Source organism: Quercus lobata, chromosome 1 (assembly GCF_001633185.2).
Source record: "Quercus lobata isolate SW786 chromosome 1, ValleyOak3.0 Primary Assembly, whole genome shotgun sequence".
Taxonomy (NCBI): Eukaryota; Viridiplantae; Streptophyta; class Magnoliopsida; order Fagales; family Fagaceae; genus Quercus; species Quercus lobata.
In genome coordinates, this window is record NC_044904.1 from 18,032,112 (window position 1) to 18,102,609 (window position 70,498).

General features: G+C 35.2%; 7 protein-coding genes across 9 annotated transcripts in view; 6 read left to right on the top strand and 1 right to left on the bottom strand.

The window, feature by feature from the left end:
* Positions 1–5,255, top strand: part of LOC115981737 (DDT domain-containing protein PTM) — a 13,207-nt gene extending 7,952 nt beyond the window's left edge. The window contains exons 8-11 of the mRNA XM_031104071.1: positions 978–1,592; positions 1,814–2,025; positions 3,486–3,865; positions 4,831–5,255. Coding sequence (XP_030959931.1) covers positions 978–1,592; positions 1,814–2,025; positions 3,486–3,500 — 842 coding nt within the window. The 3' untranslated portion in view covers positions 3,501–3,865; positions 4,831–5,255. The remainder of the gene's footprint in view (positions 1–977; positions 1,593–1,813; positions 2,026–3,485; positions 3,866–4,830) is intronic.
* Positions 5,256–7,093: 1,838 nt separating this feature from the next.
* LOC115981743 (magnesium-chelatase subunit ChlD, chloroplastic) lies at positions 7,094–18,391 on the top strand. Of its 2 annotated transcripts, none has more exons than XM_031104084.1 (15): positions 7,094–7,516; positions 8,814–8,992; positions 9,521–9,605; positions 9,682–9,998; positions 10,084–10,207; positions 10,791–10,883; positions 11,956–12,051; positions 13,931–14,068; positions 14,233–14,433; positions 14,673–14,828; positions 15,066–15,173; positions 16,827–16,961; positions 17,379–17,540; positions 17,934–18,054; positions 18,131–18,391. In XM_031104084.1, the coding sequence occupies exons 1-15, from the start codon at positions 7,196–7,198 to the stop codon at positions 18,214–18,216; spliced, it is 2,322 nt and encodes a 773-aa protein (XP_030959944.1). In that variant the 5' UTR covers positions 7,094–7,195; the 3' UTR covers positions 18,217–18,391. The 2 variants fall into 2 exon arrangements, with proteins under 2 accessions (XP_030959944.1, XP_030959953.1); XM_031104093.1 differs by lacking the exon at positions 7,094–7,516 and adding an exon at positions 7,854–7,883.
* Positions 18,392–20,303: 1,912 nt separating this feature from the next.
* On the top strand, positions 20,304–34,460 carry LOC115981754. 2 transcript variants are annotated; one of them, XR_004089448.1, is made up of 10 exons: positions 20,304–20,511; positions 20,807–20,854; positions 21,040–21,109; positions 21,841–21,931; positions 30,134–30,195; positions 32,454–32,728; positions 32,812–32,845; positions 32,921–33,052; positions 33,229–33,359; positions 33,896–33,982. XR_004089448.1 is itself a non-coding variant. In XM_031104104.1 (9 exons), the coding sequence occupies exons 2-9, from the start codon at positions 20,807–20,809 to the stop codon at positions 34,084–34,086; spliced, it is 903 nt and encodes a 300-aa protein (XP_030959964.1). In that variant the 5' UTR covers positions 20,317–20,511; the 3' UTR covers positions 34,087–34,460. The 2 variants fall into 2 exon arrangements, 1 of the variants encoding a protein (XP_030959964.1); XM_031104104.1 differs by lacking the exon at positions 33,229–33,359 and having other exon boundaries at positions 20,317–20,511; positions 33,896–34,460.
* A 521-nt stretch (positions 34,461–34,981) lies between these two features.
* On the top strand, positions 34,982–44,308 carry LOC115981768 (protein TIC110, chloroplastic). The gene is made up of 15 exons (XM_031104119.1): positions 34,982–35,677; positions 36,543–36,602; positions 36,784–36,907; positions 37,015–37,083; positions 37,185–37,283; positions 37,708–37,774; positions 38,272–38,336; positions 38,421–38,515; positions 38,904–39,031; positions 39,142–39,242; positions 40,581–40,797; positions 40,997–41,151; positions 42,100–42,225; positions 42,327–43,313; positions 43,461–44,308. Exons 1-15 carry the CDS (start codon positions 35,169–35,171, stop codon positions 43,701–43,703), a joined length of 3,045 nt encoding a protein of 1,014 aa, XP_030959979.1. The 5' UTR covers positions 34,982–35,168; the 3' UTR covers positions 43,704–44,308.
* A 1,878-nt stretch (positions 44,309–46,186) lies between these two features.
* LOC115981776 (ubiquitin-conjugating enzyme E2 20-like) lies at positions 46,187–48,323 on the top strand. Its single transcript, XM_031104131.1, has 6 exons — positions 46,187–46,696; positions 47,105–47,132; positions 47,385–47,612; positions 47,762–47,825; positions 47,920–47,979; positions 48,085–48,323. The coding sequence occupies exons 1-6, from the start codon at positions 46,566–46,568 to the stop codon at positions 48,132–48,134; spliced, it is 561 nt and encodes a 186-aa protein (XP_030959991.1). The 5' UTR covers positions 46,187–46,565; the 3' UTR covers positions 48,135–48,323.
* A 1,553-nt stretch (positions 48,324–49,876) lies between these two features.
* On the top strand, positions 49,877–50,574 carry LOC115950155 (ctenidin-1-like). Its single transcript, XM_031067406.1, has 2 exons — positions 49,877–50,145; positions 50,178–50,574. The coding sequence occupies exons 1-2, from the start codon at positions 49,877–49,879 to the stop codon at positions 50,572–50,574; spliced, it is 666 nt and encodes a 221-aa protein (XP_030923266.1).
* A 2,949-nt stretch (positions 50,575–53,523) lies between these two features.
* Positions 53,524–60,511, bottom strand: LOC115981786 (AP2/ERF domain-containing protein PFD0985w). The gene is given in 8 exon segments (XM_031104140.1): positions 53,524–53,784; positions 54,339–54,479; positions 56,341–56,461; positions 56,560–56,699; positions 58,370–58,891; positions 60,052–60,117; positions 60,119–60,172; positions 60,272–60,511. Coding segments are annotated over 8 exon segments (1,218 nt in total). The 5' UTR covers positions 60,362–60,511; the 3' UTR covers positions 53,524–53,700.
* Positions 60,512–70,498: the final 9,987 nt, after the last annotated feature.

Genomic DNA, 70,498 nt, shown 5'->3' on the forward strand with positions numbered 1-70,498 from the left:
AAACTCTGAGTTTGTACCATAAAAGATTGTTAATTTAGTTTCCCTTTAATTATTTACTTTAGACACTTAGGTGGCATAGATAGTTGATAAGTACTGTCTGTTGAGATGATTTTATTTGTTTGTTGTAAAAGATGCATACCACTGCTAAAATGTGACTATATGAGGTAAGTCAAGGAGAGACCTGAAGTGGGAGTGGAAAAGTGAAAGGACAACCATATATTAAGCTGTGAAATTTACTCAATATGATCAAATTGTATGTATAATGATTACTAAAATTGTGGGGCAATGTTTTATCATTAGCTGCTGACCCATAGAAGCTTGAGAAGAGGTTTTTGATACTAGTACACTCAGCCTGTTTTCAAAATAATAATTGGAAATGGCTAACCATTCTGATAACATATTTCTTCGGGTTTGATTTCCTACCCTACATGTTTTTTCCAAAATCCAATTCTTTAATTGTTGACATGGTTTTGAATGAAAATTTCATTGTTACTCCATGGTTTGTGTATGCCATAATGAAATCATCTCGTTATGTTTCCAGATTATTTAATTACACATTAGAAAGAAAGAGTGTATACCTTCCAGATTAGTCATTTTGTAAATAGCCCAATATTTTCCTCCATCTTGCTTAGGCTCCTAAATAATGTCACTAGTGGAATCTATTTGTAATCCTAAGCTTTACTGATTTGGTCAACAGTTTTGCTCCTGTTAGTGGTATTAATGTTCTTTTTAAAGCTTCTTTATGCAGCTTAGCTGCCTCTGCTGCTCTCATTTTAGCAAATATAATTTCGTGTTGCAAACTTTCCCTCATTAACATTGTTGTGTGGTTCATTACAGATAAATTGATAATTTACATAAATAAATTGTGTTTGTCTTCTGTTACCTTTTAATGTGATAGCTTCAAGGTTGATGTATGTCATGGAGTTACTTTTTACATTTTGAGTTTAGTGAGTGACCTGATTATTTTCATATTTCAGGATTTTTTCATAAAAGGCATGTCAGGAAATCTGCTGGGGCCATCACTGCTGAATGTACATACACATGCCACCGATGCCAGAATGGGATGTCTACCAAGGTTGTTGCAAAAAGAGGGAAAACTGGCACCAAAGGAGGGAAATTACAGACACAAAAGCGGAAAAAAGCCTCCAAAGTTAGCAGACCAGTGCGACTAAAAAGTAGAAAAAAAGTAACAAAGGTTGTACAAGTACGATCTAAAAATAGTAAAAAAGTTCCAGCTTCTGTACCTCTGCGTCGTTCACCAAGGAAAGCTAAAGGCTTGTCATTACAAAATAAAAAACTTGAACAACGCAAGAAAGGGAAAAAGATTAAATCCAAAAAGACGACATTTCAGAAACCGAAAAGAACAGCTTCTTGGCGGAAGAAAAGAACTCATATTTACCATAGTTACTGGCTTAATGGTCTCCGGTTGTCTAGAAAGCCGAATGATGAACGAGTGACTCATTTTAGGGAGAAAAATATTCATTCCTCTTCTGAGAATTTGTCTGTAACTCTTGGTCAGCCCAAATGCCTTATTTGTTGTGAAGCAAGATGTTCATCTACACTAAATTATATTGCTTGTGAAATTTGTAAAGGTACTTTACTTTTCACAGTTCTTTATTTCTTCTTGTTTTGGTTAACTCTTTCATTTTTCAATTGTGTATTTAGTTATTTGATGCTGATGAGGGACAGAATGCATGCTGAAAGATCTTATCCTTTTGCTATTAATCTTTAATAACATAAGATTTTGTTGCTCTGTTGAATTCCTTTGTACATAAATTTATCATAACATATTTTTCTTCATGATATTGTGCAGAGTGGTTTCATGAAGATGCTCTTGGACTCACTCCAGAGAACATTGATAGACTTATCGGATTTAGGTGCCACATATGTTGCAAAAGAACCCCTCCTGTCTGCCCCCATGTGCTAGATGTGAAGAGTGATGTGTCCCAGTTGGTTGAGGCCCAAAGTAATGATGTGGTCGAATGTAATGATGAAGTTTCTAATACTGTCCCACCATTGAGCGAGGTATATTTAAAACAACTTGGCTCTAATACCTGTACAAAGTTTTCATATATTTTTTGTTTTTCAGGAGGACCAACTATTGGATCATTAGATTTTCATTTTTATGGAGGATCAACTATTTTTTTCCATTTGGGCCCTTTACAAACTGTTGCCTAAAAATCCCAAGGCAGCCACTTATCCACCTGACAGCCAGATCCTGGATCAACTATAACTTTCTAATTCATATGCATCCTTGGTAAAGACAGCATTGGATATTCCCCAATTGCAGCGCAGAACTTTTTTACTATAAGCTTCTTTAGTCCCTTGCAAAACACAATCCTAGCTTTGAAATCCAATTTGATCAACTTCAAAATAAGTTCTTAAGGTCTGATGAGGCCATTGTGAACTCATAACATTTCTTTGCAACCATAAATGTTATGTAGCAGCAGAAAGAGAGAGCGTACAAAGTTTTAACTTTGAAGCTCCCACCTTTGAGATCTCTGGCACACCACTAAATTACCTCACTTCAGCAGTAAACAGGTTGCTCTATGAAACACCAATCCAAAATCTGTAGCCAAATTATTCGAGGAAAAGAGCAATTGAAAAAAACAAATGATACCTACTATCAATGAAATTTCTGAGGAACACGCATAAACCAATACCCTTATAACCCCAATCCACAATTCTGTCATACGTGGGTAATACCAAACTCCAGCAGGGAACAAAAGTTTTCATAAATCTAATAGCCTCCCAAGCAGAAGCACTAGTAAACTATGCTGATTTAGAAAGAAGCCTTGAAACTTAATCACTAGCCTCCATTTTCAACTGAAACAATTTGCTTTCAATGATTACAAGATCTTCTGTCCTTGCTTTGTTACATTTCCAACAGGCTCCTTGTTTGATAGTAGCCACTTTAGCATGAAAAGAACTAATGTTTTTCTTGCGTGTATCATAAATCACCTTATACCCATACTTGGGATAAAAGGTCCATCTGAATGCCAGAGGAACACAGAACTACCTTCCCCAATTGAATGCTTGATAAAAGAGATGGTTTCATCCCCTAACTTCAGAAGTTTTCTCCAAGCAAATACTAGGAGGTTTTATATTTTATAGGGCTTGGGAAGTAGAAATTCACTTCTTTAACATGCTGTTTAGATGTTTTCTTTATTGTATGTATTGTACTAGTTGAGTCTTATGGTATTCAGCGGTTCATAGACTCTGCTTGATGCTGACAAAATAAGCCATCTCATCTTTAACAGTGAGTTTTGATTTAAAGAAAAAGGAGAGAGAGAAGGGGGGGTGGTGGTGGTGGTGGTGGTAATTTTTTAATAATTGTCTAAAAATTCTCTTCTAGAACCAGAAGCAATTAGATTGATTTTTTATTTATTTTATGGGATATTAATAAATACTTATATTGTTTTATGCAATTAACGTGATTTGATAAAATAAAAAAAAAGGTTTCTGATTTGATAATCTGTTTGCAGATTGCTTGCAATTGAATTCTCTTGGTATTCAGTGGGGAATACCTCTACATATTTGGACTCAGTTTCATTTTTTCTTTTGTAAAGAGGGATGCTTGTTATTTTATTGAGATATCCTTTGGATAAAAACAGTGAAGGAATGGATAATTATGAGCGGGTTTCAAAAGATTCAACTGCAGATAGCTAGAGAGAGTTTCAGACGATTCAACTGCAGATAGCTAGAGATCTTCAGCTAAGAAGAACTCTTTGTTCTAGGAAAAGAAACATTGAATGTGCTAGTGGGCAAAGCAGTGTAACCAAGCAGAAGGTTGCGGGGCAGCAAAGCAGTGCATTGAAAACCATTACAAGTGGGGAAATGAATCTGCTTTAGAAAGGAAGGAGAGGTATATAGTTCACGCCTTGAAAAAGTTATTATTCTGCTCAAGAAATAGAAACATTATAATATTTACAAGCAAGTTTGTTTTAGGTATGTCATTTGATGCTAAAGAGTTTATTTTCCAATCCATTGATACACCAGAAAGGTTATAAAATAATAATATAATAACAACAAAAATAATAATAATAACAATAAAGGCTGTTTATGTTTATTGTACAGAATCCAGTATGCAGTGTTTTACTATAAAATTCATAAGAAAAAACATCTTTAGAAATGTGCACCTACGCCTTCATGAGAATGGGTTCTTGGTTGAGGTTATGGGCTAAAGTCCCATGGAGTGTGAGTTGCTTACCCATCAAAATATATGTGGTTAGGGGGTTTTTGTTTTGTGACATCTTAAGGTTCTGTGCACCTTCACCCTCATTAGAGTCGGCTGTTGGGTTCAAGTCCTTTGGGGTGTGTGAGTTTCATACTCATAAAATATATTTGTTTTTAGGTGGTTTTTGTTTTGTGGCATATGGCCTCTAAATTTTGTGATTTTCTATGGTTACTTATACAGACTATTTAGTCAAGTGACATCACATTTAGCCCAGATTATCATCTCCAAAAATTCCTGTGCCCTTGGAAATATATGTAAAAGGTATTTTTGGTAAATTAAGTGACATCACATTTAGCCCAGATTATCATCTCCAAAAATCACCTGTGCTCTTGAAAATAAAATGTATCTTTTGTACCTAATCCCAAGATTACATTCTATTTTCTTGATATTTCTCCTCTACCTTTTTTTATTATTTTATTTTAAAAATTTTTTATTTCAGGATTTTCATTTTGGGGTTATATCTTAGAAAGTATTGGTGTCTGTTGTTTTCCAGGTCGTTTAAAATGTGGAAGTACCATCTTTGATACTACAAATCTATTGGGTTTTGCTTTTTATAGAGACATATATAAGATATTCAAATTTTATCTTTGCAGGTTTTCAGTGATCTTCAGAAAAGAGCTATCAATGATATTAAGTCAAAGAAGGCCTAAAAGGCCGGGTGCCACCACCAGATGCTGGGTATCCTGTTCGGCCCTAAGTTATTCCTGATGGGTATTGTCCAAAATTGTTACATTCAAATCCTAGAACATTTTTAACATTCTTTATCTTGTTGGGAGGGGTTTTGGTAAATACTGACTTGGAAGAGTGACTTGGTTTAGTTTTAGTTCAAATTTGAGGCTAACAATTGATTGGGAAAAAAAATTAAAGGTAAAGATAGAATTAGTTCATTTAAGGATGTTAGATATTTCTGATCAATTACTGGATATTCTTGTTCTTACCCAGCAACATCAATCATCATAGTGCTTCAGTTTAGAAGCTTTAGATTATTCTCAGAAAATGAATACCTGTCTTCCAAGCTTGTTAGAAAAATCTTCATTTTTGGACTAGCACGTGAGGATGGTAGTTGAAATTCTAGTAATGCCTTTTCTTTTTTTAATGGTTGTAATATTGTTGTACAGGTCTAACACAGAGAGAGAGAGAGAGAGAGCTCAATTTTCTCTTATTAATTCCTTGTTGATAAAATGTCATTCAAAGCTACTCGTGTCAACCTGGGTTACATTGAGGTCTGATGTGTAGGTATGATGTTGAAAATGGAGGTGGGCTTGTTGGATTATGGTTATCAAGAATTTCATCATCACGAAGGAACAGAGAAGTAAAAGGAACTAAAAGAATATATTTAATGACTATTATGTAATAGTCTCATATGAATATGGTGGTAAATTATTGATTTTTTAACCATTTGTTTTCAAATCATGGGTTTTACATGGAATTATTACCAATGATCAGTCAGTAATGAGCATAGGAACTTAGAATAAAATCAAGAAGAGAAATGGATCTTGCATATACTCCCAGCGGGATTCACTCATTGTAAATCCTGGGGTGTGAGTATCCCCCCAAAAATCACAAGTGTTTGTCTCCTTTGGGAATAATTTTGCATGGAGTTGATGGGGTCGAAGTTGAATAGATTTATCAAGAGTTTATTTGCTGAACATGCCCTTAAAAATGAAAGAGTGTATTGCTATAATGTACTAATTATTAATTCAAACAATATTAATTTTTTCAAATGTAGAGGTTCAATGAAAATAAATAAATAAATAAATAATCAAAAAAATGATGTATACCAATAACAGAAATAACAGCAAATTTATAGTCACTTGATTATTATTTGCAAGTTTATTATCTTTAAAACATGTCATTCCAAATGACCTCACATGGAGGACATCCAAAACCATAAAAATCTTTTATATTTTCATCTTCTGAGTTTGTAGTTAACTCTGAAGATATTAAAACTTAGATCTTGATTTAGGTGGAGTTTGGATAGCGTTTTGTTAGTTATGTTGCGTGTTTGCGTTGTTTTTTTGTGGGTACTATGCATTGTTCATAGGACCTGCAAATATATATATATTTTTTTCAGTAAATATAACTTTAAAACTGGATTCTACGGCATTATTCACATATTTAAAAATTATTTTGTTACAGTGTTTTCAGTTTTCAACAATAAGCGATATTCAAATAATTTGGTTGGATTTTGTTACTTTATCAATATTTAAATATCAAATATTAATCACCACTATTTTTATATCCATTTAATATATTAATGGCACGGTAAAATTTAAACCATTCATCGAATTAAAAATTATTAGGATTTTAATAACACATTAAACATTTAGGATTCTCCAAGTCATACTTGACCCAACAAAAACGCCTTATCCAAAGTCATTCGAAACAAAAACCGCTCAATTCGAGTAGTGCGGCAATCAATGTTAGGTAATATCAATCTAAGTGGTGGTTCTACTCTCTAAAAAAAAAAAATGAACTCCAACTGACACGCCATTCCTTGCTATCGTCGTCCTTCTCGGGAATGTCATTGCTCTTCATTGTTCAAATCTTCTCCATATGAAATGAAGATCTCACTATAATTGGCAAGATCTCTGCTATGTGCCACCATCAATGGGGAGGATGACAATTTCAACCGATCCATATGTCAAAATGTAAGGGCTTTCTAGTCAAATGACCAGTGTCAAAATGTAAGACCCAATATTGAGGTGGCAAGCAAAGCAATCTGACCAAACCCGACCCGCAAACATGAACTTTAGTGGCTTAGTACCGAAAATGAGTCCACGCGCAGTTAACAGCGCGTGCATACAGAGTACCAGTGGCCAGGCCATCCAAAGAAATCAGAACAACGTATAACAGACTGAATTCAGAAACAGTAACGGATAAGAAAGGAGCTCAGCTCTCTATCTCTCTCTCTCTCTCTCTCACTCTCTGTTTCTCACTGTATTTGCCAAATTTCCAATGGCATTAAGGGTCTCAAACTCAGCTCCTACTACATATATTTCTCAGCTTCAATCTTCTTCTTCTTCTTCTTCTTCTACAGTAGTTGTCTCATTCAGTTTCAAATCACGCCCTCTTCTTCTCTCTCCTTTCTCCTTTGCTTCTTCTTCTTTTTCTTTGAGCTCAATTAGACGGCTTCGGAGTCCTGGGTCTCGCGTTGTGCTTGCAGAAGCACCTGTTGATTCTGGCAATGGTGCTGTACTCACTGCTGATAAGCCCGATTCCAATACTCCTGCTCCTTCTGGAAGGGTCTACTTTCCTCTTGCTGCTGTTGTTGGCCAAGTACTAACCTTTTTCTTCTCTCTATGTGTTTGTGCCTTTTGAAAATGGTGTTTTGGGTTTGTTAATTTTGTGTTTGTGAATGAATTGGTTAATGGGTTTTTTTTTTTTTTTTTTTTTTTTTTTTTTGTGTAAAGGTTCCATTTTTTGGTCTTTTGTGGTTGAACTGTAAGTGGGTTTTATTTAGTTTCTCTTTTGGAAATGGGGTTTGTTAGTTTGTTATGTTTCATTGGATTAGTTAATGGGTTTGACATTTTGTTCTTTTTACGGTACTGAAGGTACACTCTCTCTGACTACACCACATGAGAAAACAAAGTGCCACATGGTAATTTGCAAATTATGAAATGCCAAGAGCATGAAGCCATCCAAGGTTCAATGCCCCCTCCCCCAACTATCGAATTATTAAAAAAACAAAAAAAAAAAAAAGTCATAAACTGGTAATTTTATTACCAAATTCAATTGTAACCATGTATGCTAAATATCATGCGTGTATATGATATATGTGTATATTATCAAGAGGCATTTATTTCTATTACTCATTGCTAACATTGAAAATCTGAAGCCGACCTCAGTTATAATGTTATGATTTGTATCATTTCGTTTTCCTGCGCTTATTTGCTGTCTATGTGGTTTGGTAACTAATCATATGCTGCCTATGTCGTTTGGTAACTACTAACTAGTACTGTGATTTTAGCGGGCAAACACAAGCTTTTTACTTTCAGATAAATTTAATTTAGCCTTTGGCTTTTGAGCTTCATCCTTTTGGATCTATTAGGATGAGAATACCTCATGTGCTTTATTAGCATGTGCGGTAATGTTGGTTGATGAAGTTACAATTTTAAGTGAAAAAACATAATTTTGAGGCATTTAGGACTAGGGCTTTGTTGTTGTTGTTGTTGTTGTTGCATGAGGCCTTCAATGTAATCTAACTGTAAATTACATAGGCGCTAAGATGGTAATATGTGTAAAAGAGAAAAAAATGACAATATAACATTAGTAGAGAGATGTTAAAGGATAGGATTCATGCTTCAATTGAAGACGTGGCCTTTATCTGGAGAGGATGGGCTAACACTGATTATTTTGTGCATTGTAAAATACTTCTGTACAGGTTTGGGAATTTATGTCAGCATGTCTTTAAAAATTTTCAAGTCATTTCTGTTTGGGAAGTACTTGGCTAGGTACTTCTGTACAGGTTTTCTTAATCAGTTAACCTGTGATCCAAAAAAAAAAAAAAACTATTGTTGGTTACTTACATAGTTACATTGTTTTTTGACTTTTGTGAAATTAATTATTTTTACAGGATGCTATAAAAACTGCTCTTTTGCTTGGAGCAACTGACCGTGAGATTGGAGGCATTGCTATATCTGGAAAGCGAGGAACAGCTAAGACAGTAATGGCACGTGGGTTACATGCAATTTTGCCACCAATTGATGTAGTTGTTGGTTCAATAGCAAATGCAGATCCAGCCTGCCTGGAAGAGTAAGGTTACACATTTGTTAGCCTTCCCCATTTAGCTACAAAGTTTTGTAGTGACCCAATTATCAAGAAAATGGAAGAGTGTTTTTATAAAATATGTGCACTTCTGTGGTCATATTTCAGTTGAGAAGCAAGTAGAGTTGTAAAAAGAGTCATGGCATTAAGATAAGATGTTGAAATACTATTATTCTTCAGGTTAAACTTATTTAAATATGATAACATTTGGAAGTTTGTTTTAGGAAATATTCCCTCATGGTTTTTTTTTTTTTTTTTTTTTTTTTTTTAATTTAATTTTTTTTTTTATAGAATTCTTAGATAGCTTGAACTTCAAAAAGTAAATTTCAGGACCAGGTTAGGACATGTATTATGTACCTTTTTTCGTTTATTTTCTGAATAAAATTATTTGACTTATTTAAAAAAATAACATTTTGACCTAATAATGTTTCTTGTGTTTATTTTCTTCTATATGATGTGATGATGGTAATGAACATTTATTCCTTTCAAAATAGTGACTGTTGAAATTTTTTGAAGGTGGGAAGATGGCCTAAGTGAACGTGTAGAATATGATTCTGCTGGTAATGTTAAGACTCAAATAGTCAGATCTCCTTTTGTTCAGGTACTTTTCATGAGAGAAGGCATGCATATTTAGATTATATTCATTGCCTAATCGCCTTAGATGATTCGTGACACAGATTCCACTTGGAGTCACAGAAGACAGACTCATTGGATCTGTTGATGTTGAGGAATCTGTGAAAACAGGATCAACTATTTTCCAGCCAGGCCTTCTTGCTGAAGCTCATAGAGGTGTTCTATATGTTGATGAAATAAATCTGTTGGATGAGGGTATTAGTAATTTGCTACTTAATGTATTAACTGAAGGAGTTAATATCGTGGAAAGGGAGGGAATCAGCTTTAGGCACCCATGCAAGCCACTCCTTATTGCTACTTACAATCCAGAAGAGGGTGCTGTACGTGAGCACTTGCTAGATCGTATTGCAATTAATTTGAGGTACAAACCTTGTAATTAGCTTATTCAATAAGTTAGCTATCCTTGATTCTCTTCCGTTTCTACTAATGATACACTTCTTCTGCAGTGCAGATCTTCCAATGAGTTTTGAAGATCGTGTTGCAGCTGTTGGAATTGCAACACAATTTCAGGAGCGTAGTAATGAAGTGTTCAAAATGGTTGAGGAAGAAACAGACTTGGCAAAAACTCAGGCAAGTATGCAATAAAATAAATCAGAGAACAGGGAGGGGTTCTGCCCATCACCATCATAAGAACACGGTGTTTTGTTGTGGGAAGGAAAAGCAAAAATAGTACAGATTCCAGAACAATTATCTTATATTTTATCATCACTTATTTATGTTGGAAGGATGATAAAATTCTTGTTCGGTATTACTTGGACATTAAAAAAGGATAGTTAAATGGCTTTGATGTCTCTCTAAGACAAATTCCTCTTTTTTGATTGGACTTGGACATCAGCAGTTCAAGGAGAAGGTTTTTCTCACATATAATAAAGAAGTTTTTTAACTTTATTTTCTGATAACCATGGTGCTTAGTTTACTTGAACAATTTGATGACTCTGATATAATTATATAAATGTTCATAACATATTTACCCATAGTTTTTGCAGGAATATAATTTAATTTCAAAGCTTTCTATTATCCTGATGTTTATTAGATGTTTTATTTTTTAGATGTTTTATTTTTTGTTGTTATGGAATATATAATGTTGACAGTTTATAGGCTAGTTCTTTTATTAAACAACAAATTGATTTATGTACTTATTTACACATTGCAGATTATTTTGGCAAGAGAGTATTTGAAGGATGTTACTATCAGCAGAGAACAATTGAAGTACATTGTAATGGAAGCCCTTCGAGGTGGTTGTCAGGTTCTGACTGTAAAACCCTTTCTTAATTTTTGTAAATTTTTCATGGTTTTCATTCACTTCCTTTGACAAAATAAAATTAAGTCAAGCCCAAATGTCAATCTTGCATCCTGCTCAATTTGAGCTGTTAATAGACTAGAAGACTTGCATTCAGGATCATCCATATTGAGGAGGAAGCTGGTTTTACTAAGCTCTATGACCGATACCCAATTAAATTAAATAATGCCTGAATCCAAGCTGATTTTCTTCTTTTTTGTAGCACCATTTGGGCTCATAGTGCTGCCATTAGTCTTTTGGTGACAATGGTAGCACTAGTTTTGTCTTTGCATAAATAGCAGAGTAGATCCATACTGCACATTATCCCAAAATCTCACTACTAAGTACTAACAATCAATCAACTCTTCTAAAAAGATCCAACTCTAACAATATTCTATTGTAGTTTGGCTTTCCATAGTGCAATATAGAGGAAATTGTGAGCATTTTTTCCTATACTTAGGGGTATTCCATGGTGTGCAGTGTTCAGGATTAGATGTTGAATGGAGGGACTGACAACAGGGGATTTCATGTACCAATGGATGTTGTGGGAGACATGGATCATCTGCCTTTTGACTTAAAAGTTTTGTAAAACATTGGCATTGGTTTTAGTTAAAGGTGTCAGAGTGATTAAAAGTAAATGCACACACACATATGTATATATATGTAGAAAAAAGGTTTTTTTTTTTTTTTTTTTTAATAAAAAATTTCCAATTGAGCTAGAGCTCATTGGCAAACATTTATAAAAATATGTCTCAACATTCAAGGGTGCTGATTATAATGGTTACTACAAAACATAATACCATTGTTTAGAAAGCACATTTTTACCTCTTCTTAATCATGATACCATTGTGTGTATGTGTATGTGTGTGTGTGTGCATGCACATGTTGAGTCATAAGGGGTACAAAATGTGGTGTCTACACGTGTGTAGATGTATACGTATATATGGATGTGCATGAATATAAGCTTTTGCATACTGAACTGATTCTGTAATCTGGACCACAGTTACATATCTATTAAATGAGTGTTTTTTCATTACAGGGACACAGAGCTGAGCTATATGCTGCCCGTGTTGCAAAGTGCTTAGCTGCGCTAGAGGGACGAGAAAAAGTCAATGTTGACGACCTGAAAAAAGCTGTTAAGTATTCTTCTGAAAACATAACAAACATGATTTTCTATCTTAAGTTATGTGCATGCACCAGTGGCTTTGGATTTTTTTGGATTTTTTCTCTGGAACATATGTGCTATAGTAATTTCTCAACCTTGATGAGTGGTGGCCTTAAAACTCTTTTCCTTTCTGTTTGTTTGTTTTCTTTGGGAAATGATATAACGTGATAGTTCCTGCCTTCCTGTTTTTCTTTTCATCTATATATCATGTATGGTAGCACCGGACATTTGTTATTGAAATCTCTATTAATCTTTGCCCAGTTGTGTTTTATTAAATCACAAAGTTATTTTATTCTCAAAAAAAAAAAAAAAAAAAAATCATGAAGTTTTTAGCACATATCTTGTACTTTTTATTTATCAAAGAAAACAAAGCACGCCTTTTTTAATGCACTTATGCTCAGTCTCTACCAAAACTCCTTTGCTAAGATCTTGAGCTATTATTACTACAAGCGACAATACAAGTGTCAATTATTTTGGCCTGCAACATTAAGCATCCACTTTGTCTCAACTTACACATCAAAATGTAGGTCAGCAGTTGTGTCAGCCAAGATATAAATTGCTACGACTTAATTTTTGGTGGTACATGAATAGATGGGATGGAAAACCATATTAAGTATGTAGAGCTGGTTTATGCAATAGGGAGATATGATGATAATATCAGACATCAGGAAGGTCCTAAAAGTTTTGGAGAAAGAAAAAAAAAAAGATTCTGAATGGTCTTAATTCTGAATTTTACAGTGGCTTCATATTGGGAATAGAGGATTAAGTATAGGCTTTGCCTATGGAAAGATTAAAAAGTTATGAAATAAATTTGGATTTCTCCATCAATTCAAGGCAGGGAAAACGTTAGAGCAAATTCTGAGATGTGTTGACTAATGATTTTGGTCCATTTAAAGAATTACAGAAGTAAATTTTTTTAGCAATTTCAACCTTTTTTATTTGGTACAGAATTTTTAGTGCTACAACCAAATTCTGGTCACCATACATTTTCTATCACTAAGCTTGCCGAAAACAAATTCTGGAGCCATTACGAAGCTGAGTCCTTTGCAAATTGCAGTTAACGTCAGGTGTAACTTGGACACATACCTTTAGCTGGAAGACTTTAAAACTATCTCTAATAAAGACAACAATCTCTTTTATGAGTTATCCAGATACTGGGGCTACATTGGTAGTCTTACTACGACCTAATCACTGGCTTTTCATTCAAAATTATAACCAGCTTCAGTGGTGAATTTTGGAATTAAAATAAATAAATAAAGTATAATTTCTAAGATTGTGTACTTCACAAAAAACATGGGAAAAAAGGGCTAGTGTGAGTTCTGGAGAGCCGTGAAAGATAGATAATAGCTTTAGTGTTGTTGCTAATCTGCTAGTTAGTTTGCTGAAATGGGCAAAAAAATAACAAATATTTAGAACAAATGGAAATCATATGTTGCATATCGATATCATCATTTGAATGTAAAACGCTCAAACCTGAGCTTTAAATTCTTGTGAGACCCATATTACAATCTGGGCACGTCAATGTCAACCTTTGTTTCCCTTGCAATTCTTTATGCATAGTATTTTACTCTAGACTGCTGTTAATGGTAGATGAATTTGTCTCTGTTCTTTGTAGAATAGCTGTCTTCCTCTGGTCATTTTGTTGCATCTACTGAATGAAGAAAAAGAAACATGATAGGGCATAAGGAATAATAAAGTTGGAATCCTATTTTGAGACTGGCAAACAAGGGCCTAAAGCATTTCCCTTAAATCAGTTGCATTAAAGTAAACTGCATAACAGTTTCGATTTTTCATATCTGCATCATAGTAACATGCACGAACTTTCTTTTCTAATAATTATCTAACACAGGTAGAATTGGTCATTCTTCCTCGTTCAATCATCAATGAGAATCCACCAGAACAGCAAAATCAGCAGCCTCCACCCCCACCACCCCCTCCACAAAATCAAGAATCTGAGCAGGAGCAGAATGAGGAGGATGAACAAGAGGTTTATTAAATAAAAAATTAGGGTTTGCCTTTCTTTTGGCTGATTATTGCTAAGTTAACTTTACCATACTCCTAAATTCAATCTCTTTCCCCTTGTCTTGTATTCCAAAATTGTTTGAAAGTGAAGTATAGGTTTGTTTTTAACATGAAGCTCTTTATAAGCAGGATGAAAATGAAGAAGAAAATGAACAGGAGCAGGAGCAAATACCTGAAGAGTTTATCTTTGATGCAGAAGGGGGTTTAGTGGATGAGAAACTTCTCTTCTTTGCACAACAAGCACAGAGACGCCGGGGGAAGGCTGGGAGAGCAAAGAATGTCATATTTTCCGAGGATAGAGGCCGATATATAAAGCCAATGCTCCCAAAGGTAGGCGCTCCCTCCCACACACTTTTTTTTTTTTTTTTTTTGCTGACAGGGACATAACATCTACTCTTTGCTTTTTATGCCATTTTCAACCTATTCTCGATTTGTGTGTTTGAAATTTCAAAAATAAGCATTCAATTTTCAGTCCTTTGTAGAGTCTCAAAAATCTTAAATTGTGTTTTTCAATGAAATTTTCCTCTACTCGTCCATCTTTTCTTAACAAGCTTCTTATTCTTTCACAGGGCCCTGTAAAGAGATTAGCCGTTGATGCAACCCTTAGAGCAGCTGCACCATATCAGAAGTTGCGTAGGGAGAAGAACACTCAAAGCAATAGGAAAGTTTTTGTGGAGAAAACTGATATGAGGGCAAAGAGAATGGCACGAAAAGCAGGAGCATTGGTAGTAAAACTGTAGTCTTGTGTCATTTGTTTGTCCTTCAATTTTTGAAAGAATTGAAACTGTTTTGTATCACTTTTGGTATTAGTATATCATACTGAAAGAGTCCGGTTCAATTTCAGAATATTGGACCTTCTTTACAGATAGTCTCAACTATTAATGATGATTGATTTAAAATTTTCTACTGTGAACACTCATAATCTTTTTTTGTGTTGAATTTTTAAAAAAAATTTATGGCAGGTTATATTTTTGGTTGATGCAAGTGGAAGCATGGCTCTGAATAGAATGCAGAATGCAAAAGGTGCAGCACTTAAGCTACTTGCAGAAAGTTATACAAGCAGGGATCAGGTGACTTGAAATGGGAAACAAAATTTATGAACTTTGATGGTTGCATAAATTAAAGGCTTCTCATTTGTTTTTGTTTTTTTTTTTTTTCAAAGTAAAATTTTCTGTACACTTAAACCTAGATTTTTTTATGACTCTAATTTCTTGATAAGATTTTCCTTATTTGGTAAAGGGATGAACAGAGTTTAAACTATGAAATAATTGACATGTAAATACTGCATAGGAGTCCCTTTTTCTTTTTTCCAAAAAATTTAAACACAGACGTAAAGTTATGAAGAAAAGGAAACTTTAAAGTTGTGATTGCTTTGCACTAATAATAAATTACTTTAAAGAATTTGTAAATCAGTGATCAGCTACTAGCGAGTATAGAAATAATTATTTACTTAATTCTAAAAGTCTTTGCTTATTATAAAGTATTCTCAAGAGAAGGTTCTCAGTATATATCATTCAAGAGTGGGATCCCCAAGTATAGAACAGTGCTTATGGGATGTGGCATCAATTAGTTGGTGTTGGTCTCTGTTGGTTATGGTGATAACTGGCATCACCAATGTTTGTTGTCTCCAAAGGACTTGATTGGTATTGGTTTAGGGAGTCACCAAAATATGGGCACACTTATCCCAAGTATATAATGTCAGACTAAAGGATTTATCAATAGGTAATGTTGCTCCAATACCCATCCAAAGGGCTACTGAGGTACCAATTCAAAAGATGGTTGTTGCTAAGAAGCATAGAGACTTTGGAGTAGGTATGGAAATGTAGACCATTGTGTGAAAATTGAAAACTAGGTGGGCACATTCTTCACTTGGTAGAAATTCAAGAACAACACAAAACAGTCACAGGTAGTGAGTGGCACCATCATAGATTATTGTATGCCTTCAACTGTGGGAGCTAGAGTGGATGCGGAGAGCAATGAGTTGAGGTAATGGCTCATGGGGTGGTTGATTGATTTGGTGTTCAGGGTTGTGTTGCTTGAGAGAGAGAATGAATGTCCTCTTGTGACAACTTCCTGTGGGTACAGGCCAAAAAGCTAGGTTCATAAATCTTGTGTTATTGCTCAAGGCACTAGGATGTCAAGTTGGGCGTGCCTTCACACACAACAAAATATGATGCGAGGCTTCTACTGTTCTACAACAGCATTGAACTAAAGAGAAATTGGTTAGGATGGTGATTTCAATTCATTGACATAGTTCATGCCGAAAATAAAATTGAAAGGAAACAAGAGTGAAGCAAAATAACTTTCTAGTCAAATAGTGGGCTCTTGCATATATACATCATAGTGTATATGCAAGTCATGGAAAGCAGTATAGTGAATGATAGAATATTTAAATGGGACAAGATGGGGAAGTAATTTTGAATGGTCAAAGCCAGGGATACAACATACATCCCATTTTACATACCATTTTATTATAAACATATTATAACGACAGCTGTATATACCATGACTACCGTAAATCCCTTTTCTAGAGTAATCATTACAGAATGGAAATTTAAATATATTGTTGAAGCCAATGTCCTGCCTGCAACTATTTCATCTAAAATTTATTTATGTACTTAAGCATTCAGCTAATTAGTAAACCATAAAAAGATACATGATAAGATTCTTTGAATTTCCATGATATTAACCTTTATGATGTATCAACTTATGATTTTAAATAGGTGTCTATCATCCCTTTCCGTGGAGATTCTGCTGAAGTTCTCCTGCCTCCTTCTAGATCAATTGCAATGGCAAGGAAACGTCTCGAGAGACTTCCATGTGGGGGAGGTTCTCCCCTGGCTCATGGCCTTTCCATGGTATGTGAATTTGGTATCTTTTTTACTAAAGGCATCTTGAAAAACTTTTCAATCTTGTTCCTCTTTTTACCCCATAATGGTAAATTCTAGTTAGGCATCTCTGTAGTGGAAATCAGGAAACTTGTTTCTTGAATATTGTGAATGACTTCCACCTTTGTCTTCAACCATTTTTGTCCTTGTAATTCCAAAGTGACCGACATGTCCCTGTTCTCTATCACACAACTCTATTTACATATTTCCTCTCTCTGTCTCTAATTAATGGCAAAAGAACCTCCAATTCTAAGTTCTCACTTAATTTTATCATTGGCTTCTTGACTTTTTGCACAGAATAATTTCCAATTCCCTAATCTCTCCCAGTAATTAGAGCTATGGTTCCTAAATGTTAACTGACCTTTCGTTTGCCTTAATTTTGCTTAGGCCGTCAGGGTTGGGCTGAATGCAGAGAAGAGTGGTGATGTTGGCCGCATAATGATTGTTGCAATAACTGATGGTAGAGCCAATATATCACTGAAAAGATCCACTGACCCTGAAGCTGCTGCAGCTACTGATGCCCCAAGACCTTCATCACAAGAGTTGAAGGTAAATTTTTTGATTCTTTAATTGGACACATGGCATTAGTAATGACAGTGTTGGACCTGATAGATGGCTTACTTGGAAGGTTGTTTTGGTCAAACTTCATATCATTGTCTGATAATGGTCCATCTATTCTGAGATTGCATAAAACTTGTGCAGAGAATATTTGATTATCCAAAAGAATAGGCTAATATCAAATGTCCCCTGCTTCCGCAATAACCTTATCATTCTAACTATCAAGTAAATCTTGCATGTGAAACCCATTAACTTTCCAATGCTTCATTTGCAAATCTCGTGTAGAATAGGTAAGGTGCTTACAAATTTTGCATATTTGAATCTAAGAATTTTGTGATGAATTTGGCCTAAGTGGTAACGATTATCTCTACGTGCTCAATAAAGGGTGAGATTTTGGAAGTGGCTGGGAAAATATACAAAGCAGGGATGTCTCTTCTTGTCATTGACACAGAAAATAAGTTTGTTTCAACTGGTTTTGCCAAGGAAATTGCAAGAGTCGCTCAAGGTTGGTTTACTTGAAAACTCATTGTTCTTCATTCTGTGAAGATAACATAAACTCATTCAAAATCCTGGTTCTGCAGGAAAATATTATTACTTGCCAAATGCTTCAGATGCCGTTATCTCAGCTACAACCAAGGAAGCATTATCAGCCTTAAAAAGCTCATGAACCATTAAAAAGTGTGTTACTTTGGCCTCTGAAATCTGACAAAATTTAACTGATTTATTTTACTACCAAACATTTATTTTTCTTCTTTGTCCTTATAATGGTGTAATCTATCCCACATGTATCAGTGTATGTCATTACAAAGCGAAATAAAATTTTTCTTCTTGTTCCTTTTTTATGTTAAATTCCAAATGTTATTCGTCCAAGCACTGACCCCAAAAGGAAGAGGTCCTGTCAGAGCAATCTATTAAAGCTTTGCCATTCTGAGTGATAGTGGCAGCTTTGCTAAAAGTGGTGCGGTGCCATTTCTAGTGAAGAATTTAGAAGTGGGGTAAGATCCTGATTTCTATTCTTTTGAAGCAAAAATCTTTACCATTTACATATAGAATCAAATAGGAGCATCATTCAAAAGCTTACTTACCAGGCTCACATTCTTACTGATTGATTAGAATTCTAATCAAAATGTTAATATCAGATTGCCCCATAGATTAGACATGCTTATGTCTTTTGATGCTTTCATTTGATATACACTTTCATAGGGGAAAAAAGCCCACAAAATGCCCGGCCATTGACATAGTTAACGGTAATTGCAAATATGACATGGTATGGTTTTGAATGTAATTTGAAGAGAAAAATGGCACTTTAAGTGAAAGTGATAAACAAATACTTCTTTCTATTGGCTACATGCACGCAGTCACAGTGCTAGTTCAAGTTATCAGTGACAATGAATCCCACAAGTTGTGGCTTGAGTTGTTACATGACTCCGACCTTGGCAGATCTACTAGTACTGTGAGCAAATGCTATAAACCTAAGTGAACTGTAGTCTGTGGAAGACATTCACTCTCTCTCTCTCAAGAAGCAACAATTTTGAGATTTTGCTAGAACACCTCCAACAGCTTAGCTAAAGCCAAAATTCTCTCTATTTAAGAGAGTAAACTCTTAAAATGCAAGTCCAACAATCTATCTAAAATAGAGAATTTAAAAAAAAAAGAAAAAAAAAGAAAAAAGAAAAAGTATTTAAATAGGATAGTTAAGTAGGCAAAATTAAAAAAAATTAACTTTTACTCTCCAATTTAAGTGAAAAAATGCCTACATTGTTAAAAATACTAAGTGAATTATTGTTTTCTGCACCGCAATTACGTTTAAAAATGAAGCGCATGGGAGATGATTGAAACGCGAGGGCTATATTCAAACAATTGCAAGCGAGAAAAATAAGAATTTAAGAGGGTGTTTGGATTGGGTGGAATTGAGTTATATAACTCAGTTTCATTACCCATAATTCAAAACATGTGGGATTCACCAAAAAAAAAAAAAAAAAAAAAGAGGTTGTTTGGAAAGTTTTCTGAGTGTTGCTCCATCACTCAAAACTAAAAAAATTGAATTTGAGCAATGAAAACCGGGAACAAATTTTTTGAGTTTCCAAAACTTCAAACTTGAATTTCAATGTCATTGTGGTTATTTTGGTAAATTTGTGGGACCCATGTGCACTTGTCGAGTTGGACCCACTACCTTTGATATTACCACTGGCCTTAACTTTTCTTTTTCTCATTTCATTTCTTCACATTTCAGAGTTTCAGAGATTCTCATTTCATTTCCTTTTCTCATCTCATTTCATTTCTTAACTGAAGTTCTTGGTCAGCCGAGTGTAGAAGCAATGTTGAGGAAAAATTATTGTATACTTTCGGAGTATCATAAATGTATATTTCCTCATTTCACATAAATAGTATGTCTCACTAATTTAGTGGAACTCACTATTCATATGAGAAGAGGGAGTACACATTTATAATACTTCGAAAATACTTAATAATTTTCCAATGTTAAGCTAGAAGAAGCTTTGAAACCGTATACATTAAAACACCGTTGGGTCATAGGTCATAACTTATAAGAGTTACAACTACTAAACTATCTCTTCTCCTCTCTTCATGTGGTCTATTTATATTTAAAAATAATAATAAAAAGAAGAAAGGGAGAGAGAGGGAGAGAGAGAGGTATGCTCAATTCCAACGTGGCACAACAGGCTAGCTAAATTAATGAGTCCGGGTAAAAAAGAAATCCGAATTCAGGAAAATATGGATCCGGGTCCGGATCCAACTGTCTTGTTGTTTAGTTTTAGCCAACCTGACCGGTTCGAATTCGAACTTGAAAAAGCGCTCTCTTCTCTTTGCTCACCGAAACTGGAACTGAAACCTCACTCTCTCTCTTTCTCTCTCTCTCTCTCTCCGCTTTTGAAACCTCATTTTCCCGCGCTTTCTCGACTCACAGTCACACAAACACACAGGCACTTTTTCTACGGCGAAGGTTTGTTCACTCACTCAACTCAGCTTCGAATTTCTAGGGTTTTCTTTCTTCCCATTTCGAGAATTCGCCACAATTTTCCCGGCACCCAAACATGTCTTACGGTTTTAAATTGCAAATGTGTACGAGATTTTTCGTTGTCCGAAAAATTTGCTGTTTGCTTCCTACACATTCAGAAATTCTTCTTTTGCTCTGAACTAAGAGATTACTTTTTTATTTATTTTTTTATACGGAGTATTATTTTTACCTAAATTCTTTAATTCTTATTTTGCTTTATTAATCAAATTAGTTTTTGCAGATGGAAGCTCTGTACGCGAAGCTCTACGATAAGTACACTAAACTCAAGGTTAATGTGACAATGTGTATTTTTTTTTATTTATTATTATATTTTAATGATGCTATGTTTGGTCACTGAGAAAATTTTGCGATTACGGCAAACTAGTTCTTGAGAAATTGACAAACTTGTTTAGTTTGGAGTCGATATTGTTCCTTTTCTTTTTCTTCATATATATGCTTCTTGTTTTTTGGCAGAAGAGAAAATGGTCTGAGTTGGATAAGCTAAATAAAGATCAAGAAGTGAAATTTGTGACTTATGTGAATGGTATGTATTTTTTTGGGTTTATACTTTCAGTGTTTTATCTCTCTCTCTTTTTTTTTTTTGGTTCCAATCTTAAAGAACTGTTTTTTCTTTATGATTTTTTTTTCTTGTTTCAAATTAACTCACCTTAGTTGTATACTTTGTAACGAAAATTTGAAAAACATGCTGACCCAAGTTGGGTCCAATACCTATGCTTGCAAAGCTAAAGATCAATGTTTGTAAGGTTTTTCCGGAACATTGTATGTGGTCTCTCGGTCATCTGTGCCAATTGGTTTGTGAAATGGTAAAATAAAATTTTATGAGCTGTCTTTAGATGCCAATTACTTTGCTATTCTACTCTTATCTGGGCTAAAACTTGAAGTTCCAACTACCTTTGAATTGCCCTCCTTAATCGACATGGTTGTTCGAAGCTGTGTCTCTACTCTCTAGTAGTGTGCTTCTTTAGCTCGATTAATTTGATGAGTCTTTGGACAAAACTAGGCATGGCCTCTTTGTTCTCTTCTCACTTAGAGGTTTTCATTTAATAGAATAGTTTGCTGCTGACTAGATGTAAAAGAACCCTATAAAGTGTGGTTTTTCTTTTGCCTATGCATTGAGAGCCCTTTTAATCTTAATTGAAGTTAGTAATATGTGTCATCAATTGGACTGCACTCTACTGCTATTAACGTAATTATAGTTATCACTCAAGCTTTAAGCTTATTCTGCTTCATCATTTATTTTCTCACTTGTTGCAGCTGCAGAGGAGCTGATACAACACCTGAAAAACGAAAATGACCAGTTGCGTGCTCAGGTTGATGACTTGAGAAGTGAAGTGTCTTCAATTAGGTATGCATTCCTACTTTCCACTAACCTTTTGCTTTACTTCATGTATTTCCCCCCTGCATATAAAGCACCATTTATTCAACTTTTGGTGGAGCCAAAATGATGCAGGAAAAAGCTTAAATGGGTTTTAATACCAATTTTGATGTAGGATTTTTAGGTATTTGGCGCTAAACTAGATTCTTGATGAGACCTTGAATGTGTTGATGGCTGTTTAGTATTAAAATAATGAATTGAACATGAAATAAAGAAAGCTAAAACACTAGGCAATCACACCCGCAAAGCTTAAATAAGCTGCTAGAATTTTATTGAAATCAATCTCTCTATCAATCTTCTTGACTACAATGAATCCTTTATATAGGCTATTGCTAAATCCTTTCTTAGAAGAACTAGGACCCCTAAATAACCTAATCCTAGAAAGACTAGGATTACTAATAATAAAGAATAGCAATTAAGAACTTCTAGACCAAATAGAAAATGGCTCTTAAACAAAAATAAGACTCATGGGTTTTTTTAGTACAGCCAAGGACCGCCCCTTTCAGAAACTCTAGAAAATACTGAATTGCCCTATTCCAGTAAACTTAATTAAAACTGAACTAGCAACTTTCTAAGTTAAAGAAGTGTGGCGTCATTTAATCAAGTTTTATTAGGGAAATGGCTGTGGAGATATGGGCATGAAGTTACCCACCTTTGGTGGAGAGTTATCTCCACAAAATATGGTGAGGGTCAAGTGGGGTGGAGTACGAAAGTTTGTAGGAGGACTCATGGATGTGGCCTTTGGAGAAGCATTCATGAAGGGTGGGAGAGTTTTTCTAAGCATCTGTCTTTTGTAGTAGGTGAAGGCACTCGTATCCGCTTATGGCATGATAGGTGGATTGGTGATAATACCCTAAAAGATCTCTATCCTAAGCTCTATGTGTGTTCAGCTGCCAAGGATGCTTGCATCTTTGAGGTTTTGTGGATTCCGGAAGGGGGTATTGTTAGAGTGTGGGATTTAAGGTTTTATAGAGCTTTTAAAGATTGGGAGCTAGCTGCATCTTATTCTCTACTTTAGCCTATCCAAACTCGTATTCCTCGGGGTGATAGGAGAGATACTCTTTGTTGGGGCTCAAAGGTGATGGTAAGTTTGACACCTGGTCTTACTACCAAGCGATTCGGGTACTCCGAATTCTTTGTTTCCTTGGAAGGGTGTTTGGAAACCAAAGATTCCTAAGCGAGTGGCTTTCTTTTTGTGGATAGTTGCTCATGCTCGGATTCTCACTTTGGATAATCTCATGCATAGGGGTCGCCCTTTGGCAATCGGTGTTGTATGTGTTGTTGTGATGGAGAGTCAATGGATCACCTTCTTCTTCATTGTCTTGTTACACATACCTTATGGACTTTTATGCTTCAAGCTTTTGGTATTCATTGGGTTATGCCAGGATCGGTGGCGGGATTATTATCTTGTTGGCATTAGTGGCTTGGGAAGCATAATTCAAACATTTGGAATTTGATTCCAGGGTGCTTAACATGGATTGTTTGGTTGGAACGAAATCGTCACTCACTTGAGGACAATGAGAAGACGTTGGATAAGTTAAAGGTTTAGTCTTTTTGAGTGGTCTCATTGTTGAGGTTTTACTAATTCTTCTCTCTTTGAGTTTATGTTTTCCCTTAGATTAACTTCCAGATTGTTTTGCTGTTTGTTTCATCTATTTCTTGTTGTTCATCATCATGAACAACTTGTGCTATTCATCTTTTACTCATTAATAATAGTTCTCTGATTACCTATCAAAAAAAAAAAAAAAAAAACTAAACTAAACTTTTTTTTTTGATAGATAATAAGAGTTTTATTGATGAAAAAGAACAATGTGTTTACGATTGTAAACACACTGCCCTTGAAACAAATACAGTCAAATCATAAGGAAAGACTAATAGAGTTACGGAAATCAGACAAGGCACTACAATGCGTAAGCCCCCAAATACGAGACCACTCAAACAAAGTCCTAACAAGCAAGGTCTTCAACTTATCTATAGAACTCTCAACGTCCTCAAAAGTTCGGGTATTGCGTTCCTTCCATACTAACCACATAAGGCAAGCTGGTACCAAATTCCAAACCTTTGAAGAGTAAGTTCCCAACCAATTCCTCCAAGCAAAAAGAAGAGAAACAATAGTGTCCGGCATCACCCACTGAACCCCAAACATACTAAGGACCTCACTCCACAAAGCAGATGCAAACTTACAATGGATCAAAAGGTGATCCACAGTCTCCTCATCACACCTACATAAACAACACCAGTTGACAAGGGGCAAGGTCTTCTTAACCAGATTATCAATAGTAAGAATCCCACCCCTAGCAGCAGTCCATAAAAAGAAAGAGACCCTTTTAGGTACCTTTACACACCAAATGCTCTGCCAAGGAAAAGAAACAGAAGGGGCTTTCAATAAAGCAATATAAAAGGATCGCACATCAAAAACACCATTACGATTCAATTGCCAGATCAAAATGTCCTCCCCCTCCCCACTAGGAATCTTGGCAGAAACATGCCCATAGAAAGAATAAAACCTCCTCAACTCCCCTTCATTAAAATTACGACGGAAACAGAAGTTCCAACTCCTACCTCCCCCGTCTGGTGCAAAGATTAACATGTCAGAAATCAGAGCTTCCTTAACCACAGCACATGCAAACAATTCCGGGTATAATTCCTTCAAAGGAGTAGGACCGCTCCAAGGGTCGTGCCAAAACCGAATACGATTGCCCTCTCCTGCTTCATACACCACATGACTAAAAAAATTGCCTGCACCTTTCCTGATATTCTTCCATAACCCACAACCATGAGTCCCTCTCACAAGTCTAGTGCACCAACCTCCATTATCCTCTCCATATTTGGTGGCTATTACCTGACGCCATAAATGAGTAACTTCCTTCCCAAATCGCCAAAGCCATTTCCCAAGTAGAGCTTGATTGAAAAGCCCAATCTTCCGAATCCCCAAACCCCCTATCTCCACCGGCCAAACAACCTTATCCCAAGCAACAAGCGGATATCTGAAAACATCATCAGAACTCCCCCACAGGGAATTCCTCTGAATCCTCTCCAATCTATTTGCTATGTGTTGCGGAATTGTAAACAGCGATAGATAATAAGTTGGGAGACTCGACAAAGTACTCTTCAATAAAGTAAGCCTACCTCCTTTTGACAAATACAACCTCTTCCAACCAGCAAGCTTTTTCTCCACCCTCTCTAAAATAGGATTCCAGATCGAAGCATCCTTAAAATGAGCCCCAAGAGGCATTCCCAAATAAGACATAGGCAGATGCCCAACCTTACAACATAGAATGCGAGCCAAAGCACCCAAATTTCCAACCTCACCAACTGGCACAACTTCACTCTTGCCAACATTTACTTTTAAGCCTGTAATAGCTTCAAAAAAGATCAACACCATCCTTATATATAATAATTGTTCCCTTGACGCGTCACAGAAAATAATAGTATCATCAGCAAACAATAGATGAGAGATATGCAAACCTCCTCTTGCATTGGGGCTTGCCTGAAACCCCCTAAGAAAGTCACCCTCTTCTGTCCTCCTCAATAACCTGCTCAACACTTCCATCACCAACAAGAACAAAAGAGGAGATAAAGGATCTCCTTGACGAAGACCACGAGAGCTACCAAAAAAGCCAGCCGGGGACCCATTAATAAGCACTGAGAAACGAACTGAAGTGATACAAGCCTTCATCCACCTCCCCCATTTCTCCCCAAAACCCATCCTCTCCATTATGTAAAACAAAGCATTCCAATTTACATGATCATAAGCCTTCTCTATATCCAACTTAATGATCACACCCGGAACACCACTCTTCAATCTACTATCCAAACATTCATTTGCTATAAGAACAGAATCCAGAATCTGTCTTCCCCCTACAAATGCATTCTGGGAGTTGGAAATAAGTTTGTCCAAAACTCTTCGAAGCCTAGACGCCAAAACTTTAGACAGAAGTTTGTACAAACTTCCCACAAGGCTAATGGGCCGAAAATCTTTAATATTGACAGCTTTAAACTTCTTAGGTATCAAACAAAGAAAAGTAGCATTCAAAGATTTTTCAAAGTTGCATTGGCTATGAAAGTCTGCAAAAAAAGCCATAACATCCTCTTCTATCACACCCCAACACTTTTGGAAGAAAGCTATGGTAAAGCCATCAGGACCAGGAGCCTTATCACCCTCGGCCTCCTGAAGAGCAGCAATGATCTCCTCCCTATCAAACTCCCTTTCAAGAGAAAGCCTATCAAACTCATTCAAGCTAGCAAAATCTAACCCATCAACAGTGGGTCTCCAATCCTCAGGTTCCTGATAAAGACTCTTATAAAACCCCACCACCTGATCCTGAATATCTGAGTCATCTTCATACATAATGCCATCAACCTCCACACCCCTCATGGTATTGGCTCGTCTATGTGAATTAGCAAGCCTGTGAAAAAACCTAGTGTTATTGTCCCCCTCCTTTAAGAACAAAGCCCTTGATTTTTGCCTCCAAGAAATCTCCTCCAAAGAAGCTAAAGATTCGATTTCCGCCTTAATCTCACTTTTTCTTGCTTTATCTGCCATAGTCAGCACTTGCATTCCTTCTCTCAAATCCAGATTCAACAGCTCAAACAACAAACATTTTTTTCTAAAATGCACATCCCCAAAAATATTTTTATTCCAATGCTTCAAGTCTTTTTTAAGAGCCTTGAATTTACAGGCGAGAACGTAACTAGGGGATCCCACAAAATGATAACTGTTCCACCAGCCCCTAACTCGATCCACAAAACCCTCCACTTTTAGCCACATATTCTCAAATTTAAAGGGGCTTTTCCCCCTCACCAAGCCTCCTGCCTCCACCAGAATAGGACAATGATCGGAAACCACCCGAGGAAGAGGCCTTTGAATTACATCCAAGAAGTGTTCCTCCCAATCAGCTGAAACCAAAACTCTATCTATGCGAGACATAGCAGGGTTCGCTGAATCTCTAAACCACGTATACTCACCCCCAACCAAAGGAAGATCAACCAAAAAATTCCTCTCAATAAAGTCCGAAAAATTGAACATGGCTGGACTAAACGAATTACACCCAAGACGCTCTGCCGGGTATCTAATAATATTGAAATCACCTAAAACACACCACGCTGAACTCCACCTCACTCTCACACTATCAAGTTCTGCCCAAAAAGCATCCCTCAAACCGGCATCATTTGGGCCATAAACTCCCGTGCAAATCCAAACAAAACCATCTGCCACCCCTTTCAACAAGACCGAAACAGAAAAGCTACCCACCACACAATCAATTTTTTCATACACCCTTGTGTCCCATACCACAAGAATACCTCCCGCTGTGTGAATGGCATCTAAAGCCACCCAGTCCACAAAAGAGCTGCCCCAAAGACTTTTCACAGCAGCAGAATTAGTACAGTCCAGTTTGGTTTCCTGAAAACACACAACCTCACACTTCCATTCTTTTAGTAAGTTCTTCACAGTATCCCTCTTATGAGGATTGTTAAATCCTCTCACATTCCAAGATAGAAGTCTCAGATTCATGGACAACCAACAGAGCCCAACCCACTGAATTTCACAATCTCCCTGTTTCGTTTACCAGCTAGACCATCATAATTAACTGTTGAGATTAAATTCCGTAATTCCCTCATACCTTTTGTAGAGGAAGAAGCAGTACGACGAAGACTGCCTGCCTCAGCTTGTTTCTCCCATACTTTCTCAAGTCGTTGAAAAAATTCAACACACTGCCTCTCACAGGAATCTATAGGGAAGCCCACCCACTTACCGAAGCCCTTGACCTTCTTACTTACCCAAGCCGAAGGTTCCAAATCATCCTCCATAGAGATATCAACTGGGACAACTTCCTCAGTCATTAACGCTAAACCCCCATTAGGATCCCATTGAGCCAACGGTACATATTCCATCAACCGTAGCTCCTCCTCATCCCTATCCGACTCCGTAGGATTGACCCAATTCAACACCAGCGTCTCTTCATCAAAAGAACCCGAAACTATCTCAAAAATAGGAGAAAACCTGTTATGTTCTAGTAAAGGCTGATGGCAAGACACCTCAGTCCTCTTTTCTGGTTTCGTCAAACACTCCGACACAGCCTCAGTTAATCTGGGGTGATCACCGGAGCTCAAAACAGGCGAAACCTCCACAGCCCCACTTATCGGTCCCCCCGTCACTGGATCGCCGGCAACTGATACACCAGAAGTAGCCCCCACCTCGGCACCACTACCTGAACATCCCGTTGGAGCAACCACCTTCTGCACTTCCCTATTAGGTTCGCCGGGAATTAATGAAGCCCCTCCCATCTCGCCGGAAACACCCCTTTGAACAAAACCCAACTGCACCACCGTGTCGGAACCTCCATCGGAGGTTGAAAACTCCTCTCCCACCTCGGCGCCACTACCTGAACAGCCCGTTGGAGCAACCAGCTTCTGCACTGCCCTATCGGGTTCGCTGGGAATTAATGAAGCCCCTCCCATCTCGCCGGAAACACCCCTCTGAACAAAACCCAACTGCACCACCGTGTCGGAACCTCCATCGGAGGTTGAAAACTCCTCTCCCATCTCGCCGGAACCTAAGTTTGACTTCTCGATGCTGACTGGTAAGCCCGATACCTCTCCACTCTCACAGTGTCGTGACAATCCTTGTGGTTTCTGCTGGGTTAAGTCACCAAAATGGGCCTCTTGGGCCTGTTTAAAAGAGCCACCATCTGCTTGCTTAATAGGCCCAAGTTCAGTAGATGTTTTATCATTTAAACCAGACTTGGGCTGAACAAAATTGGCCCACTTCACCTCACGTTGACCCCTTCCATCAAGATCCATTGATATGTGTAGAGAAAAATGGGCTCTAGTCCACTTCAAAGTAGACACACGTGTTGGCCTTCCAGAAACAAGGTGAGTTGAGATATTTGTTTTTGGGATAAAATCAAATCCCCCAAATCCCTCCTTCTGGTTTAACGTACCAGCTAGTTTAGGAAACTGCTTCTCCAAATCTAAATCACTTCCTAATTTCACGTGATCATTAAAGTCCTTCCAAACTTGGTTTCTTGGATTACCGGTAGGTTTTGCACCCCTACCACCGCCGGCAACCACCTCCTTCCCCGGCCTAGAAACAAGTTTACCAAGGAAAAATTCACATAACTTCATTTCAAGAAAAGCCCAGCCACCCTTCTGAAAACCTTCTGGAACACGCAAGCAGCCACGTCGAGCCCCATTGTGATACTCAGAGATTTCCACAAAACAGCCACCCTTATTCAACCTACTAGAGCACTCCAAAATTTTATAATTCTCATGAAACCGTTTGAAATAATGTTGCTTGCTAAAATCCCAACTGCGTAACTCAGCCAAGCATGCAATGATCCAGTCCAATCCTGATCTACCTACCCGGATAGAACCATGGTACCTTCCCCGTCTTTCTGTAATGGAGTAAGAATCCATACGTCCTCCATCAAAAGCCAAGAAGAAGGCCTTTGTGTCAATGCGAAAAAAAGCAGAATTTCCCCTTTCCCCATGTGAAGGTGAAGGCTTGGATTGTGAAGAAGGTGGCGGCTTAGGAGGATTAGGGTTCAGAGGGGGTAAGGATGGTTGGGTCGGTGTGTGGTGTGGTAAGTATTGACCAAACTGACTAGGCCAAAAACAAGGCTGTGGGAAAGGGATTTGAGAAGGAGGGAAGAAAAAGGGAAGGTTAGGGAAGTTAACAAAAGGTGGATTGGCTTGTGTATGTATTAGGGGTGGAGGTGGAGGAAGTTGTTGTTGACTAGAGGAGTGGTGGGGCGGAGGGGGGAGGGTGGGAGCAATCATGGTATCAGACCATAAATATTGAATCTTTTGGTATTTAATATTGTTTTTCAAATTCTTTCTTGTTTGCATTATTAAATAACTGTAAATTTGGAACCATGATAGTTCTTTCATTAACGCATGATGAATATTTATATACAAGCTACTTAATATATACACACACACACAAGCTGTACATGATTTTTGGGCAATGGGCTGCTATAAAGAAGACATATTACAGCATTTAAACTATTAGCAGTTGCACAAGTTAAAACCCCTTATGACATTCTAATTTATTCATAATACATACATTTGATTTTGCACTCACAATCATGGTCTTCTCATATTCAATTTCAAATATATCTTGCATGCCTAATAATAACAGTCTGAGACATATGTCACTTATGTTTTCAGGTCCGCCAAAGATGATCAATTTACTGAATTCCAAAATCGTTTAATGGAAGAGAGCCAGAAGAGTAAGGCATATGGATTTGGTTATTTGGTGCTACTTGTAACTCTTACACTAGCTTACCAGTTTGGTGTGTTAGCATCTACATCATGGATTTAGTATTTTTCAGCTTAGACAAACCTAGATGAGTATAATAGGAATTTCTCCTTTGCTTCTGTGGAAAACTAGCATAGATAGATATTAAGTTTTGTCTGGGTATTTATCCATTAAGGTTATAATTGACTGGTTTTGAGAACATGCATTAAGGTTATACTTGCTTACTAGTTTGATGTGTTAGCAACTTAGCATCTGCATTATGGAGTTTCTTAGTATTGTTTCAGCTTAGACAAATCTAGATGAGTTTAATAGGAATTTCTCCCTTGTTTCATTTTTGTTGTTTGGGTACTAATGCATTAAGGTTATAATTGACTGGTTTTGAGAACATGGTAAGCCCTGCAATTATAGTGAATATATTATCTAGGGCAGACAGGAAACATGATGTCAATTTCACTTTATGTGGTACAACCCAAATACTCGTGCCAAGTTTGGTGCAAGAGGAAAAAGATTAACAATGGTAAATTGGAGACGAGTTTTCAGAGGATCATCTATTGCACATGATATTGTGGGCAGCCTAGATGATCAACATTGTTGGATAAGTACTAGGAAACAATTAATTTGTTGATTCGAATGATTCATAAGTAAAAATATGGAATAACTTTTTTTTTAAAAGAATGCAAAGATGGTTTTTATTGTGTGCCATGTGGAACATTTGCATTCAAATTCATGTTGAGATGCAACTTGATTCTAGATATTTGGTTTACCATCGGCTTTAAATGAACCAGCTAGGCTGGTTCTTGTATTCTAAACCTAGAACTAGATTGAAAGCTAAAAGGAGCTAAACTAGGCCACCTGGATAAATGCAGGTGTGTGAGGTCTGTTTCAGATTGATCGATGGAAAACATTTAGGATGTGTTTGGATACCGCTTATTTTAGCTGAAAATTGAAAACTTATTGCTGAAAACAATAAAAAAATAATTTTTGGATTACTGTTCACTCTACCAAACACTGTACATTTGCCTTAATGCACTGTTCATGTCCCATGAACAGTGCAAGAGATGCTGGTCAAAAAAAGAAAAAAAAGAAGAATAAAACACAAACGCAGCCATGAAACGTGTGTCCAAATGCGTACTTACTACTTAATTTATTGTGATATGGCTAATGAAGGAAAGGTAGGTAATTATAGTAAATGAAAGATAAATAACTCAATGTGGACACTAGTTTAGTAGTGCTCATGATGAGTGCCCAGATTTCCAGAAAAGTCAGGCCTACACCCATTTTCTATGCCTTCACTTGGACCCCTTAACTTTCTCATTTGAATTTATAGTATAGTTTTCATTGTTACTTTAATAACTAAATTTTTGTGTGGTTGTTGTAATTGCGAACATGGTTTTGATAATTAAACCAATTAACTCATTGGGTTGGGCTGGCTTGTGTTTCTAGTTGAACCGAACCAAGTTGTAGTTCAAACTTTTTTTAAGTGCAAAGAGATCATATTGTTTAATAAAAATTGGTGCAACTTAGTTTTGAAAGCTGTAGTTATATCATCTATATCGATTGGAGTTTCATCATGCTTCTCTTGTTAGAAAAGTTATGACAAATATGTTTGTATGTATGGTGTTTTTTTCATCCCTACTTAGTTTAGAGCTTCTATCGGCACTTCACCAAAATTAAGCAGGTTAATGTGTTTGATATTGTTGACATAAGTACTGCTTTGATGTGACTACATTTAAAGGACTTAAAAAGATGAAAAAAAGACTGTGTTAGCCTTTGAAATCTTGGTGTTTTCTCATGCTATGTGAATCTTCTATTGATTTTTGTAAGGAAAAAGTTATCCTCCAAAACAAGGTGGAGGAATATTTAAACATGTACTTTAATCACATGACTTGTTAAAATATTTAAACATGTCACATCACTATTAAATAAGTCATGTGATTAAAAAGTATTCATGGATGCTCATTTGAGTTGCCACATATTGGTTTGGAGGGACTTTCAAAAAACAAGTTTGCTGTTGTCAACTGTAATAGTTGGTAATAATGGTAATTCTAGCGTTTAAGCATGGGTGTATCTATTGTATGCTTCCTGTGTACTTGGGCCACATTTCTCTTTAGCTCAATAAAACTTATTAATTATAATTTTAAAAAAAAAGGCGTCTTTACATGACCAATCAATTCCTATTTTTTGTTTGATCAATTTCTGATCATCATTGAGAGGATGAATATATTGCAGATAAAGCTCTTTCTGAAGAAGTAGAGAAGCTCACTGTACTACAACTAGAGGGAAATTTTGGCAGTTCAAGGGTTGGCAGAAATGACAACGGACGTCTGAATACACCTAAAGTTACAAGATCAGTGTCCAACAGCCCATACAGAATAATGACCAGAAGACGTAGCAGGCTTTTTAGTTCTGAGAGTCAAGATGATGCCATGCAAGTGCAACAAGAATCAGAGAAAAATTTATTAACAGAAACTGTGCCCAGTGGTGCTCTCTTAAATGTTCAGCAGGTATAAAAGTTAATCCTACGTGTGTTGAGCAGGAACTATTAGTTTTATGCTTTTCTTCTGACCAATTTTTTGTAATCATCCAGCCGGAATGCTGTAGAAGAACTGCTAACACATCAGGTTGGTGTTGGAAATTAAATATCTGATATTTTTACTTGGCATATTTTTGGTTTATTGTGTTATAGTGTTTCTTAGGTGGTGGAATGAATGAAAGGGGCTCAGTTAACTGCTTGTTTCAAGCTTTTGTTGAGTACTTGGTGGGTATGAAACTATCTGCTGTTACTCAAACTGAGGGAATGTCTATTTCAGCCCTGCACCAATCAAGTGGTAAGCCATCAATCTGGAATAATAGTTTCAATTCCTTGACATGTACACATATTTCTTTTTATTTCTTGATTCTTTGATGTTAATATGATGCAACCAGCTAACATCTTTTAACTGAATGTTTGGCCATTCATTTTGTAATACCCATATTCTGATTCAAGAAGTTCCCTGTTAAATAGATGTTGTGGTGGGAGGATTATTTTGTTTCATAAGGATGTGTAAGAAGTCCTCTATCTTGATTTGATGAATTATTGTTGTCTGGGACCCAAAAGAGCGGTGACGGACAAAGAGCCAAAATTTCTGGATATAGGTAAAACATGCTCCAGATATTCTATGAAATTGTAGCATAAACGCTTTTATCTGAAGCATTCCAAGACATGATAATGCGTTTGACAGAGTGGACTTCTTAAATACAATTGACTTTGCTTATACTAAAAAAATACTTTTTTAAATATAAATTTTTAACTTTGTAAAACATATCAGTCACTTTTGCTATTGATCTTTGGACAAAATGATGTCTTTGGACACCATATCAGCCATTCCTCAAATGTATAATACTAAAAAAAAAAAAAAACTGCTAGTGTTTGACACAAATTTTGACTAGTGATTTAATCAAAGGATGTTTGCATTACATATATATGGGTTCAAAATAGAATGGTTGTATTGAAAGTATCTTATTGTACCTGTGTCCAATTAGACCTTAGAAAAAGCTTGTTTGATTGTCTAATTAAGCCTCTGGTATATTGCTTAATTGGAATTCTTGGCAGAACTAAGTTTTGGCTTCAAGCATCTTATGGATCAAATACTGCATGTTGATCACTACTTTTCTAATCTTGATCATAACAGGGTACTCATTCAGTCTTACATGGGTAGACAAAGCTGCTGGAGAGGAAGCAGAACTGTTGTACCGTGTCTCATCATTGGGGACATTTGAGAGAGTAGCACCAGAATGGATGAGAGAGGTCATTCTCTTCAGCACAAGCATGTGCCCTATCTTCTTTGAAAGGGTATCCCGTGTTATCAGACTGCACCATTAATGGTCCTCTTCTTAGTTTAGATTGTTGTTTTTGACAATCTGAAATACTGCAAGTATTTGTAAATCAACACCTGTGGCAATGGACTTGCGATGGGCTAGTCTAATTATCTTCTTGCTGTAGATTAGGTAGTGGTATGGTAGATTTTCTCGTAGATTAGGGAACTTCAAGAAAACTTTGTGATCTTCTATGTAAATTCAATGACTCATAGATATATTGATTGACAGTATGAATTTCTAGAGATAAACAAATCTCAGAATGTATTTGATATACAACTTGCTTATATAAAAGCAGTGGTTATCTTTAAAACTTAGAGGTGGTTTATGATGTTTTAATGATGATTTGTATTGAAATTAAAATATTGAGGATTTGTGCAAGTTCTTTTATTTTTTTGGTTAGAATATATAACAGTTCTTCTGTATATTGTGGCAAGTGGGCTCTGATGTATGTTCCAAGCTACAACAATGAGTTTAGACTCACCACTGCAGTGGTATTTGAGCCAGTCTATATATATGTTGATTATCACTGTGCAAGTTTTTTATGGTATCTGAGCAAGCGGTAGATCTGAAGTGCATATAGTATGCTGAACAATTTAGTTATCTCAACTCCTTCTCGAGGATCAATATATCTAATAGCTTTCTCTTTTTGTATCTGCCTCAATGCATGTCTCCACAAAATTTCCTGTAATCTATTTGAGGTGAAATACAAACAGGTAATCAATAAACTTATATGATGTTTGTCATGAAACATAAGAGAAACCTTCACGCCAACATGGGGCATGCATAGGCCCATTTACAGCCCATGTATAAAGAAGCCCAATCCCACTACACTTTGCAATAAGCCGATTAGCACTACTTCTAATAGTATATTATATATACCGTGAGTCAGAACGCATAGAATCCCAATCTCTCCATTCCCTCTAGTCTCTGTTCTATCTCTACCTACTCTTCGTCTTTTCCTATCTACATTTTCACTCTCTCTCTATTTCTCAGTCCCTCTCTTCCTCTTCCATCGTTAAACCCTATAAAAAGCCCCTTCTTTCCAACGACGTCGTTCCACACACAGAGACAGAGGGAGGAACCACAATGAATCCCTCTACTCTCACAACCGCTTCACCTTCTTCTTCTTCTTCCACTTTCCTCAACCCTCTCCGAACTTCTAACAACCTCAACAGACGACGCCGTTTCCGTGTCTCAGTCCCTCGCAACTCTTCCTCTGACCAATCCGCGCCTTCCACGTCATCGCCTCCTCCTTCGACGGGCAATACAGTCTTCGTCGGAGGCAAAAGAGAGCTCACCGGGATTCAGCCTTTGGTGGCCAGCCTCTCGCCGCCTGTCAGGTTGGCTTCCTCCGCCTTGTTAATCGGCGCAGCCATTGCCGCCGGCTACGGCTTGGGTTCTCGCTTCGGTAAGGCTCAGGGTAATGTCGCCACTGTCGGCGGAGCTGCCGCCCTCGGCGCGGCTGCTGCAGCTGCCGCGTATGCCGTGAGTGCGGCTGTGCCGGACGTTGCTGCCGCGGATTTGCATAATTACGTGGCGGGATGTGACGATCCTAAGGTTGTGAACAAGGACGATATTGAAAGGATTGCCAAGAAGTAAGTTCAATTTCTTGTTTACACTCATTCATTCCATTGTGATTTGATTGATAGCTAGTGTGTGTATGTATATGTATAGCAATTAAAAAAATAATAATAATAATAATAAAGTTATAGAATTTGAAGAAAATATGTGGCCTAAGTAAATTAGAATTTTGGAGACGAGTTTTTTTTGCTGTGAATTGCTTTATTCTAATAAAACGATGAGTTCTAATTGGTTTTGACTAACATGTACTAAAAATCAAATTAATATAATGATGAGGATGTGAAAATGGAAATGGAAAATTATTGAATTTCAAAAGCTTACTTTGCAACATTAGAAAGAGTCAACCAGAAAGTCAAAGCCTTCTATATTTTATTTTTATATATACATATTAATTTATTGGTTGAAGAGCTTTAATATATAATCTGTGGTGAAAATCTGATTTGAGTTTCATGGGGCTTGGCGTGTCATGTGTGGCATTTGAAGGTTATGTTGGACATCATTTTTTTTTTTTTTTTTTAATGTTTTTATTAGAAGGAACTACCATTTCCATATTGTATATGAGTATATGACTCTTTTTGCATCTGGGTATTGCACAAGAATGCATTCTGAGCTACAATTTATCTGCCTTCTTGGGTTGAAAATGGAGTCTTTTTTTTCAAGTGTACCAGACCTCTCCCAGACCCCACAAAAGTGGGACCTTTTTGCACTGCGTACGACCAAGTGTAGCTGCAAATTTGTTGTTATGGTCCGCTACTCTTCCTGAAAGAGGGAGGTTGTACCATTTGGGGGTTGTGAGAGTGACTTATGATCAAGTCTCAATTTTGTTTTAATTATAAGAGCCTACATTTTATTTTTCTGACTTCCTACTTTAATTTTCAGGTATGGAGTAAGCAAACAAGATGAGGCATTTAATGCGGAGCTCTGTGATATTTATTGCCAGTAAGTCAAATGATTAGTTGTGCACATATGGGGAGTAATGAAATCTTTTACGAATTTTATGTGGGGATCATTTGTATTTGAGATGTGCTATGATATGATTTTGGTATAAGATTTGAAACTGTGTAATTCAACTATTATGTTTGACTTTCTTGGTAATATTCTCTATCAATTTGTCATTCAGGTTCGTGTCTTCTGTCCTTCCTCCAGGAAGTGAAGAACTCAAAGGTGATGAGGCTGACACAATAATTAACTTTAAAAAGGCTCTGGGCATTGATGATCCAGATGCAGCTGCCATGCATATGGAGGTATTTCTTTTGTGCGTTCTCTGTATTTATGCTCTCAAAAAGTTTGAGAATGCTTAAGTTGTGAAATAAATTTCAAATCATAATGAAATAATGTTTGTGGCTTACAGATTGGTAGGCGACTCTTTAGGCAAAGGCTTGAAACTGGAGATCGTGATGGTGATGTAGAGCAGCGTCGGGTAGGTCATATGTGCTATTATTGTTAATTATTACCTATTAATCTCAAGGACTTAAGTCGAAGATATGGAGCTTGACCATTATTAGCATGTCTCCAGTGCAGGCATTTCAGAAGCTCATTTATGTTTCAACTCTTGTGTTTGGAGAAGCATCATCTTTCCTTTTACCTTGGAAGCGTGTCTTCAAGGTCACTGATTCTCAGGTAATTAGTCATTGATCTTTAGCTCTAGTTTGATAGCTAGTAACTTGTGATCTTGGTTTCTATTGGGTTTTTTTTTGGCTAAGGAATACAAGCACCCAATGGGTTTTTGGTTCAAGGCAGCCTCAATTCTCCATCCCATTATTATAGGAGGAAATTCCATTTGAGCTATATTTTGTTGGCAATCTTGGTCTCTTTTGTTGACATATACTTCAATCATGGTGCTGTGCATTCTGCAATGTGAATTTTTTCTTCCAACACAGTTTATCAAATGTTGACACTGATCAAATTTCTTGTGTTTCTCATAGTCTCTTGCTATATTTTTTCTTTTGCATGATTCAGTCTGTTGAATTTTACACTGATCAATGTAAATTAATGCATTTTATCATTAATTTACTAAGTGGGCAACAATAATCTTTTCTGTCAGGTTGAGATTGCTATCCGTGATAATGCCCAGCGGTTGTATGCTTCTAAGCTAAAATCAGTTGGCCAAGGTAAATACATCATGCACTAAGGTCTTTGTCAGTGACTAGTGAAAAATTTTGTATCATATTAATGAAACTTTGTGCTAAGCAAGATTGCAAACACTGAGCAGTTTATAAAGTAGTGTGCTTAACTTTTATCCCTAATAGGGCATATGGTTTGTTGGATATCAACAGCATGTTGTGATTAAATTTGCATTGTATGCTTAATTTATAATTTTAGCAGGGGATGATAGAGATCTAATCATATTCGATATAGGTCCACTTTCTTGGACATAAATAATACTCTTTGTTGATTACTTTCTTTTCTAATGCTAGAATATTTTTAATGTAGTTATTTGGTTTAATACATGCATAGAGTTGAATATTTTGGTGAATGATCTCAGTATTAGTTTCTCTACTTGCAATCCAGTAATGGTCATTTCTTTTTTGGCTGAATAATCATCCAGTAATTGTCCTACTTTTTGTAAAATCTGAATGGTAAATAAAGTCTTATATGTTGCTTTTAGATATTGACGTGGAGCAGCTTGTTAGCCTTAGAGAAGCACAGCGTTTATATCGACTTTCTGATGAGGTACCTTCCTTCTCAACTCTTTTGATTTAATATACGTAACTGGTTCGAAATTGTTCTATGTGTGATATATTCTATTCATTGCAGCTTGCCATGGACTTGTTTAAGGAACAAGCAAGAAGGCTGGTGGAAAAAAACGTTTCATCAGCGCTCAAAATACTCAAGTCCAGGACAAGATCAGTGTATGGTCACTGCTACTTGAAATAAATGCAGTTATAGATGTTTTCATGTGTCACAAACTCAGACACTATCATATATAAGTACATTATGTTTGGCAGGATACTCTTCTATGTAATCTAGTTGTAGAAAATTATCCTTCAATCATGTGTACCACTCCTTTATACACCTGAATGCCGGGTCTTATTCCCCTATTTTTGTTTTTGATAAATAATCTCTTTTTTTTTTCCCCCTCTTTCAATGCTTTTGCTTCTGTACATGCCTTTTGTTCTAAATATCTTTGTCATGGAAAATTCTTTGTACTGTATATTTGAGTCTTGTTGGAAGTTTTGATTCATTATTAGTTTGTGATGTGTATCACTTGCATAATCTAACAAAAAATAGGGTTTTCAGCAAGGTTGTCAAAGAAGCTGTGGAAGAGCTCGACAAGATACTAGCTTTCAATAGTTTGCTTATCTCATTGAAGAACCATCCAGATGCAGATCGCTTTGCCCTTGGGCTTGGCCCGGTTTCTTTACTAGGTAGGTATCCTAACTGAACCTTTTGTTTTGATGTTTACCAAAGCCACTCAAAGCTGAGTTTTGGACATTCCAAATCCTTGAGCTGGTATTAATTTGTATCTTTGGCTTAGGTGGCGACTTTGATGCTGACAGAATAATAGATGACTTGAAGTTGCTTTATAGAGCTTATGTTTCAGATTCTTTGTCTAGCGGTCGCATAGAAGAGAATAAGGTGAACAAATGAGAAAATTTTGCTAAAAATGAACATCTTCTGTTTTTGAGCTGAGTGTGCACTTTAACCTTCTTCATAATATTATAATTTATAATTGCACCTAAACCTGTCCATGGCAAATCTTCCATAATTATATGGTATTGAAAATTTGATAGATGCTAATTGTTGTATAAGAAAAGTCATAGGTGGTGCTTCCAATTGATCTTTCTATTGTTGCTTTTATTGGTGTTGATCCCTTATCATTTGGTAATGGAGAGTCATCTCCAATCCTCTAGGTTAATAACTAAGATTGTGATGCAGGACAATACCAAAACGGATGCAACACCAAAGTTGAACAGTAACCCCAACAAAAAAAAAAAAAAAAAAAAAAAACCTTACGAATCAGCACCTAGGCTTTCTTGGAATAGACATCAAGCAAGAAAGCCTAGGAATTAGCACCTAACATTAGCTAGAATCAAAACCAAATCATTGGGAAATTTCAATGGAATTTTTATAGATTAAAAAAATTGTAAACTGTCTTCATAGGAGCATATAGCAAACTTATATCAACTACACAATGTATTTCCATTTCTGATTGTCTTCTTTCTGTTTGTATATCTTCTTGAGCTACTTGTATTTGTTTTAAGCACAAAAGGTTTCACCATTGTGAACACGATGTACTTTTTTATGCAATAAAACTTTGATTACCTAAAAAAAAAAACTGACTTAACCCTATTTCTAATTGACTTAGGAAAGCTCAATTATTGAACTGTAAAAATAACCTGGACTCTTGATAATGATTTTTTTTTTGGGGATAATTCAATAGTTGGAGGAGGGGGTATTTGAATCCTGAATATCTCCGTTGTAAACACTAGGAGGTGTCAGTTGAGTTAAAAGGCTCTTGGATTGACTCTTGTAAATGAAATATAATACTATAATCTTAGTTAACTAATAGGAGCTAAAATAATTTGTAGTTGACCTGTAAAATTAAATGAACTCTATTAAAATAAAATTGTATGACAATTGATATTTTTCTTTATCTCATCTTAACATTGTCTTTATCATTATTTTTAAGTCTGAAAAACTTGATAAATAGTAAAATGCTTTTAAAACACCAAGCAATGGATGACTGAATCTCATTGCTTGGTGTTGGCAAGATAATTTTCCTCCATAAGGTAAATAATTAAATATTTTTCATCACTTGTATCAATCATGCTTGTTGTGTTTTTGTGGTTTTCTAGTGCCTGGTTGCTCTTGTTCGGCTTTGTTCTTATGTTGAAAACTTTTTTTTTTTTTTTTTCCTTTTTAAATTCTACACAATCCTCCTGTTATTAATACATATGTATGTTTTGGATATAGCTTGCTGCATTAAATCAATTGAGGAATATATTTGGTTTGGGCAAACGAGAAGCAGAAACCATTACACTAGATGTTACCTCAAAGGTATACCGTAAGCGGCTTGCACAGGCTGTCACTGGTGGTGATTTAGAAATGGCAGATAGCAAAGCAGCCTTCCTTCAAAATCTCTGTGATGACTTGCACTTTGATCCACAAAAGGCCAGTGAGATTCATGAAGGTAATATATATTGTAATCCTGGTCTTGTTTACATTTTTGCGTTTCAAAATATATATTTTGTGTAAAGTGTCATTTAAGTTCTGCAATATGTAGTCATGCAAACTTGATTATGTTGCTAAAATTTCTTGCTGCTTGTTAATGGCATATGTATAATAATTTATTTTGGTATCAGTATCTGACATGTCCTTTTTTTCCTAAGAAATATACCGACAAAAACTTCAGCAATGTGTAAATGATGGAGAACTGGATGAGGATGAAGTGTCTGCCTTGCTAAGGTTACGTGTCATGCTTTGTGTACCTCAGCAGACTGTTGAAGCTGCCCACTCAGATATCTGTGGCAGTTTGTTTGAAAAGGTAACTGTTCTCTCTCTCTTTTTGGTTACCTTTATCTTCTTTTGTATGTAATATCTGGTTGTCAGAGCATAAGTAGATCTTTCCATGGCATTATCATTTTATTTTATTAATTTATGTTCATGATATGTCAAATGCAATCCTTAGTTTTTCTCTATTCTTGGTGCACTTACATCCCAACTCTTGTACTTCCACTTGAGATTTAGAATTATAAAGGTTGATGGGGAACTGGAAAGGTTCTATGTTTTTATGATGGGGACCCTTGTGAGCAATTCAACATTTCTCACCGAAAAAGTTCCCTTACCAAGAACTTGATAGTATGGTACACTGTTAAGGGGTAGGCTGTTTGGAGATAGGTGTGGGTAGAGCTTCATCTTTCCCTTTGCTGGATCAAATTTGTTAGTGTTGTACACGCACATATCTGATATTAGTATGGTTAGTAGAAAGGAAAAGTGAACTCTTGTGGAGGACTTCAATTGATATGTGGTTCTCAGGGGTGATCAATGTGATGCGCCATGTTTCTGTGGTTGTAAGTTGTAACTGTTTCTTGAATAGCTATAACCAAAGATGAATGTTTGGGAAATTTATCAAGGGACATTCCACATCAAAGATATACTTAACATTTGTGTCAGACATAAGGGATGGAACTTGGTTATATTATCTAGAAATGAAGTTCTTAGATGTTAAGTTTGCCATTGGACTAGTTTTTAGTAATATTGAAAAAAGTTTTACTACAGTTGTGGAAGATTGTTTTTTGGTTTCGATTTTTGTAACTAATTTTCTTTGAAGATCTGTTTATGGCAATATAGTAAAATTTATAGATGCTTTGATATGGGAAAAGATTATGTAATTCTGTTGTTTGTATGTATCACAAAATGATGGTTGGGATAGTTGATAGTAATATCGTTAACCAATTTGTTGACTTATGCTATTGTATGTATTATTTTCCAGGCTGTGAAGAATGCAATTGCTTCTGGTGTTGATGGTTATGATGCTGATGTCAAGGAATCTGTGCGAAAGGCAGCACATGGCTTAAGGCTGACTAGGGACATTGCCATGTCTATTGCTAGCAAGGCAGTGAGTATACACTTTAAATGCTTTAAATTGGTGGTTTAAAGATAAAGTTTTGAGTCCAAATTTAACATGTTCCCCCTTTTCTTCAAATCACTGCTATTAAGGTCCGACAGATTTTCATCAACTACATAAAACAAGCACGGGCTGCTGGGAATCGTACTGAGACTGCAAAAGTACTTAAGAAGATGATAGCTTTCAACACTTTAGTGGTGACTGAATTGGTGGCAGATATAAAAGGGGAGTCATCTGATACCTCATCAGAAGAACCTGTAAAGGAGGAAGCCAAACAAGTTGAAGAAAAACAATTTGAAGAGGATGAGGAATGGGAATCTATTCAGTCGCTTAGGAAAATACGACCTGGCAAGGAACTTGCTGCAAAGTTGGGGAAGCCTGGCCAGACAGAAATAACTCTCAAAGATGACCTTCCAGAGAGAGAGAGGACTGACCTTTACAAGGCATACTTGCTCTATTGCCTTACTGGTGAAGTGACCAAGATTCCCTTTGGTGCTGAGATAACTACAAAAAAGGATGATTCTGAGTTTGTTCTGCTAAATCAGCTTGGTGGGATCCTGGGTTTGGGTGCTAATGAGATAGTGGAAGTACATAGGAGCCTAGCTGAGCAGGCTTTTAGGCAACAAGCAGAGGTGATTTTAGCTGACGGACAGTTGACAAAAGGCAGAGTAGAGCAGCTTGATGAGTTGCAGAAGCAAGTTGGCTTGCCTCCACAATATGCACAGAAGATAATAAAGAGCATAACCACTACGAAAATGGCAGCTGCCATTGAAACAGCTGTAGGTCAAGGAAGGCTTACGATAAAGCAGATAAGAGAACTTAAAGGAGCAGGTGTTGAATTAGATAGCATGATATCTGAGAGCTTGCGAGAGAACCTCTTCAAAAAAACTGTGGATGAAATTTTTTCATCAGGCACTGGAGAGTTTGATGAGGAGGAAGTCTATGAAAAAATCCCATCAGATCTCAGCGTCAATGCTGATAAGGCCAAACGTGTTGTTATTCAGCTTGCACAAAGTAGATTATCAAACTCTTTGATTCAGGCCGTGTCCCTGCTAAGGCAGAGAAATCAAAAAGGAGTGGTAAGGATTTTTCATGAACTTTTTATTCCCATTCATTATTTATTTAATTTGTTTGGTAAGATTATCCTTCAATGGTAGTCACATGTACTATAATAGTCTGGTAATGTGTGGGTGGTCAGATTTGAAGCCTTCTTTATGCCGTTGCAGGTTTCTTCTCTTAATGACTTATTGGCTTGTGACAAAGCTGTACCTGCCACGCCTGTGTCATGGGAGGTGCCAGAGGAGCTAGCCGATCTTTATACCATATACCTCAAGAGTGAGCCAGCACCAGAGAAACTGTCTCGGCTGCAGTTTCTGTTGGGGATAGATGATTCAATGGCAGCTGCTCTCCAGGAGATGGGGGATAGAAATGGTCCTGTTGGTGTAGAAGAAGAGAATTTTGTATTTTGAGTGTGGTGAAGGCACATTCAAGGGGCAATTGGCTCGTTTTATCAGCCTGTTTACTTGGACAAAGGGAGAGAAAATCGTATGTGGTGGTGAAGAAAAGAGTTTGACGAAATCAGGGTAGCTAGTTTTCAATGACATCACATGAAATTCAAGAGCCATAGAAGTAGTAATAGAACTGTTCTGTTTAGTCTATTTTTGACATACTTTTCTCCAACAAAATATTGAATATGTTTGAGGTTATTTGTTTTGCTAGAAAACAAAGCTTTACTGAACCAAAAGTCAATAATACAACCATCTAACCCGCAGAGCTTGAACAAGGCCAGAGGGGAAGAAGCATGGGAATAGAACACCACACAAATTAGCAGAATATATTTGAGATTATTAACATGTTTTAGAAATCATTTAGGTGATTTAATCGTTTGGTCTGTGTGTAAACATTGGCTTTATGGCATGTAGGTCCTGCCTATGTTCTTAAAAGACGTTAATGTTCGGAAGATTTTCTAAATAGTAACCACATGATATGCAATGTGGATACTATTGTGTAGGTTGTGCCATTTGGTACTGGTTCTTTAATCTTTTGCTAAGCATACCCAAAGGCATTGGTTCAAGCTTCAAGCTTCAAACCTTAATGTATGGTGGTATTGGACTCTGCATGGTCACAACTCACAAGAGTTCCTTCGGCTCCTACTTAGATCACGCCAGAATTTACCCATGCGTTAACCTTCTGGTAAACTGAATGGATGCTGGTGAGAGCAATCAAATATGGCGCTAGTATAAGAGGTTCTATGGGGTCAAGTTAGGTCACCCCAGAATTTACCTAGTGCATATTGCTTGTTTTTATTTTTTATTTTTATTTTTTATTTTTTTGAAGGACATTGCCCGTTATTCAACAAAGTCCAATGGATTCAAAATGTTATTTTACTCTCATTTTTTTGTTTTATTTTTAGGAAATACCCTGTTAGTTCCTAAATAGGAGTATCTATTAAGCACTTTTAGTCCCTAAATTTTTATGTGGTTAAGTTCTTAAAGTTTCAAAAATGGGCCTTATTGATCCTTATGTACACTTTTGTTATTTACTTATTTATTTTTGTCTCTGTATTACAGAATATTAAGGTACTATTTTTTAAAATTAAAAATTACACATATACACCATCAAAAAAATAAAAATAAATACACATATACCTTCCTAGACCTGAACCCTTTTATATTTTATTCTTTTTCTCAATCTCTTCTTGTTAAATTTCTATGGTTTTATCAATGAATAAAATTATCCAACTAAAAGTATGTCCCACCAAAATTACAAAAAATATATATTATTTGGAAATCACCTATCCACCCCTTTGTAACTCTTAATGCTGACAGGAGCACATTAGGCAATCCAGGCCTTGCACGACGGGAGGAGCGGGGTGTTTAGAAAGAACATATTGAGGGTGGATTACATGATTTTCCATTCACATCGGAATCACAACCAACAATGCTGCAGAGCCATAGGTGTTAGGCAGGGACTACAGCTAGCATGGAAATTTAAATTTCTAAATCTAGATGTTGTCTCTAAACTTCTTGTTTATTGGCTACCATCATTTGATGTTAAAACATCATATCTGGCCTCTTTTCATTTGTAATTGTAGGATTCTCCTAACCTGAGAGTGGACCGTTCATACACGTTACGTCTACTGTGAAGCAAACGACATAGTTGGCTTACAAAAAAGGGATGGGAGCAGAGGAGTCAACTAAAAATATATTTTCAATGTCCATATTTTGTATCTTGAAAATATGCATATGAGACATTTTGCAAATATCTTATGAGACAGACTCATGAGATATCCCTCTCACAATATATGAGATTCATGTGTGTAAGATTCACATATATTGTAAGAGAAATATCTTATAAGATCGTCTCATAAGATACCTTCTCTTTATGGAGAGAGATGATATATTCTTATTGTTTAATTAATAAATAACTTCCCTCATTCTAAAAATAATAATAATTAAATTGGCATATATTGCCATCTTTTTTTTTTTTTTTTTTAATAGGAATTCCCTAATTTAAAACTAAACAATAAAGATAGGGATTCACATCAGGTGCAATACCCTACACTTACCTCACAATTTTTTTTAACTTTTTTAACCTTTTAACTTTAACCTTTTTACTCTTTTTAAATATATTTTATTTAATGGCTGAAATTGAAAGTTGTTTTTTCAATCTTTCAATCTCAGCTATCGATTAGGTATTGCACCTGATGTGAATCCATAAGGATAGTTGTGAAATTAATGAAAAGTGGACAACAACAAAAATTAAAATTACTATTCCAATGCTAGGATAATAACAAGAGAGAGCCGGGAATATATCATTACCCAAAACGGCGCATATAAATATAATTGCATGAAGACACGCGTCACCGTCACATGTAAAAAGGAACTAGCCGTTGTAGACCTAAAAAATGAAAGGCAATTCAAAATCTACTTACCCTAGCGGACTTTTGCAACGTTCGAATTTCGTTTTGAATCCCTCACGCACCAAACCCCATCCGAAACCGACGTCGTTTTTTCCTCATCCACAGCCTTTTAAACGCCAAAATCTTCAAGCTCCCATCTCTTACAATCAACTCTCTCTCTCTCTCTGTGAAAATTCTTTCTGAGATATCTCTCTCTATCTGCAAAAGGAGAAGAAGGGGAAACTTTGATTTCTTTCTCTTCTTCTTCTTTCTTTACAAAGCCCACTTTTTTGTTCACAAAATATCAGTTTTTTTACAAATATTCTTGTTGGGGTTTCTTGAAAGTTGAAACTCTGTCTCTGTCTCTCTCTGTGTGTTGAAACCCAGAAAGGAATAGCAAAAAAGAAGGGTCGTTTATTTTTTAAAAACTATGGCGACCATTACTGGGTACACTGAAACTGCTCAAGGCTACCAAGACAATACAAATGTGGCTGTGGCCGCAGTGCCGAAGCACCCAAACCCTCCTGCTAAGACCGTTGATACTCAGTCTGTTCTCAAAAGGTAGATTTGGGTTTGTGAAGAATTTGGGTTGTTCTTTATTTTTTGTGACTTTAATTATATGTTGATGATTGTTGAATGTATGTAGACAAGCTGTTTGTTGAAAGGTTTTAAAGAGGATAAGTGGGTTATTTTGGGGTCAGGGTTTGTCTATTTGTTATGGATTGTTGAGTTCTTGTATTGGGCTTTTGTTTCTGAGTCTCTGTGGATATTGGATTCATGATCTGCACCTTCCGTTTGTAAAAGGGGGTTACTTAGAAAAGCTAGATGGGGTTTTTTTTTAAGGTATTGGGTTTTTGTTTGTTTTTTGAATCTCTATGCGAATATAAATGTTGAATGTTTGAATTGGCTTTCTTAAGGGGTTTGTAGGGTTTCTAATGATATTTCCTTTGTTATTGTTTTATGAAACAGGTTGCAATCTGAGTTGATGGCCTTAATGGTAAGAACCTTGTAACTCTTTTTTTTTTTTTTTTTTTTTAAATTTTATTTTATGTAGTCCTGGATTGTCTGTTTTAAAACCTAAATTTGTCTATAATTGAGATGGGTTTTTCCTTTTGTTATTGGGAAAGAACATAAAGTTTTTCAAAAATTTAGATCTTTTTATTTTCTTGTTTTCTAAGTAGCCAAACAGCGAGTTTTTCTGGTGATCTAGGGTCTCTATTAATTTTCTTGTTTCAAACCTAAATTTTAGATGAGTGGAGAATCTGGGATATCTGCCTTCCCTGAGGAAGACAATATATTCTGCTGGAAAGGGACAATTGCTGGAAGCAAAGATACTGTGTTTGAAGGAACAGAATACAAGATGTCTCTTTCATTTCCGAATGACTACCCATTTAAGCCCCCGAAGGTCAAGTTTGAAACCGGCTGCTTCCATCCCAATGTGGATGTGTATGGAAATATTTGCTTGGACATTCTTCAGGTACTTTTTGTTCCAAATTTTTTTGGCTGGGCTTGTTCAGAACATTTAGCACTACAATATATTGCTGAAAGTTCAATATGTCAAAGCAATGATATGATTTGGCTGTGGTCTGCTGCTTCATAATCTTAACATTTGAAATCTATCTGCAGGATAAATGGTCATCAGCATATGATGTGAGAACCATACTGCTGTCTATCCAAAGCCTGCTTGGAGGTAGTGTTTCTAACTTTCTCTTGTCATTTTTCTAAATTAAATCATTTTCAAGAAATTCGGCAACAGTCTTATTCTTTTTACTTGTGAAATTCAGAACCAAACATAAGCTCACCTCTAAACACACAAGCGGCACAGCTCTGGAGCAATCAAGAAGGTATTACATACATATTTTCCTTTCTATTGTATAAATGGGTTCCCTCTTCCTTTTATTTTTTTTCATTGAAATGTGGCTGAAAAAAGCTTCCTCTTTTTCCTGCAGAATATAGGAAGATGGTGGAGAAGTTGTACAAGCCTCCAATTGCTGCTTAGTTTCATCATACCTTAAAAGAGTTTCCGAGATGGTGAATTTATACAAGCCTTTGTCTTTCTTTTTGGAGAAGAGACAGAGACTGAATTGAGCTTTCTTTTTCTTTTTGGTTCCCTTTTCTTTTGGTCCTGTGTGACATTCTTTTTTTCTTTGATGAATGAATATTAATAGACAATTGTTGTTTTGCTCTCTCTCTCTCTCTCTCTCTCTCTCTCTCACACACACACACACGCCATAGTCAGTGTTTCTCCAGTGCCTTGTGCATTCGTCTAAAGAAAGAAGTCATCATCTTGAAAGAGATAAAAGGTGTGGTGCTACCAGTGCAAGAATCTAAAGCTTTTTGAAAGTTATAGCTCATTTGATTGAGAGGCAGGTTTATCATTTGACTAGCAAAAGTGCAAAACTAATTAATTGTGTAATCCAACTTTTTGTCACGCTAGTTGTTGGCCCGTGTAAATAGGGAAATATTATTCATTTTTAGACAACTTACAACTACAGTAAATTTTTTTCATTAATATCCTTAAAAATAATGCTCATATAACAATTAATGCTCTTTTTTAAAGTTATTTTCCCAAATACTTGGTTCCATGGTTCTTCTACCTTAACCCACCCCATCGACACTCTCTCTCCACATTATTGTCTAGTCCAAACCTCAATTTTTTCCAAGATAAAAACTCATTTTTACCAATTAATTGATATGAACAAAAGAAAATGAAGAAGAGAGAGAACTTAAGCCTAGAAAAAGAAATACAGAAAAGTGCGTATTTAAGGAGTGTTATTCCACTATAGGTTGAAGAAGAAGAAGAATTTAGAGATTACCTAATTTTTTTTCCTAATCTATTTTCCTAAATATAATGAGACGTCATTTGCAACACAGATCACTCTTTCATGCATACAACACAAAAAACGGGCCAAAATTTCTAATGCAAATTCTATTTGAATAGACATAATACTGTCTCCCCCCGTTTCTGACTTTTGCCTTTTACTTTTTCCTTCAGAACACCAAAAAGTAAAGCAATCAAATTTGGAGGAGAGTAGAGACAAGATAATTTTCTGGTTTGTAGTGAGTCCCTAGCTTCATGTTGTGTCTATCCCAGGTGCCGGCAGGTAGGCGGGCGACCTCCGTGGCAAGGACATTGAGTCAAGATACATGTATCTTGAGTCGTGTATCACTTCTCAAACTTATGCAAAAAATTAGTAAGAAACCTTGTCCTTTTTACGCCAAAAGAAAAATCACGCACAGTAATTATTTTTTTTGTTTATTTCAATGGGTTTGTGCCATTGCTCATATGAAAAATTCTCTTTCTCCCCTAGTTCCATGAAATTGATGCTCAATAATTTTATTTTGTTTATTTTATTTTATGTGTGTACTAGCCGTTAGGTAATGACTCGATTTCTGATGGAATCGTTATTTGATGGGATTATAAACCCATCATTTTAGATTTTTTTTTTTTTTTTTTTGGGTATGAATAACAATTTTTTCATCCAAACACAACATAATTGAAATTTTTTAGAATTTGAATTCCGGCCTCACATTGCTTCCAACAATCATACATTGAGTGCTTCATACACATAAGTCACATTGAGGAGGTGATGACGATGGTGGTAAGGGTAAGGATTTGTAGTAGTACAGATGTGGTGACTATGGGGAGGTGCACGTGGAGACTAATAGTGGTATATTGGAGGAGGTGGTGGCAAGGGAGATGGTGGAGGAGGAGACTTGTGTGAGGTGGAGGTGATCAAGATGGTGGCAGCAGAAGGGATCGAGATGGTAGCAGAGGAGGAAATCGAAATGGTGGCAGTTGAGGCAATGGTAATGTTATTGGTATTACTGGAATATGAGGTAATAGAGATGGTGGAGATTTTGGCGGTGGATGTGATGGAGATTGAGGTGGTGGAGGGGATGGTGAGGGTGGTGCTGGAGATTTTGGCAATGCACGTGATGGAGATAGTGGTGGTGGTGGTGATGGAGATGATAGTGAGGGTTGTGGTGGAGGTTTTGGCAATGGACGTGTTAATGAGGGTGGTGGTTGAGATTTTGGCAGTGGAGGAGTTAGTGAGGATGGTGGTGGTGGAGATTTTGGCAGTGGAGGTGATGGAGATCTTGGTGGTGGAGGTGATAGTGAGGGTGGTGGGGGAGATTTTGGCACTGGAGGTGGTGGTGGAGATTTTGGTGGTGGAGGTGATAGTGAGGATGATGGTGGTGGAGATTTTAGCATTGGAGGTGGAAGGAATGGTGAAGGTGGTGGTGGTGGTGGTGATGGAGATTTTGGTGGTGGAGGTGTTAGTGAGGGTGGTGGAGGAGATTTTGATGATGGAGGTGGTCGTGAGGGCGATGGTGGAGATTTTGGCAATGGAGGTGGAGGGGATGGAGATTTTGGTGGAGGTGGTGATGGAGATGACGGTGGTGGAGGGGATGGTGAGAGTAGTGGTGATTTATAAACACGAGGAGGAGGTGGATTATAATGACTTGGGGAATTAGGTTTTTGGTCATGAGTTGGTAGTGTTGACGCATAAATGTAAGGCCTATCAGCCATAGTTGTCAAAACGTGAATCGTATCGTGAATCGATTTTTAATTTTTCTGTATCGTGTATCGTATCGTATCATGTATCGTAAGATACACAAATACTTAATAAAATTTATAATAAATTATAAATATACATATATAAAGGGTATATTCATTATAAATTTTGAATATATTCAACTAATGACTAATTTATTCATCACTTATGTAATAATATTTAACAAGCTAACTAAATAAATCAAACTAGCATGTGTTTATAATATACACATTCAAATTACTTAAATTTAAAAGTGATAATATATTACAAATGACCCAAAAATAATAATTTATTTTCATCATATTCATCAAATTGCCTAATCAACCCCATCTAAGTCAACGCTATCATCATATTTATAATTTTGCAAATTTATTTCTTCATTAAAATTTTCTTCAGCGTTATTCGTTATTAACATTTACTATCTCTTCTTGTTCTTTTTATTTTAATAAGTTTTTTATAATTTTTTTTGGCATTATAGTTTCTTGGACTTATAACAATAACGATAAAAATAAAATAAATTTTTAAATATTAAAGTGAAAGGTAAGTATATACTGTGTAGTCCAATTGTAGGAGAGAAGGGAAAAATACTTATGAATATGTTATTTTGGTAGGTGAAATTAAGTAAACTAATAATTTTTTGCTAAAAAAAAGCCTAACAACTTGTTAGATTCAAATAAAAGTACAAATTTTAACAAAAAATCTCAATTTAAAGCATTTGTCTATGTATTGTACAATACGTATGATTTTACGATACAATACGATTCATACGATACACACACTGTATCGTACGATTCATAAGCATTTACGATACGTCAATACGATATGGAACTTTTTCCACACAATACGATACGTATTGTACGATACGTATCGCATATTGTACGATATTGACAACTATGCTATCAGCTACCACGATAGTGGCTATGAGGCAAAATGCTATCGCATAAATCTTTTGAGGTATTGGCCTCAAGTGTCCAAAGGTTCCCATTTCTAGCAATTCAACTCTAATTACTAGAAAATTTGTCCTTAAGCTTGCATGATAACGTTGGAAGCTAACCCCTTATATATTGCTTCCTTGACAACGATATCTTTGTTTAATCCTTTATAAAATGTTGTATGGTTTAAATATCATTCCAAAATCTTATACTAATTTTCATTTTCCTAGGGATCACACTAGGTAGTCAAATTAATATAAAGGCCATAAAGTATACCCCTTTTACAAGGTCCTTGGGTGTGCTATTAGTTATGAATATGATCATATCAAATGCCGATGCCATACGTAAGTGCATCACACAATCTACCCATACATACATGCGAGAGTATGATAAATCTTTCAATTTTTGTTGTGTCGCTTTTACAAGGTCATGGGCTTTCCACTAGTTATTATTGCATAACACACGGTAAGTACATCACACAATCTATTCACATATCAAGGTTATGGTATTTTAAGTCTCAAGTCTTAACTCCTCAAAAAAAAAAAAAAAGTCTCAAGTCTTAACTCGTAATTCGTAAGCCTCTCAAAAAAAAAAAAAAAAAAAAAAAATACTTGTAAGCCTACTGTGCCATTTTTACAAGGTTATAAGGTACCCCTTTTGCAAAGTCATGGCGCACTACATTTATTACAAATGCACCATATTAGTAAATCACAGGGTCTACCCATATATGGAAATGTGGGTATTTTATGTTGCCAACTCTATCCTGCCCCAAGGTCACGAGGCTGGCCCCTTTTACAAGTTCATAGAGCATCCCATTAATTATTCTCACAATACGGGTTGATCACATGCGATTATGATTAACTAGCGGATGTATCACGCAACGTGCGAGAACATTATATGTTCATATGAAAATATTTTGTAAAACATTATCTTTATAGTTCATGTATAATACCCATTATGTAGTAGTTATACTATATGTCATTAAAACTAGAGGAAATATGAATTATTATGATTTATATAATTCAATATATGAACATATTGTTTGAATGAGCTCACAAATATTTAGTTATTGTGACTTACTTAATAGCATAATTATTTTTTATATTTTTTTAATGCATGTATTATTAAATTTTCTTTTATGTTTTGTTGCTTTTTTGTTTCAGTTGTTACTAAAGCAACTAAACTTGACTACTTGAGTAGGAATGTCAAATTCCAAATAAGTTGTTTTTTAATATAAATATTTTTTTAAATTAAAAAAACCATATAAATTATCAAGACCATTGTGTATAATTATCGTAAATGATAATATATACCTATTAATTATTATGATGAATATCTATTATTAAAATTTTTAAATAAAAAATCTATAACCCCCCCCCCCCAAAAAAAGTAATCTTAATAAATAACTATTAATAACTATCGTAATTATCAAATTTTATATTTAATATTTTCATATACAAATACCATCAAAATAAATATTTACTAAATTGGTCAATCGAAAATTAGAGTACACATCTAATAACATATATTTTTTTTAAAAAAAAGAGAGAGAGAGAAAAAAAAAAGAAAAAAAAGAGTACATATAGAATGAAGTTAGCACATCTAAAATTGGAGTATATACGAGGTGCATACACGTTATTTATCACCTGGTTACTCATAATTGGACAACCAATAAAACTTGCACCTGCAGGATTCATCAATATAAACTTGCTACTGGATTGTGAAGAATTTGTAAAATTTGAGTATGATTCTTACAATTTGCATGGTCATGGTTCTTAGCATTTCAAAATGTGCTATGACCAACAAACTAGTTCATTTGGATTAGCCGTATCAGACATCGTTATTTGAGAGAGAGAGAGAGAGAGAGAGAGAACAAAGGAAGAATGCAGCAGGCATCTAAACTTCGCAAAATTTTCATTATGACATATTATTCTTCAAATGAGATTATTTGTGGTTTAAACTCGCTGTCACCCCACTTGTTAAATACTCCATCCTACAATACAAGATGGAAAACCTACATATCAAATGTCAGCAGTTCCAATTACCCAAAAAAAATGAAAAAAGGTTGATATGGTTATGGTTGGGATGATGTAAGCTGCCTTATGTTGTACTTAGCCAGTTCCTTGTACTTTTCAACGACCCCAATCAAGCACACAGTCTGACAACATTGAAAAAAACAAAAGATTTATCATAGTCAAGAAAGGTTCATCAAATAACAGACATCTAGCAACAAGTAAAACTTCAGTCCTTTCACATGAGTTGCTGCTTTATTCGAAATTGAAATGCATGAAAGCTAATGCTTTGATAGAGAATTAGCTAACATTAGTAAAACAGTTTCTACAAGCATAACCTCTAAACCATTACAAAAAACTTCAGGGTACATGGAAGAAAAAGTAAATAAAAGAAACAAAGCGAAAAGATAAAACAGAGTAGTATCACAATCAAGACATGAAAGTTGGATTTGATGCAATGCAACACCTATAGCCATTAGTAAAAGTTCAAAAAATAATTATGAAAGTCAAAATTCCAAAGTTCTCTGAAACTCTTGCTGATAGAGTTTTAAGTTATTTAACCATGGTACCGGATCAACAAAACATGATTCAAACTCAACCCAATAAGAGACCAAAGGTTAGCCAAAGATGGTCTAAAAGATGAACAAGAAAGCATGAAAATTCAAGTTCTTTTTTAGCAAAAGAAAAAGAACATTCTTACCTTGACAATTTCAACTACAATGGATTTATCAGGATTTTTAAGATCAACTTTATGCGGTCCAGGGATGGATTTTGCAACTGCATTTATGATCTTCATCCGGTCAATACCACTATTTGCTCGGGCTTCATATAATACTGCAAACTGCACAGAAGTTTAGAAAAGTCAAACTCCATCTCAGTATGTCATAAGATTTTAGATTGTGATGAACATGGTAGCCAAGGTATGCAGTTTGCACAGATTTTATATAGGGACCCAATCAAATAGCATACAAAACCTGGTGGTTCTATACTTCAATTTTTTTAGTTCATTTTGTTTCCTACAGGGCTGGGAATATGAAAAGAAAGAGTGGGACAGGGAAGAGAACTGGTCAGAATTAAATAAGATCTTAACCCAATTACATACCTCCAAAATTCAAAGCTGATGAATGCAAAATTAGATTAAGGTCATCAATTTGCATTAGGTATTTTTGCTTGAGTCCCAACTTAAAAAATAAGGATTTGGAACTTTGACCACTTTAACACCCATCCACCCCCACACCCCCCAACACCCCTCCCCCCCCTGGCGGCGTCCCCCCAAACCGCCAAAAAAAAAAAATCAAACACAAATAAAAGTGGATATCATCACATCATCCTGGACTCTCTCTCTCTCTCAGACACATGCCTAAAATACAATGACCATATTTGTGCATATATATAGTCTACCACAGGGAATAAATCCAATGGAAGGTCAAGATCCAGACTGATGTTGAGTTGGTCATTCTTATTTTCAGAAACGTGTACTACTAGATTACAGCATGCACCAATCTCAGACCATAACAGTCCACCAAACGTGAAAAAAGAGGTGATGTGCATATCAAACTGGAATAAAAACTTAAAACATGCATTGGTACATACCATCCGCTAGCTAACAATTAACTAATAAGTTTGAAAACCACATAAATCAAGGTCATCAGTTGTGAATTTTGTAAATTTCTAAACTCAAGTCAGCACAAACTGCTAAACCCTTTGTCCATGTATTCAGTTATTTAAATTCCTTCCCTTCAGATATGAAATTTGCAATATCTTTGCCCAAATTTCTGGCCCATTTCATTTCCAATGACTGGATTCTTGACAGAGCATTTGACTATTCTATAATTAACCTCAATTCAATTCAGGTACCCTGCATCTATAATTTGACCTTCAGTCATGACTTCACTGAACATAAATATCATGATATGCTCGAATACACTTCATCTTCAAATCAAACCCACAATGAGCTGATTCTAGCACTATGATTAGGGTTAGGTGGGTTTCTAGTTATGTGCATCATTGTTATGCTTGGACTGCGGCCAGTTTCACTTCAGTCTTTTTTTTTTTTCTTTTTTTCTTTTTTGTGGGGATAAATAACAGATTTAGTAAGATGAAAAGCGTATAACCCAAAAGTAACAATAATTGTATCAATCAACTAAGGAAGTATACAAAAATTCAACAGGATGACTCAAGTACACAGGCTATGTACCCAAATGTCCCCCAAAGAAGAATAAAACATACAATAAGTTCAAAATTTCTAACAAATTGGAAATTCTACATCCTTCTGATGACATCCAATAAAATAAAGATCTTGCAAAATCAAACTTGATTCACTTCAATTTATTGATAAAATCTGAGATCTCCTATTGAAAAATGTTTTTTTCACCATATTATGTTCTAAGTTCAAAGTCAAATAACTAAAACCAACTTGAACCATTACTGACAAAAACTAGAAAAAAGTTATAAAAAAAAAATGGACTTCTGATGAGTTTATCCTATTAATGCTGTCTGCAGAAAGGATCGATTTTGCCACTTTTGGGAAGTAAAAGAGTGTTGATGGAAAAATATAATTTAGATTCTTAGTTAACAATGTTGATTATATGTCCAATAGGGTGTTTCAAGGGAAATTATCACTTAGGCAGCTTTGAATAATTTAGAATCGGTTTATCAGAAAAGATACGATACAAAATGGTAAAGTTGATTAATAGTATTACCTTTTGTGGGTTTTGAGTCTCCACTGGAAAATATTCTGCAACAAGAGGTTTGATTGCTCTTGAAATTTCTTCCTCAGAAGCATAGCAGGCCACTTCAATAGGTAATATCCTTAAGATGAACCTATACAAGAAAACAAAAATGTTAGCTTGCCAGCACCAATATAACATTTCTTCTGTCTATGTCCTTTGTATGATTTGACTGAAAAGCAATTTATGAACCTTGACATGTGTTTCCTTGTTGATGCAAGAGATGTCATCATGTGCTGCACAATATTTATGGGGCTGGGTTCTCCATCTCTCTTCCGCATTTGAATAAAGACAACACCATTACAAGATGTATCAAGCTTGAAAAAGCGCCTCTGTATAACAATCTACCGTCAGCTCAAGAAAAAATACTAAAGGCACACACAAGTTTTTGAGTCAGAACGAAATGACAAAAGCAAATATGCCACCAACAGCAAGGGCAGTGAACATATGGTGAACTCTTCACAATATGAGGACCCTTAGAAGGGCGATGTATATAAAAAATATGCATCCACTGCCCAACTAAATGGGAATAACTGATAATTTTGCACTTTCAGCTGTTGTAAAATGTCAATGAGTCATGAAGTACTTGTTATTCAACTAAATGATTAAGAAAATTGGTGACTGACGATAACAAGTCACTCTATCATTATTTTCAATTTCAAATATTTGACATAACATCAGTTTAAGATAAATCATAGAGCAATTCTAGAGACAACAAATTTCACAACTTATAGAGGTGGCAAGGTGTGATTGGTGCAGAATCAATTTCACGTGGACCCATCATTGACACCACTTATATTGTACAATAACTACAGTATACCAACTCAACAGTTGTTAAAAGATATATATCTCCCTTTCATTCAGACTCAAAAGGTGCTATAGGGTTTCAAGGACTGGAACTAACAGTTTAATTAAAGGAAGTACAGTTGTCACTGGGGTTGCGGCATCAATTTTTTTATTTCACTCATTGACGTTCTCTTCCCTCAGTGAGTTTGTCTATGTGAACAGGACAAAGGATTGATATAAAACACCTTCAATAACGGTTGATTGTGGTGCGACTACCATCAGTGAAAGAATTTCATTCTGAGCCGTCCATTATAAATATGAGCAAGGGCAGAATCAATAATAACAATTTCTCACATTAATTATTTTAGAAGTTATAAATACATCAGAATATCAAAGAATTCTTCAATTCACAGGCCAATGTAAATTGGAATCAAACTTGATCGTATCAAATTGATCCATTTGAAAATGAGGCTGCAATGCTCTTTAAAAAAATGAAGCTAAAATGTGATACAAGAAGAATTTGTATAATACAATTTAGATGAACACAGTGGCATTAAATTGAAAATTTTAGTCCAGAGAGAGCTTGGAAACAACACACAAGACATCATAACATGACAGTAGCAAACCTTACCAAATTGCTAGAAGAAATGACTAGATGCATCAGCAACCAAAAATTATTAGCATAGTCTAGATAGAAATATTACTGCCCACATATCATATTTGAATCATAAAGAACTCTAGAATTAGCCAAAATATTTTTTTGACAAATAATAAACTCTAAGATTATACACACAGTTCTCCTAAAAAAAACCACATTAAAATAAAGTCACAATATAAAAGAGAATCTACAAAATCTACCACAGAACACATATCACATGTCCCAAGAGTGTGGCACCACTCAAATAAAGCTCTCGAAAACAAGGATTTCATCTTGATAATTGAAACCTCAACTCTGTTAAAGTACAATAGTCACAATATTACAGAGGCAGGGGAGAGATAAAAGTATTTGAACGGAAGTTAATAAGATAAAATAACAACAATTAGAAGAAGGGTCAGGAAAATGCACAAGGAGAACAAAAATATTCAAAAAAAAATTGGGGAGATAGAAACTTGAGAACAATTTCTGACATATTCAGGTTTGGCCTTCAAATCTGATACAGTTAAAATAAAATAGAACAAATGAAGCCAGAAAGTTTAGCAGCTCTAGCTAACTCACCTTGTTCTTATCTCCCAATTCTTCCAGTTCAGCCTCAATTAGTTTATCAATGGACTTCTCCCCCACTTTTGCATGGATCACAGATTTTGTTGCAACTGTTTCTACACATGGTTTCTTTGCTGGAGGCTCCTCAGTTTCTTTTGGTTGATTCTCATGATTCTTACCATCCCCATTATTATCATTATCCGGTTGATTCTCATCATTTTTACCATCCCCATCATTATCATTATCTTTTTCTTCAGTCTGATTTCCATGGTTCACATCATCTTTTGTATGAGGATCAGACTCCTGATTTATTGCATCTTGAGGATTGGACTCCTGATTTATCGCATCTTTATGACTAGCAGTATCATCCCCACGAGCATCTGATTTATTGTCCTCCTTCTCCTCCTCCTCCTCCTCATCATCATCGCTACCAGAAGAGTCAGAATATGAGAACTTAATCTTCTTATTTGAAGGTTTATTAGGTAACTCAGCAAGCTTCACAGCCGAATCCTTCCCATGGACTAGCTCTTCATAAAACTGAAAGGAAATGGAAAAAAACAAATCAACCAGCTTTAGAGTAGCTAACTTAACTCCACCTCATTGATAAGGGGAACATAATGTTCAGAATTTTGTATTTTTCTGCATCCAAGAATAAAAATATCACACACACACACACAAACACACAAAACATAATATAAAGCTCATTCCAAGGTTCTCTATATATTTTGTCAAACTTCATAAACAACAGTGTCACATGGAAACACTTCCGCTTACACACATAGTTACAATAAAGCTTATACAGGTTCTATCTATGTCTGACCAAACTTCAATGAAAACCAGGCAACAGAACTTTGAAAATCAAGTTGGAACTAGAAGTGAAGCACAAGACCCATTCAATCACATCACTATAATCACAACTACCTTAGAAGGAGCATAAAGAGACAACAAATACTGTTGAATTCGAATTGAACAAGCACGAACACTATGTTTGAATTGAATATTGAAGGGGTAGATTATTAAAAATGAAGAAGAAATAACCCTTAAGAAAACATAAACAATATTCCTTTCCCTAATTTTTTACTAAAAAAAAAGAAATATCATAGAAATTATCTTTGAATAGGGAGAATGTGAAATCCTCAAAGATTAAATGCATATCATTATTGTCCTTTGATTCACAACTTTCCAATGAAATCATTTCTAAGCACCCAAAACCCAATTTTTCCCCATGTCGCAAATAAACAATTTGACCTTGAAAACCCTTCTCTTTTTTCTTTTTCTTTTTTTCATTCTTTCAAATACTCGCCAGATTCCACTTGCATTTCAACTAATTCTTCAAATTATTTATCCATATATTCAACAGAAAACAAGCAAAACCATACTTTTCCCAAATCTCCAACCCAATTAGGCAAAATTTTCCATTTTCTTTTTCCTTTCACACACTTATTTTAACTTCTTTTTTTTAAAAAAAAATGTCACACAACAGACAGTAATTTTACTAAATGTCATTCTAATTCAACCCCAAACTTCTGTCAATACTAAAGAAACATGATGTAAGTTAATTATTGAGAACCCAGAAAAGGAAAGCATAAAGAAATAGACTTTAACAAGAATAAACATATACCCATAAGGCAATTTCATGAGCAAAAACCAAAAAATTAATTCCAACAAACAAAATAATAGAAAACACAGAGACATACAGAGTCAATAACGTTAATGGCTTCATGAGAGGCCTGGCGTTCTCGGCCACCATCACAGGTGTTAAAAGAATCCTTGTACTCCTGGCCTTAATGGGTACGAACCCTTCTTCTTGACTGCCTTCTGTAACACAAAAAAAAAAAAAAAACCATGTACATGATGAATAACCAAGCTCACAACAAAAACAATACTATAAGAAGAGAGAGAGAGAGAGAGAGAGACATTGTGGGGAAGATAGCGCGGCTTTCTCTTCCTGCTGTTGTTGCCTCTGTTGTCGTTCGTGTGTGACTTCGATTTGTTCTCTGTCCCCATATTCAGAGAGACAGACAGAGAGAGAAGTAGAATAGTTCGAACGTTTTTCTTACAGTGTTTGTTCCAACCTTCGAAGGTTTATGAGCTACTCAGTTCGAGATGGAACCCTTTTTTTTTTTTCTTCAAATTGCAACCCACCACCCACGCGTGGTTTTGTCAAAATTAAAGTTGCCTGATGCTAACACGAGGTTTAAATTTGACATTTTACCCGTACGAGGTTAGCTCAATGAAAGTTATGTAACTTATTTTTGTTAAAAATATGACTAAATATATAGTTTTATTTCATTTTTATGCATCTCTTCTCTAAAAATATAAAAATGCAAGATAAAAAAAAAAATCCAACGGAATAATTGCATTATAGGATTTCAAACCACTGTGAGACAACTTAAATTTCAATCAAACCTTAAGTGGGCAAAGTGTCAAATTTCAAACCACAGATAGACAACTTAAATTTCAATCAAACCTCAAGTAGGTAAAGTGTTAAATTTCAAATCACAGGTAGGCAACTTAAATTTCGGTCAAACCACCTTTTTGTTTAACAACTACTATTTGTTTAAGAACAAAATTTATCTCCAAACTAATTTGTAGGGTTTCTCTTCTAACTAGTTTGGAGAGAAACCCTACAAACTCATCATATATATTTATATTGAGTGTGAATTTTGAAAATCTAATCGTTAGATTGCATGTTCTTATTACATCCTTAATGCTTACAAAATTTCAAGAAAATCAAAAATCAATTGTTATGTCATCAAATAAATGTTATAATTTCAAGTTTTTATAATCTAAAGTTGTATATTAAAAAAAAAAAAAAGTTAATTGATCAAATAGTAAATAATATTCAATCTGAGCGAAATTTGATATACATGTTTAGAATATAAGGAACATGAAATTAAACGATTAGATTTTCAAAATTCACACCAAAAAAAGAAATATATGAGAAGTTTGAAGAGTTTCTCTCTAAACTAGTTTGGAGAGAAACTTTGTTCTTTGTTTAATTGCGTCAAAAATTTATATATTTTTAATTAGGAGGATGGATATGTAGAATTTATTAGATAGTTTTAAATTAGGGCTAATAAGGTTATTCATACTTGTTTTGTAATTTTTTTAAAATAATAATAATAAATAATTTTTTCACCCATGTCATGTCTTAACCAATATCATTAATCTAGGAGGGTCAATAAGAACTAAGAAGATGTATCTTGAGTAAGAAATAGATTTTGCAATTTATGTGGTTTTTTTAATACAAATTTGTCCATAGTGCTAGAAAGAGAACAAAAGATAAACTATAAATTCATTTGATATATTATTTCTTAATACAATAAACATATTAATTATTGTTACTAAATACCTGTTTGGATAGCGTTTCTATTCCTGCGTTTTGGCGTTTGGTGTTTCATGCCTTTTTTTTTCATTAAGAAGCGCGTTTTAATGCTTTCTAGTGGATCTCATGCACTGTTCATAGGACCCATAAACCTCTTTTTTCAACAAAACTTTCATTAAAAATAGGTCTCACGGCACTATTCATACATTTAAAAATTATTTTGTTACAATATTTTCAGTTTTCAATTTTTAATTTTCAGCAAAATAAGCGGTATCTAAACGGATCCTAAGATTAAATTTTAGAAATTATCTATTGTTTCTAAATACAATAAACATATTAATCATTGTTGTTATTGTTGGAGCATTTTAATGTTATTTAATTAAAATGGTTTATATTACAACATAAATATAATTGTAAAGACGTGAGAGTTAATATAGAAGATAAGAAGTTAGTTGAATGTTTACTCCCACATTAAAAAGGAGAGAGACTCTTTTATTTTTTTTAATTGCGGTAATTAATGTGTTGATTATGTATTGCTTCAAATATTAGGCAAAATACATTAAGAATAAATTTTCGTATTCATTAGTGAGTAAATGACCTTTTATTATGGAAAATGAAAAGCCATTCACCCACTTAGGCTCCGCTTGGGAGGAGAGAATGGAATGGAATAAAAAAAATAATTTTATAATATTCTTCCCTTCTCTTGTTTGGGAGTTTTAATGGAAGGAATGGAAAGTCCATTTCCTTATTTGGGAGTTTAAGTGAGAGGAAATGGAATGGGTAGGAGGGAACACTCATTCCTCTCTATTCCCTTAAAACCTCAAATTTTCATTCCCCCCAAATTGGGAGGAATGGGAGGGAATATAATAAGATTTAATGATTTTTTTACTAAAACTCCTAAAATACCCTTATATAGTCAACCCTTCAATTTAAAATAGGGGTCTAATGGTAATATTGTCATAAAATGATTCCATTCCATTCTCTCCATGTTGCTCCCAAACAGGATTACTTACATTCCATTCATTTTCATTCCTTTATTTTAAAACATCCAATCAATGTTACTTAATTCCATTTCATTCCATTCATTTCTCTTACTTAAATACATTCCATTCCATTCCTTTCCATTCCCTTATGACCATCTCATTCCATTCAATTCCATTCCTTTATGAACTCCCAAGCGGACCCTTAATGGATTAGCCGTTTGAGCATATTTATTCTTCAAAAACTCCTTGTCTGGTCTATTAATTATGTAACTTCAGCCCATCAGATTTATGTCCAGCAATTAATCTTGTAACACCCACTACATTAGGATTATAGACCTAATTAATCAAATTAATTTGAGTAATAATTTCGTGAGGCCCATTAAGCCTATAAATAGATCCATTAAACCCAATACAGAGTTTGAACACTTTGTGCAGAGGTTGTTCTAACCATACTGCACTGGTTAAGCCAACCAAGGTCTTGAATCTCTTTAAAGAAAGTAAGTGCCACAGTCCAAATAGTGTTTTATATTTATATCTTCAAATAAATAATATTTAGAAGTATTATTCAATTTCTTTTTATGTTATTTCCATTATTATTGTGATTGCCCCAATAGTTATAAGTGAGCTTTAATTATTATTTCAATTTCTCTTTAAAATTTTGTTGTGTTAACATTTGCATTTATCTTCACTCCAATCATTCCCCTGTCCCATGCCCCTTGTCTATTTTCTATTTTTTATTTTTAGAAACACCTATGCCTAATTGTTTAATTTCTCTTTTGTGTAACATTTCCTATTTAAAAAAGCTAAAATATTGTCAAGAGGATCATATTCAAGCTTATTTCAATTGAACATTAAAAAATTTTGGGTAAGGGGGTTCATAATTTGATATTAAATGATTAAAACAAAGAAAATATTCTCTATTATGAATCTTTCATATAGTGACCCTCTTACATAATAGTAGATCTTGTCAATTAAATTCATGTTAGGATTTACCATTCATGCGAGTGAGAGAACTATCATGTTTTGCACTCTAAAAATACTTAGTAATTTCCCTTCAATCACAATATTTACCTTATATTAGTATAATAATTTGGAGGAATTCCACATAATGAAACCGATTTTTTTTAATGGGTATAGTATATATACTACACATGACAATCACTTCATCAGATCAGTTGATGATGCTTATCACATCAAACATTAACTTTACTATTTTCTAATTATTTTTATGTTATTTTGGATTTTAATCTATGAGGTTTTATGTCAAATGATAAGCCCTCTTTTTGTGTCACTTTAAATAAATAGTACAAAGTCACACGATACTATAAATGTCATATTTGCTAACAACTTAAATCATATTGACCAAGTGTCCATTTGGCATGCATTTATAAGCTCAATTTTTAACTTTTAAGTTTTATGTACAACTTTTTTTAAATCTCACCTTTTTTTTTTCTTTTTTTTTTAAATACAAATATATTTTAACACACTTTCAAAGTATGATAAAAATTATTATTATATATAAATTTTAAAAAATTTGTGACCACCCTAAATCTTTTTAGGCCTAACATGATTAAACTTTGGATAAAATTTAGCAACAAATTTGGTTGTAAACTAAGACTATAACTCCACTTAATATTTTTTTTATTGGATGTGAATTTTGAAAAATCCACCTTTGGATTACATTTTCTTCTTATATCCTTCATACTTTCAAAATTTCATGAAGATCAAAGATTAATAACTATGTCACCAATCAAATATTTAAATTTCGAGTAGTTTTTTGTGATCTAAAATTATACATAAAAAATAAGTTTAAGGATTGAATAGTAAATAATATCCGATTAGCATTAAATTTGATATGTGTTTTAAGAACATAAAGATCTAGAACATGCAATTCAACGGTTAGATTTTTGAAATATATAGTCTTGTTAATTTTTTTAGTGAGAGTTGTAGTCTAAGGCTACAACTAAGTTACTTTGGTCTCCTTAACAATTTATTACGTCCTTACAAATAAAAAGAAAAAGCCCAAGAAAAATTTTATTTAACTAAAATTTTAAAAGAGATATAATTTGCAGCATTGGCAATGAGAAATGATTTCAAAATAAGAAAATTAGTTGAAGAAAATTATAAGACTTTATATATTTGCGTGGGTTTTTTTGTCAATATATAAAGTTCTCTTTTTGTTATATTTTGTATAATTTAAGTTTTTTTAATGGCAATCCTTTAAAAAAATCTTAGAGCCGCCATTGTGAGGTACTACAAATGATGTTATTACCACTAAACTAAGCTCTGTTTGTTTTAGCAATGATATTTTCTAAGAAGCATTTTCTATAAATTTATCTCATTTTCCAATATTTGGTAGTAACTTTAAATGAGTCTAAAAACAATTTTCTAACTTCCCTTTTAACTTACTATGAAATAGAGTTGTTTTCCAAAAAATATTAGTACAAATAATCTATTAAAATAAGTTATACTATTTATGTTGATCAAAAATAGTTTTTCTTTTACTCATATTTTTTTATACTACCAAACACTAAAAAACACGGAAAACAATCTTTACACAAGAATTTCCATCGAAACAAACGGAGTGATATGATTCATCCAAACTCGAACATACATATTTATAAAATTCTTGTTGAAATTGTTGTTTCACAAGAACATATATACATTCATAATACCCCAAATATTATGATTATTTTATTCGAAAACCCAGAAAGAGAACACTATTGTAGATGAATCTTCTTTATTACAACACACCATGGAAAAACATAAATTTAATGATCATAATTATGACAAAAAACACCAATAGCAGGTCCTGTAGTTCCATTATAACATAGACCCTCAGGTTGAAGCCGCCAATCACAAGGATCGCATGTGTAAGACTGAGAATCGTAAATCTCCATGCTGCTGAAGCTTCCCCCTTGCCATTTGAAACTGCAGAATACTCTTAAAGTATCACGGATGACGTATTTGTCACCATAGGCAATTTCAGTGGGAGGAAAATCAACCTTTGTGTTTCCACAATCGGCTGTAGCTTTCAAGTTTTTAGCAGTCACGTTATTATAGATTTCAATTGTAACAGCTTCTGCATTTATAGAGAAATTAGTAACAATTATAAACAGTGCAAGCAACAACAATGGTGATAAGTTTTTATTGAAATGACTCATTTTGTTTGTCTGTAATTGTATAACTGGTGGTGGGTGCAAAACAGAGATGTTAACATGTCCTTTATTTATACTGTGGCTGTAGGTTTGTAGTTCTATTTTGCTTTTAGAAAAAAGATCAAATGTAGAGTAGTTCTAGGATCACAAAATATTTCACAATTTTTTTGCCACGACTCTTACGTGGCAGATTGTAAGTAGTTAACTATTACTTACACATAGACCTACTATTTTTCTTTACCAATCATACTTTGCCAAGTCACAATTGTGACAATAAGTAGTGAAAAATTATATGGTCTTAGACTTTTCCTAAAATGTAGTTAACAATCGAAGTTTGGTTGGCATTAGCCTAGATTTCGAGGTTTGTTGGAGTTAGCTCAAATTTTGGGGGTGTTTACTATATTTGACTTAATTAAGAAAACAGCTCCATGTAGCTGAAGCTTCTCCCTTGCCATTTGAAACTGCAGAATACTCTTAGAGTATTGGTGATGACGTATTTGCCACCACAGGCAATTTCAGTGGGAGGAAAATCAGCCTTTGAGTTTTCACAATCGGTTGTAGCTTTCAGGTCCTTAAGACTCACGAAGGCAAAAAAAGTATAATTATTTGTTTACAGGTTAGATAATGCTACATTTAGAAACTATTTTACAATATTTTTAGATAATGCTACATTTAGAAACTATTTTACAATATTTTTACAAATTGTTGATGTAACCAATTTTTACTGGTTCTCAATTGTGTCCACCACTAATATTGCATGACTTTGAACCCCAAATTCAGGCAACATTCAAGTTTATCTCAAGAAACGACAGTCACACATTATAAATGTCTAAACCACATTAAATCAAAGTATTAATTTTGGGGTGATGTGGGGTACACTTTTAATGAGGTTTTCACCCATTTCTTCCTTGCAATTAAATGTATAATAAAAAATAAAATAAAATAAAGGCATGCCATTGGACAAAAAATATGACACTTTCATCTTCTTTATACGGTTTCCAGATAAGGTTAACTCCCAAAAAGAGCTCTAAGTAACCCTACAAATTTGGACCATACTTATCTCAAGCATCGTCATAAGAAAGATAAATAGATGCCACTTTACTACAAACATTTAATGGTCATGATAACATAATAAATGACTGTGATGAAATGGAAATTTTGGACTTCAGTAATTTAGTTTGACATTATTGTCGAGGTACATGTCTATTGAAACCTATTGAAGTTGTCTTACAATGATGCAAATATCTCTAACTAGTATAAAATATATACTCAAGGTGGAATTTGGTGTAAGGATAATATTTGTTGCATAGTTTAACGCACATTTTATTTTTAAACTGAAATAATGACTTGAAGTCATGATTTTTAAATTTAAAATCACAGTTTCAATTTGTGTGTAATAAACACAATCCTTTAGTGTAAGGAGAATATAAAACATCTATCTTATATGAGGGTGAGTCCTATGTTTGTAGATTCCACCCCGTATGAAAGAGTTTTTTTTTTTTTTTTTTAAGCTAGAAAATGAGATAGGTTATATGGGTTTTACTAGCATATGCTCTTAGCGTATCTATTAACAAACCATTTTAGAAAACTATTTATAGGAAAATGAAAAAGTGACTCATAGTCTCCAAATGCATATGCTATATTATAATTCCATTCATTTTTAGTTGATAAATAAATAACTATGTACTTAGTTGTTTATATTTCTATAAGATCACTATTACATTTGAATGCCTAGACATTAAATTACAATAAATGTCAAAACACAATTAATCCTTTTCTAGCAAAGATACAAAACATCAATAGTCATGAATAAAAATACCACCGCGCATCCTTGGTGCGGTAGTCACTTCACAAGTATAAATGTTTGTGAGATGTGATAGGATAAGGACCGGAGTTCAAGTCTCCAGAAGGGGGTTTCACGCACATATATATTTAGATTATGTTAAGATAGAATTTCTATCTTGTAAAAAAAAAAAAAAGTCATTGATAAAAATACCATCAAGCTATTTGAAATAACATCCAGCAATGTAAAATTTTTACCTATGCACAAAGACAAAACAGAAACACTATATAGAGGCCCTATAAAGAGACAATAGCTTGGGTAGATCCTCATTTTATTTTTTATCATCTGAGATTTGCTACAGTATTATAGTATTGGACTCTACACTTAATATTTTAGGAAGCTAAACTTGCATCTTTATATAGAATTAGGAGCCAATAGGCAGCAGGATTGAAAGCACAACATAGCAAGAGTCTCATGTGAGCAACACAAATGCAAATATCTTGTGTCTGCATACGTTGTTGTGTATGAGAGTGAGAGAGAGAGAGAGACTCAAAATAAAGGGCGTTGATAACTTTGGAAGAATATCTCCGAATATTTCCGATATTATTGACTTCATTATGAGTTATGTGTCAACTGTGTCTACTTCTATTTTATTTAATGGAGAAACCCTTGATCCGATTTCCCCTCTAGAGGTATAAGGCAAGGGGATCCGATCTCTCCGTATTTGTTCATCCTTTGTATGGACTATCTTGGGCAACTTATTGAAGAGAAGTGTAGTGGGAATCTATGGCAACCAGTGAAGGCTTCTCAGAGCAGACCTGCTTTCTCGCATTTGTTCTTTACAGATGATTTGATTCTCTTTGCCAAAGCAGATGGGGTGAATAGTGCAGCCATTAGAGATGTTTTGGATTCTTACTGTAGCATTTTTGGTCAAACGGTGAGTGAAGCTAAGTCAAGGGTGTATTTTTCTCCAAATGTGGATAGGGATACTAGAGAATCTCTTTGTGATATCTTGGGTTTTGCTTCAACGCCTTTTCTTGGGAAGTACTTGGGTTTTCCGCTTAAGCAGTCGGGTTCTTTTTCTCATGATTATGACTTTATTTTGGATCGAGTGAAGCAGAAATTAGCCGGGTGGAAGGCAAATTATTTATCCTTGGCCAGCCGTAGGGTGCTTATTCAGTCATCTTTGGCTGCTATCCCTTCGTACATCATGCAGTGCTCTTACCTTCCAGGAAGGGTATTGGATGGGTTAGATAGAGTTAATAGAAATTTCCTTTGGGGGTCTACAGATTCAGCCAAGAAGATCCATTGGGTTGGTTGGGAGAAGGTGATAAAGCCTAAGGTGGAAGGGGGTTTGGGGATGCAAACAGCCAAAGGAAGGAACGTGGCTCTTTTATCCAAGCTTAATTGGAGGTTTCATATGGAAGGGGAGGCTCCGTGGGTGAGAGTTTTGAAGATGAAGTATTGTAGCCAAAGAAGAAGAGAATCTGCAAATGCGGATACACTCCCTTGTTCTTCAACTTGGGCAGCTATGAAGAAAGGGGTGGACACCTTTAATAAGGGAAGTAGATGGCTGGTGACAAAAAACAGTAACCTGAATATTTGGCACAGCAATTGGACGAATAGGGGCCCCCTTAGAAAGCTGATCCAAGGTCCTATTTCCCAAGAAGCCAATGGTTTGGAAGTTAAAGACATTATGCTTGATGTGGGCTGGGATTGGGAGAAACTTACGTTTGAATTAACTGATAAAATCAAAGGGATGATAAGTGCAATTCCTATTTCGATCTTAGGTGCTGGCTCAGATAAATTGACTTGGGCCAAATCTCCTAAGGGGGTTTTTGTTGTTAAAAGCACTAATGGGATTGTTATGGAGTCTTCTAATACTAATACTAGTACTTTTTCAGCTAGTTGGATTTGGAAGGTAGATTTGCCTCCAAAAATTAAAATGTTTCTGTGGTTGTGTGCCCATAATAGTATTGGTGTCAAACATTGTTTAAGGAAAAGAGGAGCGGTCCAAGATGAGGTTTGTCCTTTTTGCTGCAATGGTGTTGAAACCATCCTTCATGCCTTGAGAGATTGCACTCACCTGAAGCAAGTGTGGAATCAGCTTGGGGTAAATGCTTCTAACTTTGACTTTTGGCACTTCAATTTGATAGATTGGTTGTCTCTTATTATTAGATCCAATATTAATCTGCATGAGTTGGGTTTGCCTTGGGACAAAGTTTAGCTACAAAATTGATTGTAGCTTAAGGCTACAAACTCACTCAATAAAATAAATACTACAACATATTTTGAAAATCTAACTGTTGAATTGGATGTTTTTTACGCCCTTAATACACTTGTTAAATTTTGTATCAATTGGATATCATTTACTATATGATCTACAAGCTTATATTTTGTGTATAATTTTAAATTACAAAGCCATTTAAAAAATTTATTGATGACATAGCTATTGATCTTTAATTTTCTTGAAATTTTGTAAGCATGAAGGATATAAGAAGAAGATGTAATCCAATGGTGGATTTGTCAAAATTCACATCCAATAAAAATATATTAAGTAAGTTTGTAGCCTAAGGCTACAACTAATTTTGTAACTAAACTTTGTCCTTTGCCTTGGAAAGTGGTTTTTCCTTTTGCTATTTGGAACATTTGGAAGAGTAGGAATGTATTCATCTTTAGTGGGAAAGCTAGGAATCCAAAGCTGGTTGTGGAGATTGTGTACCAAGCTAAAGAGTATTTTCATTGTGTGTCAACGCCTAGGCTAGGAATAAGGAGAATCACTATATATATTCGGTGGGAGAGACTGGAGCAAGGGTGGAAGAAATTGAACACGGATGGGGCTTGCATGGGGCTTCATGGGTTGGCTGGTTGTGGGGGCTTGGTTAGGAGTGC

What these genes read in the sequence shown, in the direction of transcription:
- LOC115981754 (XM_031104104.1), top strand. Translation starts at nt 20,807, where the DNA reads ATGGAAGCTCTGTACGCGAAGCTCTACGATAAGTACACTAAACTCAAG. An exon ending in ATTTGTGACTTATGTGAATG is followed by an intron (nt 21,110 to 21,840) that starts GTATGTATTTTT and finishes CACTTGTTGCAG; the next exon opens with CTGCAGAGGAGCTGATACAA. An exon ending in CTCTCTTAAATGTTCAGCAG is followed by an intron (nt 32,729 to 32,811) that starts GTATAAAAGTTA and finishes GTAATCATCCAG; the next exon opens with CCGGAATGCTGTAGAAGAAC.
- LOC115981768 (XM_031104119.1), top strand. Translation starts at nt 35,169, where the DNA reads ATGAATCCCTCTACTCTCACAACCGCTTCACCTTCTTCTTCTTCTTCC. An exon ending in ATTGAAAGGATTGCCAAGAA is followed by an intron (nt 35,678 to 36,542) that starts GTAAGTTCAATT and finishes TTTAATTTTCAG; the next exon opens with GTATGGAGTAAGCAAACAAG. An exon ending in GGCCAGTGAGATTCATGAAG is followed by an intron (nt 40,798 to 40,996) that starts GTAATATATATT and finishes TTTTTTCCTAAG; the next exon opens with AAATATACCGACAAAAACTT.
- LOC115981776 (XM_031104131.1), top strand. Translation starts at nt 46,566, where the DNA reads ATGGCGACCATTACTGGGTACACTGAAACTGCTCAAGGCTACCAAGAC. An exon ending in CTGAGTTGATGGCCTTAATG is followed by an intron (nt 47,133 to 47,384) that starts GTAAGAACCTTG and finishes CCTAAATTTTAG; the next exon opens with ATGAGTGGAGAATCTGGGAT. An exon ending in GCTCTGGAGCAATCAAGAAG is followed by an intron (nt 47,980 to 48,084) that starts GTATTACATACA and finishes TTTTTCCTGCAG; the next exon opens with AATATAGGAAGATGGTGGAG.
- LOC115950155 (XM_031067406.1), top strand. Translation starts at nt 49,877, where the DNA reads ATGGTGGCAGCAGAAGGGATCGAGATGGTAGCAGAGGAGGAAATCGAA. An exon ending in GAGGTTTTGGCAATGGACGT is followed by an intron (nt 50,146 to 50,177) that starts GTTAATGAGGGT and finishes AGATTTTGGCAG; the next exon opens with TGGAGGAGTTAGTGAGGATG.
- LOC115981743 (XM_031104084.1), top strand. Translation starts at nt 7,196, where the DNA reads ATGGCATTAAGGGTCTCAAACTCAGCTCCTACTACATATATTTCTCAG. An exon ending in TTGCTGCTGTTGTTGGCCAA is followed by an intron (nt 7,517 to 8,813) that starts GTACTAACCTTT and finishes TTATTTTTACAG; the next exon opens with GATGCTATAAAAACTGCTCT. An exon ending in TGGCTCATGGCCTTTCCATG is followed by an intron (nt 16,962 to 17,378) that starts GTATGTGAATTT and finishes AATTTTGCTTAG; the next exon opens with GCCGTCAGGGTTGGGCTGAA.